Below are 65,265 nucleotides of genomic sequence, written 5' to 3'. Positions count from 1 at the left end.
TTGGTTCCACCTATTGACTGATGGGAGGAGTAGAGCTGCTGTGAGCATCCGTGGACAGGTTATTTGTGTGAGTGCCTGTCTATCCGATAAATCCCTGGGGTGGGGAAAGAGGAGGTGTGAAGGGTGAGGACACAGTCCAGGTGTGGGGAGTGAGAGTTGGGAGGGATCAAGAGGCATGAAACTCTGGGAGGTGTGGAGCTGGAGGAGGCCCGGAGAACTCCCAGATGTGGGTAACAAAAGGAGTCAGGAGGGGCCCAGATCAGCCCTGGTGTGGTGAGTGAGAAGATGGGAGGGGTCAGACCCAGTATGGGAAGTGAGAGTGTGGGAGTGATAAAGTGGGAGGGGTCAGGAGGTGGCAACGTAATGGTAGGTGAGGAGTGTGTAGGAGTGATGAGGAGGAGGGATAGCCCACAAGAAGGCACAGGTGTGGAAATGATGAGGTGGGAGGGGTCAGTGAGTACACAGACATGTCAATGAGGAAGTCACCGAAGTGTCAGGAGTAAGGAGGGAAGTGAATCAGTAGAAGGCACAGGTGTAGGGAGTGAGTGAGAAGGTGGGTGGGGTCAGTTGAAGTCCAGGTGTGGTTACTGAGGGGGGATGTGTCAGGAGGCAGCAAAGTTCTGCAGAGGAAGGAGGTAGAAAGCGTAAGTAGAAGTCACAGGTGTGACCAGTGAGGAGGTGGGAAGGCCCATGAGGCAGCCCAGGTGTGTGGAGTGAGGACGTATAAGGGGCCAGGAGGCAGCCCAGGTGTGGGGACTGAAGAGGTGTGAGGGGCCAGGAGGCAGCCCAGGTGTGGGGACTGAGGAGGTGTGAGGGGCCAGGAGGCAGCCCAGGTGTGGGGACTGAGGAGGTGTGAGGGGCCAGGAGGCAGCCCAGGTGTGGGGACTGAGGAGGTGTGAGGGGCCAGGAGGCAGCCCAGGAGTGGGGACTGAGGAGGTGTGAGGGGCCAGGAGGCAGCCCAGGTGTGGGGACTGAGGAGGTGTGAGGGGGCAGGAGGCAGCCTAGGTGTGGGGACTGAGGAGGTGTGAGGGGCCAGGAGACAGCCCAGGTGTGGGGACTGAGGAGGTGTGAGGGGCCAGGAGGCAGCCCAGGTGTGGGGACTGAGGAGGTGTGAGGGGCCAGGAGGCAGCCCAGGTGTGGGGACTGAGGAGGTGTGAAGGGCCAGGAGGCAGCCCAGGTGTGGGGACTGAGGAGGTGTGAGGGGCCAGGAGGCAGCCCAGGTGTGGGGACTGAGGAGGTGTGAGGGGCCAGGAGGCAGCCCAGGTGTGGGGACTGAGGAGGTGTGAGGGGCCAGGAGGCAGCCCAGGTGTGGGGACTGAGGAGGTGTGAGGGGCCAGGAGGCAGCCTAGGTGTGGGGACTGAGGAGGTTTGAGGGGCCAGGAGAGAGCCCAGGTGTGGGGAGCAAGGAGGAAGGAGGGAATCAGTAGAAGGCCCAGGTGCAGTGAGTAATGAGGTGGGACAGTGCATGTGGCTGCCCAGGTGAGGGTAATGAGGTGGAGGAAGAAATAAGGAGGAAGCCCAGGATGGGGAATGAGAAGATAAACATGTGGCCAGCCCCCAAAGGAGAATGATCAACTTCCCCGAGAGAAGGAAGATGCACAACTTTGGGGCTGTTTGAGGGGGTGAGGAGGAATCCGGACCTCCCCTGGGCAGGACCTCTCCTCTTAGAATCCTGGGGAGAGTTGATGCCCAGAGAAGGGGAGAACAGCCTCACTGGAGGTGGGGATGTGAGTGGAATCCAGAACAACTCCCTGGAAGAGGGGCTGTTGGCCCCCAGCTCTGAGAGCAAGCAAGGGCCTAATGGGACTGGGGATAGGGGGTCCCACAGGAGCACAGACCCAGCTCTTGGCCCTGCCCCACCAAGCCTTGGTTTCCTCCTCTGTACTTTCAGGTGCTTGGAGTGGGTGATCCCCAGGGTTCCCAGGCTCAGATAAGTATCGCTGGCCTTGGTTCTGTGTCCCTGACCCACAGTGCCCTGAGGTCCTAGGAAAATGCTTCTACTTCCAGGAATAGAATATTCCCACAGGAAGAGCATTGGAGTGTGGGGACTGGGAACTTTGGGTCACAAAGGGCAAGTCACAGCCATGGATCACAAGGCCAGGTCCAGGGTCAGGACTAGTCCTTGGTGGAGTATTGGGGTCCCCCTGAAGAAGTGAGGCCTTTGCCCTGAATGTGGGGAGGATGCCTCATGAGTGAGCTGGGCACCCAGGGCCTGTGGAGGGAAAGAAGGGGCACAGGAGTCTCCTGAGGTCCCCAACACCACCCGTGGACCTGCAGGTCATGCTCCTTCAACCCTGGGGCCCAGGAGAGCTGCTGATTTGAGGACACCTGAACACAGGTGTGGGATATGAGGTTTCTTGCCTGGAGCTGCAGCGCTAGCGCTGGCCACCAGAGGGCAGCAGACTCCCCTGTCAGTGGTGCCCTCTGGGCTTTGCTGGAGCAGCTGAACTAGGAGACAGTCACCCTAAGGTCATTCTGGCTGTCACCCTGTCTGGGAGTTGCAACTCCTAATATTACCATCCACTCCCACAATCAGAGCTGGTCAGAGGCAGGAACTGAATCAGATCCTGTCATTTATTCTTTCATCAGTGGTGCCTGAGCCCTCACCTTAGGCAGGTCTGTGTTAGGTCCTGGGTGGGAGCTGAAAAGCACCCATGTGGTTCCTGCCCCAGGAACTAACAGTGGAGGGGAGACGGACAAGAGCATGAAGACAAATATGTGAGAAAGAAAAGAGCATATTGCACAGGGAAAATAAAGTAGGATACAGCCAGTGAGAGAGGGCTGGGGCCACTGGGTGGGGGTCCAGAGGGCTCACTGAGGTGACATTTATGTGTGACCAAAATGACAGGAGGGGCCAGCCCTGCACAAGTTGGGGGACAGTGTGCCAGGGAGAAGGCACAGCTGGTGAAGAGACTGGGAGGCAGAAGTGAGTTTGCCCAGAGAGTGGATTGAAAAGGGACCAGTGTGGCTGGAGAGAGCTGGAGAGGAGAGGAGGGAAGGAGGAGGAGGGCAGGTCCAGGTCCGAGGACCTGGTGGGCTGGAGGAGCTGTCTCCTGCCCCATGACAACATCACCCCAAAATCTACAACTCACAACGGAACATACTGATGATCTCATAGTCCTCATAGACGAGGAATGTGGGCACAGCTTAGCTGGTGACGCTTCCCCAAGTTCTCTGACGAGCCTAGGGCTGTGGTCTCAAGTGAGGCTCGACTGGGGAGGATCTACCCCCTGCTCACTCCGTGTTATGGACAGGACCTTGTGAGCTCTTGGACTGGGGGCCTCAGTCCTTCTCTGTCTGTTGATCAGGGGCCTAACTCAGATCTTCGTCGTGTTGACCTCATAGGGCAGGTCATATATCACAGCTGCTTCCAGGGGCATGGAGGTGACAGAGAGATCAAGGAAAGAGAGCAAGAAAACAGAGAGCTAATTGTCCTCTCCGGTTCTTTAGAAGCGAGTCCCTGAGTCCAGTCCACACTCTGGGAAGGGGTCACAGAGGATGTGGAGGCCAGGAGGCAGTATGGTTGGGGGCCACTATACAAGTGCGCACCTCCTAATCTGAGATGAGGCACTGGGCTGCCTTCTAAATATAATGGACGTTATTGGAGGGTTTTATGCAGAGGGTAGTGATATCTGATGTTCCTTTAATTCCACGGCCCTTCTGCTGCCAACTGAGAAACAAGGCCAAGAGGGGAAGTGACTTTCCCAAGCTCACAGCCACAACCCAGCTCTGTTTTGAGCTGCACTCTATGCTGCTTCCCCATGGGTCTGTCAGTTTGTCATACTGTGGTGGCTTGTGTGTTGCTGTGACACTGGAAGCTACGCCATATGCCAGCAGGATCATTCATGGTGGACAGGTTTCACTGGAGCTTCCAGACTAAGACAGACTAGGAAGAAAGACCTGACTGTCTACTTCTGAAAAACTGGCCCGTGATAACCTTATGAGTAGCAATGGAACGTTGTCTGATATAGTGCCTCAGGTTGGAAGGCACTCAGAAGAAGACTGAGTAAGAGCTCCCTCCTCAAAGTAGAGTTGACCTAAATGACATGGATGGAGTCAGACTTCCAGGACCATCGTTTGCTGATGTGGCATGTCTCAAAATGAGAAGAAACAGCTGCAAATATCTGTTAATAATCACAACATGGAATGTACGAAGTATGAATCTAGGAAAGCTGGAAATTGTAAAAAAAAAAAAAAAAGAAAAGAAAAGAAATGGAATAGATACTCTAGGCATGGGTGAGCTAAGATGGACTGGTATTGGCCATTTTGAATGGGACAATCATACGGTCTACTATGACAAATTGAAGAGGAATGGTGATGCATTCATCCTAAACAAGACTATTTCAAGATCTATCCTGAAGTACCACGCTGTCAGTGATAGAATGATATCCATACGGCTACAAGGAAGATCAGTTAATACGACTCTTATTCAAATCTACTCACCAACCACCCAGTCCAAAGATGAAGAAATTGAAGATTTTTACCAAATTCTGCAATCTGAAATTGATCAAACATGCAATCGAGATGCATCGATAATTATTGGTGATTCAAATGCAAAAAATTGAAACAAAAAGGAAGGAACAATAATTGGAAAATGTGGCCTTGGTGATAGAAACAACGCTGGAGATCTCATGATAGAATTTTGAAAGACGAACGACTTCTTCATTGCAAATACCTTTTTTCAACAACATAAACAGCAATTATACACATGGACCTCGCCAGACAGGATACACAAGAATCAAATCAACTACATATGTGGAAAGAGAAGATGGAAAAGCTCAACATCATCGGTCAGAACAAGGCCAAGGGCCGATTGCAGAACAGACCATCAACTGCTTACATGCAAGTTCAAGTTGAAGTGAATGACAACTTCAATCTTTTCTCCATTTATCATGATGTTGCTCATTGGTCCAGTTGTGAGGAGTTTTGTTTTCTTTATGTTGAGGTGCAATCCATACCTGAAGGCTGTGGTCTTTGATCTTCATTAGTAAATGCTTCAAGTCCTCTTCACTTTCAGCAAGCAAGGTTGTGTCATCTGCATAACGCAGGTTGTTAATGAGTCTTCCTCCAATCCTGATGCCCCGTTCTTCCTCATATAGTCCAGCTTCTCGGATTATTTGCTCAGCATACAGATTAAATAGGTATGGTGAAAGAATACAACCCTGACGCACACCTTTCTTGACTTCAAACCAATCAGTATCCCCTTGTTCTGTCCGAACAACTGCTTCTTGATCTATGTAAAGGTTCCTCATGAGCACAATTAAGTGTTCTGGAATTCCATTCTTCACGGTGTTATCCATAGTTTGGTATGACCCACACAACTCATTGTATAGGAAACCAATTTAAGCTTTTGACGGCGTGGGTTATGACTATAATTTGTAGAAAAAGCAGAATCTACACTTTATTCACCATTCTGCGCGGAGAGATTTTTTTCAAAAAATAAGCAGATTGCTTATGGTGCTGATGTATAATCCCTAGCTACAGGGAAAATAAAATTACGAAAGAGTCAATAATAGTACTTCCAAGCCTAAAAAAAGGTACTTGGCAACGGTATAGAAAGCAGCTTAGATACAGTTCATGCAGTTCTTCACGGTTCAGCAAGCGACAGCAAGCTGTGTGGTCTTTACACGTCCTGTCTGCTGACCGGTCCCTGGGCCACGGCTCCCCTGCCGTCTCACACACTCATCACTCTAGCGGAGTAGGACCCTGTGAGTGGTGGGCGGGGCCAAGTTCCTGTGGGGATTCTGGGGTGGAGACACTTCTCTCCCACACCGTCTGCTCAGGTGGTCACCATGTCCGCTTACTGGGGAGGAAGACAAAGAAAGAATGCAAAGGTGAGACTAGGCTTTGGCATCGACTTACAACTCCGCCGCGTAAGGGGAACATGAGCTCACGATTTCCCTCCATAACTGGTGTCTTGAGAAAGTACAGGTAGAAGTGGGGTTGATTAGGCTGAGGACTCTTCTGCAATGATTTGCAGGCAGGTCTAGTTACCAGTTGCCAGCAAGTCAATTCCAAGTCATGCAGACCCCATGTGCAGGGCAGAATGTGATCCTTAGGGTTTTCAACGCTGTGAACTTTCAGCTCGCCAGGCCTGTCTTCTGAGGTGCCTCTGGCTGGGTTTGAACCACCAACCTTTCGGTTAGTTGTCTTGATTTAACCATTCGCACCACCAGGGACTCCTATAACATGGACTCACGGCATGTTAATCACTGTGACGCCTATCAAGTCCCTCCTGCATCCCAGCACTGGGTTAGGACTTGGAGGGAAGCAACGCTGGCTAAGACACACTCACCCTCTCCACGTGCACAGGGGTCGGGGGTGTGCTCTGGGATACCGGGGCAGAAGCCGATCAGATCAACTTGAGCAAGGTCATTTCCGAATATCATATCCCCGTGGCTGGACTATAAAAATACATCCGGCAAGTACTTAACCTAAAATGGTGAACGTTTAAAGTCGGAGCCAGCTAACTCGACCTGTGACAATTCCATCAATATATGTGAGGAAGCAGTGCACAGCCCACACATGGTCAAAAACTTAAAATGACTTAGAACACACAGAGGAAAACAGCCAACCCAAAGCAGTCTGTTAATTAACCTTCCTGAGGCCTCAGGGCACTGCGGGGAGGCTGGATAACCCCCAGAAGGAGTCTAAACGGGGGCCCAACCAAGGTGGGCTTCCCAACCCAGAGACTCGGGGTCCCCTTTCCAGAGCCAGGGACCGGACCTCCAAATGTCAGAGGCTGCTTTTCTAACTTCTCCAACTCTAAGCTCAGGACGCCTCCAAATTCTTTTTCTACTGAGCAGAATATTAAGTTCATATGCTTTGTTTCTTGTTTTCATTTAAAATTTTCAGCACAATCCAGAGACATTAATGACGTTCACTGTGCTGTGCGACCGTCACCACTATCCATCCCCACATGTGTTTCGTCACCGCAAAGGGAACCCAGTGCCCCTTCGGCAACAACTCCTCATTTCTCCCTCCCGTCAGCCCCTGGCCACCACTGATACGTTCTGATCTCTATGCATTTGCCTAAGGAACCCTGGTGGTGCAGTGGTTAAGTGCTCTGCCGCTAACCAAAATGTCAGTGCAAACCCACCAGCTGCTCCGGTGGAGAGAGGACCTGGTGACCTGCTCCCACAAAGATTACAGCCTAGAAAACCTGGGGCAGCTCTACTCTGTCACGTGGGCTCAGAAGGAGCTGGAATCGACTCGAAGGCAACTCACGACGACAACAATGCATTTGCCTCATTTAGACATTTCATCGAAGTGGGGTCAGACGCTGTTCGTCCTTCTGAGCCTGACTGACTTCACTCAGCGTGTGTTCAAGGTTCACCATGTTGCGGCGTGTGGCGGGACTCCGTTTCCCTTTATGGGTAAGTAGTATTCCGTTAGAGGACAGACTGTGTTTGGTTTATCCACTCATTCGTTGGGGGACACGTGGGTGGTTTCCACCGCGTGACTATTGTGAGTAACACCGCAATGAACATTCGGGTACAGGTATCTGTTTGAGGCCCCGATTTCAAGCCTTCTGGGTCTATACCCAGGAGTGGAACTGCTGGGTCATATGGGGACCAGCAAACCTGGTTGCTTTCTCAGAGATCCCTGAATTTCAAGCAAAAACACAGCCACCCTTTGGCTCTGGGAGGCTTTGAGCATTTTGTTTTTTTTAATTAAGGCTCTACATTAGCATTTTATTATACTTATAATCAAACGACGCACTGCATTGGGCATTGCGTGTATCTGCTGCAAAGGACCTCTTTAAAGGTTGAAAAGTAAAGACGTCACCTTGAAGACTGAGGTGCGCCTGCCCCGAGCCATGGTATTTTCAGTTACATCATATGCACGTGAAAGCATACATAAGGAAGACCAAACAAGAAGTCACGCCTTTGAATTGTGGTGTTGGCGAAGAATATTGAATATACCATGGACTGCCAGAAGAATGAACAGATCTGTCTTGGAAGAAGTACAACCAGAATGCTCCTTGGAAGCAAGGATGGCACGACTGCGTCTTACATACTCTGGACATGTTGTCAGGAGGGGTCACTCCCTGAGGAAGGACATCATGCTTGGCAGAGTACAGGGAAAAGAGGAAGACCCTCAACGAGGTGGATTGACACAGTGGCTGTAACAACAAGCTTAAAAACATAACAATGACTGTAAGGATGGCGCAGGACAAGGCAGTGTTTCCTTCTGTTGTGAATAGGGTCACTATGAGTTGGAACTAACAACAACAACAGCATAACAACTGCATCTTGGGGGCTGTGGCGGTTGGGTGGTAGAATTCTTGCCTTCCATATAGGAGACCCGGGATCGATTTTCAGCCAAGCCACCTCCTATGCAGCCAGCACTCATCTGCCACTGGAGGCTTGGCTGTTGCTATGATGCTGAACGGGTTTCAGCAGAGCTTCCAGACTAAGCCAGACTAGGAAGAAAGGCCTGGCAACCTCCTTCTGAAAACAGCCATTGAAAACCCTTTGGATCTCAACAATCCAATCTGCGGCCGTTCTTGGGGATGGTGCAGAATCAGGCAGCCTTTCGTTCCCGTGTCCATGGGACCGCCATTAGTGAGGGGCCGTCTCAGCAGCAGCTGACAGCAAACAACAACAACCCCATGTTGGGGGTTACTTCACAAGGCACAGGTACTTGGGGTTAGAATTAAAGAGAAAAACAAACAAAAAGCCCACACCTGTTCCCATGGACTCGATTCTGACTCAGGGCAACTCTATGTGTTACAGAGAAGAACTGTGCTGCATCTTGGTTGTCATCTTTATGGAAGTAGGTCTCCAGGCCTTTCTTCCGAGGTGCTGCTGGATGGGTCCAAACTGCCAGCCTTTAGGTTAGTAGTCAGTGCAAATCATTTGCGCCACCCAAGGACCAGAAGACAGCAGAGGGTGGGGGAGTTCTTGTCCAAAAGCAGTGAGAGTCTACCAGCTCACCATTTCCTTTGAGACTGAAGCCAGTACCTCTGCTACCCGTACCCCATTGCTGCTGCGTCAACTCTGACTCAAAGCGACCCTATAGGACAGAGTAGAACTATCCCACAGGGTTTCCAAGAAGCAGCCTGCCACATCCTTCTCCCGCGGAGAGGCTGGTGGGTTTGAACTTCTGACCTTTTGGCTAGCAGCCGAGTTCTTCAACCACTGCACCACCATGGGTTCCTTATAGCCTCTATGCTAGTTCTACAGAAATCAGGGTGGGACAGTCTGGATGGGGTATAATCACACAGATATGGGATTCACAGCTGGAAACAACCTTAGAGATTCTCGGGTCCAGATTTCCTACCCTTGCAATTAAACAAACGAAGAGAGGTGAAGTTACTCTCCCCCAAGGACCAGTGACTCTGTACTTTAGCAGAGAAAGCCTGCTGCAGAAGGAGGAGCTGGAGCTGGTCCTTGGAGGCTGCCTACGATTCAGACGGGGACAACCATTTTGTCCCCGATCTGGTAGGATGTTATTAAATTTGGAGGCGTTGGCAGCGCGTGAAGAAGCAGGTCTCCCTGCCCTGACACCCAGACCCCAACCTCTATTCAAGTCCAGGTGTGCACTTGTGCTCTGCCCCCTGGTGGGACCCTGCGGTAGTACTGCATGAGAGGGGTGGGGGCAGCTCATGGCCCAGGGGACCTTCTCTGAGGGACATGGAGTCCGCCCCTCAGAGAGAATGATGAAATTCCAGAAGAGAAGGAAGATGCCCAGCTTTGGTGCTGTTTGAGGGAGAAGGACGAGAAAGGGACCCCCTCCCGGGTCAGGGCCCTTCCTCTTAGAATCATGGGGTGGGCTGATGCACAGAGAGGGGCAGACCTGCCTCACTGGTGGTGGGGATGGGGCTGGATTCTAGGAGAACTTCCTGGAGGAAGGTCTGTTTGCTCCCAGCTCTGAGAGCAGGCAGGGCCTGGATAGGAGTCGGGGGAGGGTGTCCCATGGGAGCACAGACCTAGTTCCTGGATCCTGACTCACCCAGCCCCCCACCCAGGCTCTCAGCACCCTGCCTTCCCTGTGGGCCAGACCTAGAGGTGATCCTGAGACCCAGCTGCTCCAGTTGGCCTGGGACAAAGACAGCGTCACCCCAGGAGCACTTTGGGGCCTGGTTCAGGTCCAGGGAGGGGCTCAGGGGGACTGTGAGGTAAGACCAAGGCAAGAGATGGGGATTAACAGGGGTGGGGCTCCTGCTGCTGCTCCAGAAAGCAGACCTGGGCGGTGGGGATACTCAGTGTCTCCCGAGTCTGCAGGCTCTCCATGTCCACCTGGCCAAGTTTCCTGTGGCCCCTCCTGGGCAGAGTGATCCCAGGACCCCAGGCCCCATGTGGGTGGGGGACACAGAGCTGCTGGACGTGAGGGTGGTGCCATGTGGGACCCCCCCCGAACAGAGCATTTTGTGCCTGCAGGAAGGGGTCACTTATACACGCTACCCCAGGCCACAGGGCCCCATTAGCACTGGGCCTTGCACATCAGCCTGGCTGCCCCGGGCAGTGTCCACCCACATCCCTTACTCTAAGGAGGCTGTACGCTGTGCTCACCCCGAGCTACCACCCACGTCCATGCCAGCTTGGAGCCCAGGCCCTGCGTCCGCCCTGAGTAAGCACTGAAGCAGTTCCCCATCCAAACCCCCAGTGCACAACTGGGAGACTGAGTCCAAGAAAAAGGCAGGGACGGCCCAGGACATGCAAGTGGGCAGAGTCCAGAGGATGAGGAAGGTTCCGGCCCCCTAGGTCAGGGCTCAACCCCTATCATGGGGTTTGCTTTGAGAATGAGAGCTACCAAGATGTAGGGAACCCCAGGTACTCCCTCCCATTGAGCACATAGGCTTGAGCATACACACACACACACAGGCACACACTAACTTCAAAGGTGGGGCCATGCGGGTGGGGTCAAAAGAGAATACCAAGGAGGTGACCCCCTGGAAAGAAGAGAGAGGGTGGAGGCAGCTCTGTCTTCGCACAGTGACCTCCAGTCTCCCAGCCACATGCCCACGGCCCACAGCATAGGCGGGGAGATGCAGAATGAAGGGATATGGACCCTCAGGTTCCCTGGGTCTGCCAGGGCCAGCCATTCCCATGGCAACACAAAGTGGACAAGGCCTGGTCCTGCAGTCACCGCTCTGGGTTCCCAGAGTAGAGGGGGCTACAGAACAGAAGGCCTCAGTTTCCTCCTCTGTAAATTGGGGTGCTTAGAGTGGGTGACCCCCCGGATTCCAAGGCTCAAAGAAGTGTCTGCTGGACCCACTGTGCTCTGAGGTCCTAGGAAAATGCTTTCTACTTCCTGGAATTGAATATCCCCCCAGCAAGAGCACTGAGGTGTGGAGACTGGGAACTTGGAGTCAGCAGGGCAGGGCAGAGCCGTTGACCATGAGGCCAGGTCCAGTCTTTGGTGGAGACTCGGGGTCCTCCTGAGGAAGTGGGGCCTTTGCCCTGAATGTGGGAAGGATGCCTTGTGAGTGAGATGGACACCCCAGGGCCTGTGGAGGCAAAGAGGGGGCTAGGGAGTCTCCTGAGCTACCCGACACTGTCTGTGGACCTGCAGGTCCTGATCCTTCACCCCTGGGACCCAGGAGAGCTGCTGCCTCCAGGACACCTGAACCCAGGTGTGTGTTTTGTGATGAGGTTACCAGCCTGGAGATACAGTGCTAGTGTCAGCCACCAGGGGGCGGCAGCCTCTCCTGCCAGTGGTGCCTTCTGGGGCCCAGGCAAGCTGCTGTCTCCAGGACACCTGAACACAGGTGTGGAATGTGAGGTTTCTTGCCTGGGGCTGCAGTGCTAGCGCACAGTGGTGGGGACAGGGACAACAGCATGAAGACAAATACATGGAAAAGAAAAGAGCATATTCTTTAAAGAGAAAATAAAGCAGGGTGCAGCCAGTGAGAGAGGGCTGGGGCCGCTGGGTGGGGGTCCAGAGGCCTCACTGAAGTGATATCTATGTGTGACCAGAATGCCAGGAAGGGCCAGCCCTGCACAAGTCAGGGGACAGTGTGCCAGGGAGAAGGTACAGCTGGTGCAGAGACTGGGAGGCGGATGTGAGTTTTCCCAGAGAGGGGATTGGAAAGGGCCCAGTGTAGCTGGAGGGAACTGGGGAGGAGAGGAGGGAGGCAGGAGGACGGCAGGTCCAGACCCCAGGACCTGGTGGGCTGGAGGACCTGTCGCCTCCTCTGTGACAACATCCCCCCAGAACTTAGCATTCACAAAAACCACCTGATGATCTCACAGCCTCTGTGGACCAGGAACGCGGCACAGCTTAGCTGGTGACTCTGCCCCGAGTTCTTTCGGGAGGCTGGGGCTGTGGTCTCAACTGAGGCTCCACTGGGGAGGGTCCGCCCCGTGCTCACTGTGTGTTGTGGGCAGGACTCTTTCTTGTGAGCTGTTGGACTGGAGGCCTCAGTTCCTCTCTGTTGATCAGGGCACTTTGGGTCATTGTCACACGGGCATCATAGGGCAGGCCATACATGACAGCTGCTTTCCAGGGAGAAAGAGTGGGATATGACAGAGAGTGAGAGAGAGAGATGGCAGGCAGAGAGAGAGAGAGCAGACGAGAAAGCCAGGAGGCTTTGCCCCTGATGGGGTCAGTAGGAGTTGGAATTGATTCCAAGGCACCTTACAGCCACAGCTACATTCTCGAGCAGCGAGTCCCTGAGTCCAGCCCACACTAAGGAAGGGGGTCACACAGGCGTCGAGACCCTGGGGGGGATCGTTGGGGCCATTGTGCAGGCTGCCCACCTGCTAGTCCGTGACGAGGTACTGGGTCAGATTCTAAATAATGGAAGTTGTCGGAGGCTTTTGTGCAGAGGGTAGCAATATCTGATGTTTGTCTAATTCCCACCCCTGCTGGGGCAGACAGGGAAACCAGGCCAAGAGGTGAAGGGACTTTCCCAGGCTCACACCACCAGAACCCAGCTCTGTTTTGAGGTGTCCTCCATGCTGCTTCCCTCCCCTGCTTAAAATTCTCCCATTTCTGAGTCTGTGCGTTAGCTACGTATGACACCAGCCCATGGGTTTATAGGCGGTATCTCACACACACCTGCTGACTTCCCTAGGAAGAAGATGCTAGAATGATCCCCATTGTGCGACGGGGAGACTGAGGGGGCTCTGAGAAGCACAAAGACTTGTCCAGGGTCACTGACTTTTTAAGAGGGGTGAGCTGTGTCTGAACCCTGCTCTGTCTGCTCACAGCTGGGACCCTGGCTGCACCCGCCCTACCCTAGCTTCTGTGGGGCGCTGTGTTAGTGTCACTGTGTACAGTTATGGAGATGGCATAGAGAGAGGTGAGCATTCAGCATCCCAGAGGGAATTTTGGGAAGGTCATATCTGAGGTCGGGCCCAGGTCAGAGGACCCGGGATATGACCTCACTTTCTTGGTGATGGAGTACACAGAACTTGGAACCCTGGTAACCAGGCACCCACATTTCAGGGACCGCCCTGCCCTAGCTCACTTGAGTGGAGACACTCGAATGAGGAACATGTTTTCTTGTTGTTGCTCATGTTGCCTTGTATCGAGCCTTGAGAAATCCAGGAGTTCGACCCTTTCACGAAGGCTGAGACATGGTCTCATCCCCCATCCTCGAAGGCTCTGGCCATTTACCAGAAAGAAACCAAAGGTAACACAGGGTGGCCCAGGGTGCCAATCCAGGCCAGGCCACCACTGTGATCCCACCTGGGCAGCCCTACACCCCTCCGGTGTAGGGTGTTGGGTGGGCCTAGTCCATCAGGTTGGGTGCCTTGGAGACTGGGGGCTGGGGTGACACAGGTGGAGAGCAGTTTCATGTTCCTGTCCAGCCTGATCACATAGGGTGTTGGGATCTACCTGTCTACACAGCGGTCATAGTTCAGACCAGAGCTTTAGGAGGGATGGTCAGGGGGATCTTAGGCTGAATTGGCACACTCGCCTGGGCCTTCTCTGCACTCCAGCTCACCCTGTGTGGAGCAGTCACCCCACGGTCCTTCCTGCAGGCATTGACTGCCTCTTGCTGACCTTGTGCTGACCCAGCTCTTCCCAGATCCTAGTGCAATACTCAGAGGTCCATATCATCTCCCCTGCTCCTGAGCCCCCTCCTCCCCCTGCAATCTCTCCTCCTCCCTGGTAGGTGGGAGGTGGAGAGGGGCTGCAGAGCATGGAGCGGCCCTGGTCAGTGGACGTGGCCAGGGCTGCATGGTGCAGCCTCTGGCTGAATTTTCCCATATGTGGTGTGGACGGGGAAGTAGGGGGTCCTCAAAGGTCCAGGAGGCACAAGTGCCTGAAGGGGCAGAGAGGGAAGGAGGAGGCTTGGAGCAGCCCTTAATGCCTCCTGGACCACTGCTGGGTACTGTCTCTGCAGAAGCCCCCACAGGAGATCCGCGAGGAGAAGGAGGATGACCTCATCTACTCCGTCCACCCCAAGAAAGGGGCCAGGAAGGGCTGGCACAGGCTCTGGGTGAGTGCGGGTCAGGGTTCCCACCCAGGGCCCTGAGATGGCCAGAGAGGACATGGGGACCAGACACCCCCTCGAGATATCTAGCTCTCTGCAGGGCCACAGTTCCCTCCCAAAGGAATCCGCTAAAACCCTTCTCTTATGGCTCCCACTGCCCTCCCCACCCTGGCCAGGTACAAGGTCACTCTTTCCATATTTGTAGGAATGTCAGAAAACAGTCTTTTGCACTGTCTTCACTGCACATAGGCCCAGGCATCTTTTTCCATGGTGTTCCTGTTTCAGTGTTGAACTCTCAGGCCCAGGGCCGGGCAGCAGTCGGCTGGACTGTCCTTCCCACCTTCTCCCAGCCTCTCACATCCTCACGCTTAGCAGGCTTCTTTTACCCAAAAGCACAGGGCTCAGGCTATGATACACATATTTCCGCAACCCGCAATCTCAGGGAACACATCAGCATGACCCCTCCACGTGAGGAGCCGTGTCCTGACTCGGCTGCAGAATGTTCCAGAATGGAGGACGGTCCCCACACTGACTGAGCCTCTCACTGCTGCTGGCCCTGGACTGATACCTTCTGCTGCCCCTTCAGCATGGCTACAGGAGCCTCACGTGTGTCCTCACACGCTGACCCAGAGCAGGTCTGCAGGAACCTCACGTGTGTCCTCATACACTGACCCACAGTAGGGCTACAGGAACCTCACGTGTGTCCTCACACACTGACCCACAGCAGGGCTGCAGGAACCTCCTGTGTGTCCTCACACACTGACCCACAGCAGGGCTGCAGGAACCTCACGGGTGTCCTCACACACTGACCACGCAGGACAGACACCCAGGGCGGCACGCTGGGACGAAGGATGTGCACATTCCAAGTTAGGGTCCCTAGAGCCAGACTCCTTCCCAAATCAGCTGTGGCAGTCACGTGGCCCAGCAGTCTCCGTCGCTGGCTGCGTCCCTGTGTCCAGCCTGTTCTGGGTGTTACGGATCTGTTCCATTTTTGCCAACCTGCTGTCACTTTGGCCAGTGGAAGCACAAGGTGGCTTTGAGGGGCTGTTGGCCCTGAGAAGCTGAGTCACCGCCCAGTCCTTTACTGGTCATTTGGATTTGCGCTCCCCCTTCCCAGTAGTCTGTTCAGATCCTCGGTCCTGTGGGGGTCTTTCTGGCACCCCAGGATCTCCAGCCATTCACCTGTGGCTGGACCTGGGGCCACCATAGCTTTAGCTTCTCCAAACCCCCTCTAATGTACAGAAAGGAAAATCTGTGTCTTGCTTTGCATTCAGAGGGGGTCTCAGGGGTGTGCCTGCTCTGTGCACTGTCTCCAGCTGCGGAGGGAGTGGGCTGGCACCAGACCTTCTCCTCCAAGTCAGGAGCAGAGCAGACCTCACACGGCACACAGGGAACATTACGGGGCCTTAGCGTCTGACGATTCTGGGCTCCTATCCCGTGACTTTGAACAGATACTGGACATCACTAAGCTGTGTTTTCTCACCTCTACAATAGAGTGTTTTATGAGGACTCACAAGGATACTGCTTTTGATACCAAACCACACCAAACTTGTTGCCATCGAGTCCATGCTGACTCGTAGGGACCCTATAGGACATACTAGAACTGCCCCATGGGGTTTCCAAGGAGTGGCCAGTGGAGTCAAACTGCTGATTTTTGGTTAGCAGCCAAGCTCTTAAGAGCCGCTCTGCCACCAGGTCTCTGCTCTTGCTAGAGGGAGGTAGTGTTAAAAACAAAATGACTTGAGGTTTCTAATAAGTATAATCATCCCCACCTCCCGTTTCCTGATGGGGACACTTGTGTCCCACCTCCTGCCACAGGTCACAGAGATCCTAGACCCCGACCCGCCTGGTGGTTCACAGGGTGCCTCTGACAGTTCGTCCCTCCTCTGTCTCACCCCAGTGTGCCTGTGGATCGGACCAGGACCTGGATCAGACCCGCGTGGTGAGAATCGTCAAGGCTGGCTCACTGGAGAAGCTGGGGGAGCACCTGGTACCCGCCTTCGTGGAGGGTGACTTGTCCTACATCAGCTTCTTTCTGGGAACATACAGAACCTTCGCCACCACCCAGCAGGTCCTGGATATGTTATTCCAAAGGTGAGCACCCCTCCCTCCACAGCCCAGTGGGAATTCAACCTCCATCAGCTATGAGTCTGGGGAAAGTCACTCACGTCTCTGTGCCTCAGTGTGCTCCTCTGAAAAGTGGGCTGGCAGAGGATCAGCCTGCTTGAACTTACTCTCAGTACCACATGGGACAAGCCATGGGAACTGTCTACCCAGCACCCCACCAAAACCAAACTTATTGCCACGGAGTCAATTCTGAGCGACCTTAGAAGACAGAGTAGATCTGCCCCACAGGGTTTCCAAGGGGCAGCTGGATTCGAACTACTGACCTTTTGGTTAGCAGCCAAGCTCTTTAGCCACTGTGCCACTAGAGTCCCAACACCTGGAGCCCAGCTCTAGGGAGAAGACTGCTGGAGGGGCTGGGGTGTTCACATTTATTGTTTTTCTCTCCTTCAAGAAGAAGCTGTCTGCCTCACCCCTCACTGAGTGCAGGCCCTTCAGCAAACCTGTTCCCGTTTGAAAAGGGGGAGTTGAGATCTCATCTAGTGGTGCCTTGTCCTTGGTGTAGCCAGAACAAGAATCCTTGGTGGCTGACAGAAGGGCCACAGGACAATCAGATGTTGGGGAAAGTGCTGCTTAGGTTCATTCACTCAACAATTATCTGTGAAGCCCCTACTGTTGCAGACTCTGTTCTAGACACTCAGCGTCATTCAGTGAACAGAGCAGACAGGGAGCCCTGCCCTCCTGGGCCTCCATCCTAGTCAGGAGGCAGACAGGAACACTAGACATGGGAAGCAGGTAGTGTCCACAGTGTATTAGATGTGACGCCCTCATGCCTCCTCTAGGTATGAATACAACTGCCCCCATTCAGCCGGGGCCGGCGGACCCCAGGACCAGCAGAAAGAGTGAGTGGACATTGCATGGAGAAAGAGTGTCGCTTGTCTCCAGGAAAGACTGGGGGTTTTAGGGGGCCTGTGTCAGGACTGTGGCTGGGCATGCCCTGGGTCCCACACGTCTTGATCCCTATGGAAGAATGAGCTCAGGGCCATGGCCTGTAGGAGCAGAGCACTCACACAGAGCTGGGGGTGGAGCCCGGGCACACTGAGAAGCAGAGGGGAGGCAAGGGGCTCAGTGTGGCCCTTGAGGAGACCCTCCCCGCCGCCGCCATAATCCCCTTCCAGCTCTGGTTGTTTCCTCCCCATTTAGAGCCCGATCAGGACGTGGGGGAGAAACCGGCCCCCCAACGCTGCAACTCTGTCCTGGGGGCTCAGTTGCATGTGGGGTCCCTGTCCATGGGAGAACAGTAACCTTGGGCAAGGAGACCCTCATCTGAATGCAGAGGACCAGGGAGCACGCTGGTGCCCATGCTCCAGGTGGAGGGCCCTCAGGGCCTGGGCAGGCTGGGACAGGGGACAGACTCTGTGAACCCTCAGGCTCAAAGATGCCTTGAGCACTACTGTGTGCCAGGCTGTGAGGTGAACACGCAGACACACCCCTTCCTGCCCTCTGGGGTTTATTGTCCATTGGGGAGGGAGCCAGGGAACGGACAGGGACATAATTCAGGTTTCCAGAGGAGAGAGAGTTGGTCAGACCATCGATAGGGATGTCTTTGTGACCAAGGCTCTGCACTATCCCCCTGCTCAGTGACCAGACCTGACACTGCCAGGATAGCCAGAGGGCACGGTGCAGGCTGGGGCTAGCCTTTGGAAGGACAGGGACAGACAGAGGAACCCAGCCCCTTGCAGGGCTGCCATGGGACGACAGTGCAGTGGAAAAGGCCAGGCCTCTGACCCTGTTCTTCACCATCCATCCCCAGCACCATCTCTTTCATCCTGAAAACCTGGATGGATGAATACCCGGAAGACTTTGACCAGCCGCCACACTTCTCCTGCCTGAAGCTTCTGGTGGAGTACGTGCAGGTGAACATGCAGGGCTCAGGCCTGGAGCGCCGTGCCCATCTTCTCTGTGCCCAGCTGGACCACCTGGGGCCCAGTGAGTCAGAGCCAGAGGGTGAGGAGGACTGGGCATGCCCGCATGTGAGCTTATAAGGGGACATGGGCTGGTTCCACAAGGAGGACCCATAGAGGCAGAGTTGGGCCTGTGTTCAGAGTGACCTCAGACCCTCCTGTACTGGACCTCAGTCTGGGAAGACTTCTTGGGGTGGAAATCTGGACCCTGGGCTTCTCTTCAAGGCTGTGGGATGTTTTCTGTCTTTGGAAAGGCAGGAGGAAAGGCAGACGTGTTGTTGAATGTTTCTCCTGTTGTACTTCTCATGTCAGGGCCGGCACTGGGTCTAAAAGCAGCTCAGGATCTAGGGCCACGTCCAGAAGCAACTCTAGGACAACCTCCTGCTCCAACACCAACACTGGAGCTCGACAGGACATCAGGTCCTCCATCACCAGATCTGTCAGCAGACAGAGAACCTGTTGGAAGCCTGAGCTGTTTTCCTGGGTCACCTCTGGGAGCCAGTCGAGAACCAGCTTCTGAGATAGATCCTACTCCTGAGCCATCGCAGGAGCTGCATAGAACACCAGCTCCTCCACCACCACCTCCCACAGCAGACGGAGAGCCTGCTGGAGGGCCACGTCATCTTCCTGGGTCACCTCCAGAAGCAGCTCCTGGACCCCCTGCAGATGTCGCTCCTGCTCCCGCGCCCACACCGGAGCTCCCTAGAGCACCGTCTCTTCCATCAGCAGTTCCAGCACTGGCACTGAATGGGGACCACGGTGGAGGGCTGGATCCTGACCCTGGGCCCCCTCCAAAGCTGGCTCCCGGGCTACTGCATGATGTTGGTCCTGCTGCTGCACCAACACCGGGGCTCAGTGTGGCTGCAGGCCCACCGTCTCCAACGCTGGCCCAGGCACTAGACGATGGGCTTGTTGGAAAGCCGGGTACTCATCCTGGGCCACTGTCAGAGCCGGCACAAGGGTCACCTGATTCTGCACCAACACCGAGCCTCAGTGGAGCCACAGGTCCTCCATCTCCAGCTCTGACCCAGGCTCCAGGTGAAGAGCCTGCTGGAAAGTGGGGTTCTTATCCTGGGCCACCTTCAGAACCAGCTCCAGGACCACTGACTGATGTCAGTCCTGTGCCTGCAGCAACACCGGGGCTCAATGGAGCCACAGGTCCTCCGTCTCCAGCTCTGGCTCAGGCTCCAGGTGAAGAGCCTACTGGAAAGTGGGGTTCTTATCCTGGGCCACCTTCAGAGCCGACTCCAGGACCACTGACTGATGTTAGTCCTGTGCCTGCAGTGACACCGGGGCTCAGTGGAGCCACAGGTCCTCTGTCTCCAGTTCTGGCCCAGGCACCAGATGAAATGCCTCTTGGAAAGTCAGATGCTGATCCCGAACCACCTCCACAACTCGATCCCAGATCAGAAGTGAATGTGAGTCCTGGTCCAACCCTGGGGCTCGGTGTTGCCCCAGGTTCTCTGGTTACACATCTCTCACAGGCACCAGAAGGAGAGCCTATCGGAAAGCCAGATTGTCATGCTGGGCCGCTTCCAGAACCTGCTTCTGGACGAATTGCTGGCGTCAGTCCTGTTCAGGCAACAACAGGAGAGCTCCCTATGGCCCCAGGTCCTCCCTCCACAGCTCTGACCCAGGCTCCAGGTGAAGAGCCTGCTGGAAAGCTGGCTTCTTATCCTGAGCTACCTCCAGAATTGGATCCTGGACCACTGACTGATGTCAGTCCTGTGCCTGCAGCAACACTGGGGCTCGGCGTGTCTACAGATCCTCCATCTCCGCCTCTGGTCCAGGCACTAGGCACAGAGCCCATTGGAAAGTCAGATTCTATTCCTGAACCACCTCCAGAACCGGATCCTGGAACACCAAGTGTTGTGGTTCCCACTTCTGTATCAGCACCGGGGCTCCATGTATTGCCAGGTCCTCCATCCCCAGCTCTGGCTCAGGCACCAGATGAAGAGCCTATTGGAGAGCCAGCTGCTAATCCTGAACCACCTCCACAACTGGATCCCCAACCTCCAGGTTTTGGGGATCCTACTCCTTCATCACCACCGGGTCCGCATGTACTCCCAGCTCCTCCATATACAACCCCGTCCCAGGCACCAGTGGAAGAGCCTATTAGAAAGCTTGATTCTCATTGGAGGCCACCTAGAGAACACCGTCCTGGAACACCAGCTGATGTCAATCCTATTCCTTCAGGAACAGCAGACCTCAATGAAGCCCCATGTCCTCCATCTTTAGCTCTGGCTGAGGCTCCAGGGGAAGAGTCTGCTGGAATCTCAGACTCTTATCCTGTGCCATCTCCGGAACCGGTGCCAGGAACACCTGCTGATACGGAGCCTGTTCATGCAGCAACGCCTGGGCTCCGTGTAGCCCCACATCCCCCATCTGCAGCTCTGGCCCAGGCACCAGATGAAGAGCCTGCTAGAAAGCTCCGTTGTTATCCTGGGTCACCTCCAGGACAAGCTTCCAGACCACCAACTGACGTCGTCAATCCTATTCCGACAGCAACAGCAGACCTAGGTGTGGTCCCGTGTCCTCCATCTCCAGCTCTGGCCCAGACTGTAGACAAAGAGCCTGCTGGAACGTCGGATCCTTATCCTGGGCCACCTCCAGAGCTCGAACCTGGGCCGCAAGCTGATTCTGATACTAAGCCTGCAGCGGTATTGGAGTTCTGTGCATCCACAGATCCTCCATCTCCGGCTCTGGTCCAAGCAGTAGACAAAGAGCTTATTGAAAAGCCAGGTTCTAACCCTGAACCACCTGTAGACCTCGATCCTGGACCACCAGGTGTTGTGGATCCTACTCCTACATCACCACCTGGGGCTCCGTGTACAGCTCTGTCCCAGGCACCAGAGGAAGAGCCTATTGGGAAGCTCGATTCTTACGCTGGGCCACCTCTGGAACTGAGTCCTGGACCACCAGCTGATGTTGATTCTCTTCCTTCAGAAACAGCAGACCCTGATATAGCCCCAGGTCCTCCATGTCTAGGTCTAGCTAAGGCTCCAGATGAAGAGTCTGCTGGAAAGTGGAATCCTTACCCTGCGCCACCCCCAGAACCAACTGCAGGACCAGCTGCACGTGTTGATCCTGCTCCGGCAGCCACACTGGAGCTCTGTGTAGCCCCATGTCTGCCACCTCCTGGTCTGGCCCAGGCACCAGAAGAAGAGTCTGATGGAAAGTCGAATACTCATCCTAAGCCACCTCCTGAGGCAGCTCCGAGACCACCAGCCAATGTTGATCCTGCTCCTGCATCGACACCGGGGCTCAACACGGGCCCCGATCCTCCATCGCCAGCTCTGGCCCGGGCACCAGGGTCCCAGCAAGTCGCCACACCTTCTCCACAACAGCTCCTCAGCCCCAGCCAGGGAGCATCGGCTTCAGAACGAGATCTGTTCTTACCTTCACCTGACTGGGCATTTGTGTGGCTTCTTTGTGGTATTTTTACAGCTCACTTTATACTTGATACTTTTCACTATTTTAACTGGTAGATTTCTCATTAAATAAAGTTCTGTTTTTCCAGTTTTAACGGGTGTGATAGAGTGGCTTTATGTACTTCACTAGCCTATCCAACCATCACCAGTACCGACTTCAGGGCATTGTCATCACCACAAACAGAAACCCTGGACCCATGAAGCAGTCCTCCCTGTTCCCCTCCCTGTGCCCATGGCAATCAGTGATTGGCTCTCAGCGCCTGTGGATTTCCGTGCCCTCGATTTCTTATCTAAATGGAAACATGTGGCCTTTTGTATCTTACTTCTTAGCTTCATGTGTTCGAGGTCCATCCACGTTGTAGCACATGTCAGTTTCTCATTCCTTCTAAGGCTCGATGGTATTCCATTGTGTGGATGGACCACACTTTGTTCGTCCAGTCATCTGTTGATGGACATATGGGTTGGTTCCACCTATTGACTGATGGGAGGAGTAGAGCTGCTGTGAGCATCCGTGGACAGGTTATTTGTGTGAATGCCTATCTATCGGATAAATCCCTGGGATGGGAAAAGAGGAGGTGCTAAGGGTGAGGACACAGTCCAGGTGTGGGGAGTGAGAGTTGGGAGGGATTAAGAGGCATGGAACTCTGGGAGGTGTGGAGCTGGAGGAGGCCCGGAGAACTCCCAGATGTGGGTAACAAGGAGTCAGGAGGGGCCCAGATCAGCCCTGGTGTGGTGAGTGAGGAGGTGGGAGGGGTCAGACCCAGTATGGGAAGTGGGAGTGTGGGAGGGGCCTGCACATCACCACCAGGTGTGGAAATGATAAGGTAGGATCCTTATGTTAGAGAGAGGAGACGAGACGGGTCAGGTGAAGGCAGAGTCTTAGCGTGAATGAGGTAAGAGGGCTCAGGAGAAGGCTCAGGTGAGACCAAGAACAGATGGGAAGGGCCAGGAGGTAGCACAGGTATGGAGAGTGAGGGGGTCCAAGGCGTCAGGAGGCAGTCCAGGTGTGGGTACCACAGCAGTTGAAAGGGTAGAAGCAGCCCTTTGTGGGAAGTGAGGAGGGGCACCAGAGGAGAACCCCCAAAGTGGGTGATTAGGACATTAGAGGGGTTAGGAGCAGGGCTTCCACCTGGTTTGTTCTGGTTGGAACCCCTGCCGAGAATTTGCACTTCTGACAAGTTCCCAGGTGACGCTAATGCTGCTGGTTAGGGCCCAGTTCTGAGAAGCACTGGCAGAGCAGTGGTCTCACAATTTATTATACAGAGGAGTCACCTGGGGGTCTTGGTAAACTGTAGATTCTGATTCAGTATATCTGGGGTGGAAATGAAAATTCTCAGCAGGGGTTTGAACCGGAATAAACTGGTCTGAAGACCTGGTCAAGAGTCGGCCTAGCAGGAGGTGCTGGGACCCAAGCAAGCCCAGGGATGGAGTAAAACACGGAAGCGGCCAGGGGATGCCCAGGGGTGGATAGTGAAGAGGTGGGTAGGGTTCCCAGTCCCCGCCCTCCACCCCTCACCCAGGTGACCCATCACAATAGGGCTCTGCAAGGCCAGGGCAGGGACAACATGGAGGAGGTGACCTCAGAGGCTGGAAGTGACAGAGGGCCAGGCGATGTGTCAGGAGGCCATGGTGGGGGATGGACAGCACACTCCCAGCCCTGATGTGAGGCCCTCAGGCCCTGAACACATCCCCACAGATGGGGGAGGCCCTGTGCACCCCGACCTTCCCTGCAGCCCTGGAGGCCCCATCTCTCCACTGCCCCTCAGTGGCCACTGACCACCCACGGGTGCCCTCTTTGAGATGAACTTGGAGTGGGTGATGGGCTCAGAGGGAGCATCATTGAGGGGCCAAAAGGCAGAGCTTTTCTCCCGGGGCAAAATAACGGGGCCGGGGGGCTCATGCTAAGACGGGAACCATGTCCCTCTAGAAGACGGGATGCCGGCCCTGAGACCTCACACTCGTTAGGACCTGTGGGTCCAGAATTCCAGAACCAGAACATCTCCTGGATCCCATGGTGGCCCTAGTAGCCAACCCCACTGTATTCTGGAAACTGGGAGAGGGGATGAATCAAGAACAAGCACAGATTCAGCACCACGTTCCTTGAGGTCTCTGGGCTTGTCTTCTTACCCCCACCAAACCAAAAAAAAAACCCAAACTCACTGCCGTTGAGTCGATTTCGACTCATAGCGACCCTATAGGACAGGGTAGAACTCCCCCAAAGAGTTTTCAAGGAGCACCTGGTGAATTCGAACTGCCAGCCCTTTATTTAGTAGCCGTAGCTCTTAACCACTGTGACACCAGGGTTTCCACACACATCAGTGGGTTAATCTGCACACGTGCACACACGCACATACACGTATACCAGGCACACACTCATCTAGGCGTGCGTGCTGTGTGTGCCATAAAGATGAACTACAAATATCATCACCACTGTCATTTCTCTTTGGTGAGCTGACCACACTCCCAGCCACTAGCCCAGACAGTCAGGAATGGCCCCAGGGCCTAGAAGCTGGTCTCTAAATCCTGTCTCATCTTCCTGCGCCATTTCCTGCATTGGGCAGGGCGGATGGCATCCACATCCTACAGAAAAGGGAAGACTGAGGCCCAGGAACTGAGCTTCAGAAACTAGAAAAAGAGGCACAGGATGAGCAGGGGCAGGCATCCCAGCCAAGCATGCATCTATAGCAGGCTGTGGGCCAGAGGGGACAGGTGCAGAGTGAGGACTGCTGGGTGCAGGGACCCGACGGCATGGGGGCCTCCCTGACACAGTGCTGGGGGCCCGAGGCTAGGCACCCTTGGCTGGGCATCAGGGCTCTGTCCTGAGTGTACAGGATGGGGAGATGGTCTAGCTCTGTGATTCGTCTGTGTAGGCGGCAGGGCAACAACAGCCTGACCCTCTGACAGCTAGGTCTGAGGTTGGGAACATAGGAGTCAGGGCTACTTTGCAAACGAGAGCTGCATGGTTTAATCAGGACTCCTGCAGAGTTGTTCCTTTGGGCAGGTGTCACATGGAGGGTCCTTGGTAGTCCTGGGGCGGGGCTGGGCTGGGCTCTCATGTCTCTGGCTCAGACCTGTCCTCAGGGGGGCTCAAGTGTCCTGTGGGACCCTAGTGAGCATAGCTGACCACCCCTGCCCCTCCCCCACCAGAGCTGACGATACCTAGGGACCCAAGGTGTCTATGCCCTGAACCCTTGCAAGGGGTACAGGTCACACAGGGAGCCAACTGGACCCTCAAGGTGTTACCAACTGCCAATCTGACACAAGGCATCCTTGTCTTTTCCCGAATAAGAATGAATACACACTAAAGACAAACTATCTTCAGCAAGCTTTATTTTGCTTGAGTCAAGCAAAAGGAGTCAGGGGCATCTAAGCCTCTCCAAAAGACTGACTGGAAAAGGGAAGCAAGGCTAGGGCTTCTGTGGGCTTGGTGGAGACAACAGAGTAATGAATATTTAGTGGGCTTCTTTCAAGGGGCGGGTACTTCTCAGAATGGCTGTGTATGTTAATTAGGTTGCGAGGGCATCTGGAATTCAAGATGGAACCCGCTGATATTCAAGATGGGGTCCTCTTGGCAGCCCTTGGCATCACTTATTATGGGATATAGCACAAGCCCACTTGATCTTCGGCACTACATCGTCATCTTCAGAGGGCTAAGGAAGGTCAAACAGCAGTCACACTCTGCTTTGGGCATACGGAGCCTGCAAAGGAGGAGGGGACTAGAAAGACACTAAGAAGGAGATAGTAATTCAGGGCTGCCCCAATCCTATCTCATGTTGACAGGGTGGGGTCCTGTTTACTAGGTGATAATCTTTTTAAAAGCTCTTTTGTTCAGCCACCAGCACAGTTAACCCTATCTGTCTCAAAGGCATTGTGGCTTCTTCTAAGACAGTTTAGGAGGCCAGAAGCCCTAATTCAGGGCACTGGCTCTAGGGGAATGCTTTCTCTCTCTGTCAGCTATGGGGGAACATGCCTGTCTCTTCAGCTTCTGCTTCCTGGTTCCTTGAAGATCTCCATGTGACTTGCCCTGTGTCTTCCGCATGGCTGCTTGCTTAATCCGCTCCTTTTATATCAGAACACTTTTGACTCAAGACATACACAACACCAATCCTGTCTCATTAACACAAAAAACACAACCCATTCCCAAATGGGATTATAACCACAGGCATAGAGGTAAGATTTATAACACATATCGTTTGGGGACACAATTCAATCCATACCTGGGGCCCGCCTGACACTCCTCTCCAGGACTAGAAGGATACTGTCTGCACCACCCAGGGACACCTTAGGCCCTCTGAGGATCTCTATTTCACACGAGAGAAAGGAAGTCACTTGCCGGGGCTCCCATCACACCAGTGTGCAATACGCGGCTGAGGCGGGGAGCTCCTGCCTGGGCACCTGGGTGAGGCGACACACAGGTGAGGACTAACTGGTGAGCCGAAGGCGGCCCTGCCGGGAGCGTCCGCTAGGGGCGCCGTGGCGGCAGCGATTGGGGCGGAGCGGGCGCCAGGCCGGCGCGGATTGGCCCTCGCGGGCCGCCGTGCGAGCTATAAAAGGGGCCGCGCGTCGGCGGGCGTCCTCTCTGGCGGGCGGAGGCGGCCGCCATGGTGTCTGCGCGCGGCCCGAGCCGGCCCTCGGCGCGGCGGTCTCTGCCCCGGCGCCCCGGCCCGCCCCCGCCGCCGACCGGGCTCGCGGTGGCCGAGACGCCCCGCTCCCCGCGCCTCCTCCGTCCGGCGGCCTCTCGGGGCCCTGCCCGCCGCCCGCCCGCCCGCCCGCCCGCGCGGGGCTCGAGGAGACGCGGCCGCCGAGCCGGAGCGCCCGAAGGTGCTGCCTCCCCGCGGCGCCCTGGGCTTGAGGACCCCGCCCGCCTGCGCTCGGAAGCGGGCCGCGCGGCTTAGTCCGCTTCGGGCAGACCCGGGGCCGACGTGCCGCTGTCGGTCAGCGACCCCGGGGCTCCGGCCGGACGTGCCGCGGTGTGTCCCGCCCTTGCTGTCGCCCTGCCGCCCGGGACCCCCAGTCCTGCTGGGCGGGCAGGGAGGCGGTCGGGGAGGCGGCAGCTTGGCGTGTCAGGCCCCGGAGGAGCAGCCGCAGCCTGGGTAGGCGGGCGCCGGTTCGGGGCGGGGAGACGGAGGCCGGGAGGAGCTGTAGCTTCGCCCGGGGAGCCGGGCCTGTCCGCCGGCAGAGGAGCTCGCCCACCCGCTTTGTTACCTCCGCGTGCTCTTAGCTCTTCCAGCCGGGAACTTTTACCACGGGGGCGATAGCAGTAGTCTGGGGGGGTGAGTCCGGAAGTTAACAGAGCCCCCTCCCCGTTCGTCCACACGGCTGGCTGCGGTGGGGGTCTCACCAGCTGTTGGGGACTCAGGAAGGTCCTGCCAGTTTCTGGGCATCTTGTGATTTCTCAAAAAACAAAAAGGCCTGATGGTCACTCTGCCCAGAGTTGGCAGATGACTGCGTCAAGGTGGGTGTTGGCGATAGCCTCACTTGCTGGAATGGGGTGGCCTCTTCCCCTTGGCGCAGCTCTGAAGGGGATAGGCCTTGTGAATGCTCCTGTAGGCTTGGTCCTTGGTCACCTGAGACATCTGAAGTGGATTACAGCTGTAACCTGTCATTCCTACACACAGACACCAGATTGAGCAGAGAATGGGGAGGGCAGGAGAGTAACTGGCTTGAGGCTTTCAGGAATGATCCTTGGAATCATGTTGGTGACCCATCTTTGGTCTGTTTCTCTAGAGACCAGATTAGGCAAGCACTGTCCTTTGGGCGATGCCCCTCTGTGGACACCGAGGCTTGTATAAAACGGGGGTTTCCATTTTTCTCTAGGTGGTTTGCTTGCCGAAAACGATGCAGCTGGACCGGGTGCTGGGGACTTGGGTGAGTTGACACATTGGTGCTGGAACAGTTTCACTCCTGGAGCCAAAAATAACCCATTCATGTGACATTCTCAGTGATGGCTAGCACTAGTTCATCTTGGCAGCATCCGTATGGTCTGGGGGGGGGACTTAAAACCTTGAACTTGATCTTCCATGTGCACTGCCCCTAGAGGCGTTGCAGGGGTGGCTGCGGTGCTGCTTCTGTGTCATTAGGTGGCAGAGAGAAGAGAGGCTATGTCTACGCTCAGTGTTCCAGCCGTGAACAACCTGAATGATTAATAGTCAGACACTAACAGTGCTCGTGTACCCCCCCGCGCTCACTGGCAACCCAGGCGGCTCCTGTACGCTTCCACGCTCTCTCAGCTGGTAGTCATTTGATGAGCTGAGGTGGAGGGGGCTAGTGGTGCGGTGAGGAGCGAAAAGGTGCACAGGTTCCCGCTACGTTGACTTGCAGAAAAGCAGGTCCAAACTAGAGTCTGCTGTTTTCGTGACGTGGGTGGTTAGAGTTTGGCGTGATGATTTACACTTGAACGCGCAGGGCTGCCAACCATGCACACAGGTCCTCTGCCCGCGGACGGCGCAGCTGTACAGTCCTACAGCCAAGACTGGACACGGGCACATCTGTTGAGTGATGTCCATGGTCGTCTTTGAGATGGCCTTAGGTTATCTCGGATGTGCCCCCAAGTCTTGACAATGGAAAGGTGCTGGGCAGACGCTAGCTCAGTGAGGGCGGGGCTCCATTCAGAAATATCAAGCAGCATGGAGTCCCACAGTGGAACACGTGGTTTCTGTTGTGGGACGCCATCGCGTGTGTTCCAGTGTCAGTGGGGTAGGTTTTCAGAGTCAGCTAGAACGGTTAGCTGGGGTGGCCCAGCTCCTCGCTGACAGGAACTGCAATCTCCCCCATTTGGTACTCTGACCCTGGGCCAAGCAGTGTTGTTGATATTTAATACAGGGCGGAAGATGACGACCAGTTCCTGAGAATGACGTGGACGCTGGCTGCAGTGACCGACTCCCACCATCTAGCCACCAACTGTGGTAGGACAGGAGGCAGCCTCCCATGTCCTGGTGTGCCTGTTGAGGAGGAGGGGGTATGAGTGCTGCCCTGGCAATGCTGCCCTGGACCTGTCAGCACCACAGGTGTGGCGGCTCTGCTGCGCCTGTGACATCAGGGGCAAAGAGGAAGTGGCTATTTCTACACTCAGTGTTCTGACCAGTGAGCACTAAGAATGGTTTATAGCCTGACAGTCCCAGCAGATGCGCCGAGGCCCTTGTCTGGGTGCTTGGGGAATGTTCTCGGCCGGTTTGCTCCACTAGAGGCTGGTGTAGTGCGGAAAAGTGCTGTATTGGGGGTCGAACCTGGGTTCCTCTAAATGGCTGTGACCCTGTCAGCCAGACACTTAAACACTGTCTCTGAAGTGGGGACACGGCCACCTTGGGCCAATGGTCAGGGTACCGGCCTCATTGACTTTAAATCAGAAAACAGGTGTTTTGCGCTTTTTTTGGAGAGTAACAAGCTGTGATGGGCGGCTGTCAGCCAGAATGATTGCGTCCCTCCCCTCCCCTCCTCCCAGGACCTGCAGCATCTGAGGTGTTTTGTGTTGTCACAGAAATGACAGCAAGGTGCACCTGGGAAACCAGGCGGGGAGGGGCGCGTGCTGTGTGAGTGGGGGGCTCCTGAAGCCTGGGGTGCCAGGAAGGCACAGCACACAGCCTTCCAGCAGGGCAGCTGCACCCCTCACTCCCAGGAGCAGGGCTGGCACACGCACAGGAAAGGACCAGCGAGCACACGTGTTAGGCTTTATATGGGCCATTATTGCACATTCTTTTTCTTCAACCAACCTTTAAAATGTAAAAACAATCTTCAATATTTTTTAACAGCCCTGTAAGATATAAGGTATAAAAATAGAGAAATCTGTGCCACCAGCATCCCACTGGGAGCACTCCATCCTGGTCCTAAGGCCACATGGAAACGGGCCATGGGCTGCTTTGCTGCCCGCCCACCCCCCGCCCCCCGTTGGTGATGAGTGTGCCCTTCCTGCAGTCTCATTGCATTTTCCTAGGGCCAGGACTCTGTTGGGTCTTTGTTTTCACGAGGCTGGCTCTGTCCCAGCATTGCTGGGTGGCAAGTGGAGCTCTCCAGGACAGCGAACCTGACATCAGCGCAGCTGAGGAAGCCTCTCTAACCATGCCTCTGAACCCCAGAAACCTTTCCTGCTCCGCCCCCCTTGGTCTGCAGCTCAGGTGAGAGGCTTGTAGTCTGCTCCCCTTCCCTCCTGTCTCTGCGGGAAGCGCTGAGAGTCTGTGAAGTGACTGGTTTTCTGTCCACAGGTGGGGGCCCTGCCAGAAGCCTGCCCACCCCCAACCCAGGGTGAGTCCCATCCCTGACACCAGCCACCGCTTTCCACTCAGAAGGCTGACTGGCTCCCCATCTGCCTTAGGGCCCTTTTGAAAGGGGCTCAGCTGTACTGGGCTGCGTGCCCCCAGCATCCTGGGAACCGCGTGTGTTTGCCTCCACTGTGGTGTTCTGACGACGGGTCTGAAGATGCAGATGACTGAGTGGGTGTGTCCCCTCGCTGGGCCCAGGACCCTGTCCACAGAGCAGCACCTGCCACGGGGAGAGGACCTGAGCAGGCTGAGCACCAGCCGACTCGGTTCCTTCCTAATGTACAGGACTCCTGAACTCATGGCAACTGAACCTTGACGAGAGTCTGGAAGAAATGGTGGCCCCAGGATAGGTCTTCAGAACCATCTTCTGATGGAGCAGGACACGTTGATGTAGACGTGGGCACTGAAGGGCTTCCTCGCCCGCCTGCACAAGGAATGTGGGCAGTGGGTTGAGACTGGTGAGGCTGAGGTGGCACACATGACTGTTGATGGGAAGAGCTGAAGGATGCGAAGATGACAACCAGTCAGTGGAGAGGGCAGGGGAGCTGGGGGCCTCTGCTTCAGCTTTCAAGACAGTGGAGTTTGCGGGAAGGTCTTCCTCACAGTCCCACCCCAGGTTGTACGGGTGCAGCGGAGGACAAGCAGGCCGATGTCGGGGTGTCCCCTATGCCGCGTGTCCTCCAACCTCAGACACTGGTGCAGTGCACCAGCAGTGTGGCTGTCGGGTGGCCAGCACTGTGCTGCCCACATCTCCCGTGGTTAAGTGCCCGCAGAGGCAGGCACTGAGTCTAATCCTCACAAGGGTTAGAAGCACCCAGGCCCTGAGACCCTAAGCTAGATTTTTACAGTACCTGGATCGTCTTGTTTATTTTCCAGGAGGAAGCATTTGTTAATGGTGGAGGAATAATTTGGAAAGGATTAAAGTGAATTTAAGGGTTTGTTTGTGTGCTTTTTTCAGGAAAAGCATTTATTTATGTGCCGGCAGAACTTTGAGAATAAATTAAGTCTTGAACTGAACGGACTAGGTTTCCTTCTTGCATTGTGTTTTCCACGGTCCACTGTGATTTGCTGAGGCCTGTCCAGAGGGGTGCCACAGTACTGCCTGTGGGGTTGTCCAGCCCATTTCCCTATAGGAAAGGGGCTCCACCTCCTGGTATTGGTGGGGAGACGGGGTTAAAAACATAGCAGTCCATCACAGGGCTGCTCACATCTCATAGTTTTTAAAAGCAAATTCCTGGTCCTGGGTTGCAGCGTTTCTGCGGGAGCCTTCCAGGTGTGTGGATATGGAAAGCGAGGTTCCTGCTATTGTGTGCAAACTCGGGGTTCACCACTCATAAGAAGGCAGTGTCTGCTCCACCATGGCCTCTGTCCACCCACCATCCGCCCTGTGAACCAGGCCCATCCAGGCATGGGGCTTCTGCTTGTTGGTTCCTTTAGATTGTGCTTCCTGGATCTCATGACCCCCAGGGCTGGGGCTCCAGCTCCTGGGCCTGGGTCCTTGCAGGTCTCCCCCGAGCCGGGACACAGTCCTGTGGCAGACTGTTTTAAAACACTGGCAGAATAGTGTTTTCTGATAAAGTTGACCCTTGGTAACAAGTTTCCACGTCAATCAAGCTCTAATTCATATAGCAAGACATAGCTTCCGAAGGACCTCACGTCCAGGCTCAGAGAGTGGGCTGGTGCAGCTTCAGTTTTAGAAGGTCAGGGAAGTTACAGTGATGCTGTGGAGTGGGGGGTCGTTACAACCAAGGGCCACGCCCCTGACCCCAGCTCAGCACAGGCATGGGGTGCCAGCTGCAAAGGAGACTGCACCTTCTCCACCGGGACTTGGATGGGTGCAGAGCCACGGGAGCTGGGCTGCCAAGGACTGGAGGGCCCTGGAAAATGAGGGGACAACGCCAGCCCTCAACTACTGCTCTCTGCCTTACTCAGGTTGGAGGTTGGCTGTTGGGCCTGGGCAGAGGGCACAGCCACCGGGAGGCAGGAACTTGTCTCCTCTCTCTGTTCCTGTTAACTAGAGCAGAAAGTGCTTTGTGTACTAAGTCCAGAAGCCGTACCCCCGCTAGACTTGGGACGGAGTGCCCGACTTCGGGGTCCTTAAGTACCCCAACAGCTGGTGTGTAGCGTCAGAAGCTTGAAAACAGGTCAGGCAGGGCCTGGCCAGAACACCACGGGGGCATCTCTGCACCCATGGGCCTGTGAGGGATGTTTCCCTCCTGACCACCCTAGGCAGAGAGCCAACAGCAGAGGTGGGGGCCCACAGGAGCCTAGAGTGGGGTGAAGCGAGCCCTTTGTGCCGTATAAAGGAGTGCTCCAAAAGACCCAGGCATCACATAAAAGATTTATTTACATCGTGTTCTTCAAAATAACAGCCCATGCTGCCTGGGGGTCCCCTGGGTCTGATTCCTTTCTCCTTGCTGCCCTCCCCCCATTGGAGCTGGGACCCCCTTGTGGCCCATGGGTTGTTGGTGTCTGAGGCCCTCATGCTGGGGGGTGGCTGTGATGATGTTACCGGCAGCATCTCCAATGGCAGAAGGTGCCATCAGCCTAGGCTCCCGTAGAAACTATGTCTGCACCATGCTGCCTGGGGCTTTGGCTGGGATGGAGCCACAGGGGCACCCCTCACTCCTGTGAGCTGGCTTCTGTGACCCCCTCGATCCTGTGACCCCTCACCCCTGCTTCCCCCCTCGCCTGTGACCTCACCTGTGTGACCCCTCCTCACCCATGCTTCCCCCTCACCCATGACCTCCCTCCTGTGATCCCCCTCCCTCCTGTGACTCCTCACCCGTGACCCCTCACCTCTGTGATTCCCTCACTCCTGTGACCCCCTCACCCATGTCCCCTCACCCCTGTGGCCCCCTCACTCATGACCCCCCTCACTCCTGTGAGTCCTCACCCCTGGCCCCCCTCACTCCTATGAGCCCTCACCTGTAACCCCTCTCACTCCTGTGACCCCCCTCCGGTGACCCCCCCCCACCCCTGGGACACCTCTCCTATAGCCCTGTGATTAGTTTGGTGGCAGGGGACCAGGAAGCTGCCGTGTGACAGGACTAGGGTGCAGAAGGGTGGTGGGTGCCAGGAGGGAGGCCCAGCAGCCGACGGCTGTGTAGGGTCCCCGGCCCCCACAGCCTGGACACTAGGAGTACTTGGTGTGGGAGATCTCCTTCCACAGCAGCGTCTTGAGGTGGCTCAGCACCAGCGCGTGGTGCGCCTCCACCTGGCTGGCCAGCCCGCTCAGCGTGGTGCAGGTGCGCAGCTGCCGGCCCAGCTCCGGGCGGAGGGCGGCGGGCGCGCCGGGCAGCAGGTAGCCCCGCAGCAGCTCGCACACCTTGGCCAGGTTGGGCTGGATGAGGTCGCCCTTGCACTGGCGCATGAGGCGGTCGCAGGGCGCCCGGCAGTCGCGCCCGTAGGTGCAGTCCTGGCTCTGCTCGCAGCGGCGGCCCTGCAGGAAGCGCCGCACCGCCGCCTCGGGCGCCACCTGCTGCAGGTCGGCCATCTTGAAGTCGTAGCTGGCCGTGTAGCCCACGTTGGCCAGCGTGGTCTCGCACATGTAGAAGGTCCCGTAGGCGCCGTGAAAGAGCTCCTCCACGAACTCCAGGAGGCCGACGGCGACCTTGGCCCGCCAGGGCCAGGCAGGGCCCACCCACTGCTGCAGGGCGCGGAGCAGGGCGGTGGGCAGCAGGGGCCGCAGCGGGGTGGGCAGCGCGGTGCCATGGGCGGAGCCGTGCGGGCGGCCCTCTGTGAGGTACAGGTCCCCGCAGTGGCCCAGCAGCCGTGCGGTGTGTTCCTTCCCCTGCAGGGCCAGCAGCAGCAGGACCTCGGTGCGCTGCAGCAGCGCCCATGCTGACTTGGCCTCGGCCAGCGACACCCGGCTATCCTGGTTGAAGTCGGCCATGGCAAGGACCTGCCCCACCAGCGCGGGCAGGGACGGTAGGTCTCCCAGGGTCGCCTGCATGGGGCCACAGAGAGGGAGACCCGTCATGCAGTGCCCACTGAGCCGGACCTTCAGCACACCCGTGGCCCTTCACACACCTAACCACCCACCAGGGACCTCGAGTCCTGAGTTGGCCTCAGTCCCAACCCACGCAGGTATCCTGGCCTGTCCGGCCGCACCACCTCCGGAGGGCCTTGCAGGGCCTACCCCCTGCCCCCCACACCTCCATGAGGGGCTCCTTGGAGCTTGGTGTCGCCTGGGGTAGGCACTCAGCACAGAGCAGCCCCATGCCCAGGTGGAGAGACTGGAATCTGCAGAGGGCCGTGGCGCTGCCCCTGGTGTGGCCGGGGGGTTGGGGGGAAGGGGCATCTCTTCATCCCTGCACCTCTGCTTCCACCTCCCACCCCTCCACACTCCTGGGCCCGGTCCTGAGGAGCTTTGGTGACAAGCTGGCCCCACAGGACACAAGCCCCCCTTGGGTGAGCAGGCTGACCTTGAGGAAGCCAAGGGTCATCTCCCGAAACTCCTTCATGGAGGTACCCCTGGAGGGCTTGTCAAATAGCACTAGCTCCCGCCGGGGAGCTGAGTCTGGCCGGGCCTTGGCACCCAGGGCCTCCTCAATACCACACTTGATGATCACCTCCTTGTCCTGCCAGAGCCCGCTGTACACCTGGACGGAGCAGAGGGACGGCTCTGGGCAGACCACCGCACTGCCCTCCCTCCCACAGGCTCCTCGGGGGTCTAGGCAGAATGGACCTGCGGTCTGGACCAGTGCAACCCCTCTCAAGGGAAGCCCTAGGTCCCCAACGTGGACGGGTGGCAGGGAGGGAGGGAGGGCGGGTCTTCCAGCCCCTCTATGGGTGGGCTAAGGCCCCTGTGGAGGGCCTGAGGGCAGGGCACCCAGCCTGCCCCCCAGCCTGCTCACCTGCTGCTCGGGGGCCGAGGACAGGCAAGTCCTCCACTCCACCGCGTGCAGGTCACACAGGTCCCGGCAGACGGAGCCCGAGATGATGCCCTTGTGGTACTGGTCACACTGGGGAGACGCCAGGAGTGGCCGGGCTGGCAGGAGTTCAGGCGTCACACGCCCCACCCACCCCCACCGAGCTCCTCCCCCCAAAAGGCCCTCCCTGGGGTGCAGTCCACTGGCATCCACTCCTCCGGGGAGCCCCCCATGCCCTCCTACTCCTCCCAGGTGGCGGCTCACTCCAGTGACCCCACCCCTGGTGAGCAAGGCAAGCTGCTCCTGCCTGAGTGGCTGCTGAGGCAGAGGAGGAAGCTGCCTGAGAGTGAGCCTAGGCCCTGCCCCCACCCAGCTCCTCCAGCCCAAGGTCTCCGTCTGTCTTCACCACCAGTGCACCCTGGGTGATCACCGTGTGCCTGGCCCCGCCCAAGGTGGAGGCAGGTCCCCATCACCCCGCTTTATGATGACAGTGCCAGCACCATGCGGGTCCTCAGAGCCAGGCCAGCGGCTGCCCCCTTGCCCACGCTCATCCCGCAGGAAGCCACCCAGCCTGTCGCGGCCTGGCAGGGGACCCGCAGGCGGGGAGCAGTAGAGATCATGGCGCTGTGTGGCCAGGCAGTGCAGTGGGCTCAGCCACATGTGAGTAGTTTCCAGGTTTCAGGTGAGTAGTTTCCAGGTTCCTGGATGGCTTGGAGCCACCCCCCAGACACGAGGGTGCAGGCAGACCTGCCAGGCCTGGGCAGTGCTGGGGAGGCCTGTCTCTCAGGGAGCCCTTCAGTGGGAGGGGCCTCGGGGAGCTGCTGGTCCTCAGCCAAGGAGTCAAGGCCAGGCCCCTGCATGTCCTCCCCACCTGGAAGTGTGGCTATCCCATGCTCACCATCTGCCTGCCTCCCCACCTACGAGCTGGGCCCAGGAGCAGGTCACCCCACCTTCCCAGCCTTCCCTCTGCTGGCAGAAGAGAGGGACACTTGGATTGAGGTGTGCCCAGGTGAGGACCAGGTGCAGCAGCACTTAGCATGGTGGCTGCCACAGAAGGACAGTACCTTCCCAGGTCATGGCGGTCAGGTCAGCGAGGCCCTGCCTGGCCCCCTGGTTTGGGTCCCGTGTGGCCCTCCAAGCTGTGCTGGAGCCCTGCTATCTGTCCTCCTACGGGTATGTCCCAGAGCTGCTATTGGGTGTGGCAGGTGAGGCGCTCGGGCCAAGCTCCCCGCGACCCTGTTGTCAGTCCCTAGAAAAGCCCAGCACCGCCTGGTCAGTGCGGGCCTTCCACACACAGTCCTGCACGTGAGACCCCAGCCTCAGAGGCAGTGCCCCAGAGTGGATGGGTCCCAAGCCCAAGCAGCCTCCCGAGCCCAGCCTTGGTCAGCTGCGGAGACTAAGCCCCAGCTAATTTCTGAGCACCTCTTTGCACCACCCCCTACTCTCAGCCCCTCATTTGTAGATGGGGGCCCCTCCGCCTGCAGTGATGCCTGGCCCCACCTCCCTGCCAGGCCTGTGCAGCCACCTGTCAGCCTGATGCCCAAAGGTCTGCTGCCCCCCACCTGGGGCCTCTCCACTCCGTACAGGACCCTGCAGCTCCTAGAATCCCCACGGCCTGGCACAGGAACCCCGACCCACGCAGGAAGCCGAGGAGCCGGAGGTTACCGAGCAAGTGGGGGTGAATTCCTGGATGTACATCACCGGTTACCATGGAGCCAGGCCCGGAGGAGGAAGGAGGGGGAAGGGAGGGCCCAGAGCATGGCACCCTCTGAGGTGGGGGGAAGAGACAAGGACAGCAGTGAGAGAGACAAGAACACAAGGGCCCCCACCTTGCGCCGTGCACTGAAGGCACTGTCCCATGGCAGCGTGAAATGCCGCCTCCCCCATCATCAAGACAAAAGAAAAACTACCACCACGCAATCGCACCCCCACGGGGTCTGCCCTGACACCCCCCAAAACCAGCACTGCAGTCACAGAACTTCTGCCTCCAAGCCCATGAAGACCGGTGGGGGGAGGGGCATGTGGCCCTCGGGAGGCGAGGCTCACAGCTGGGTGAGCTCGTGATGGTGGTGGTGATCCTCCCCTACAGCCTCACGGGGCTCCAGGGCCTCACCCACCGCCTCACGGGGCTCCGGGGCCTGGGGCTACACAGCTGGGTGAGCTCACAGTGGTCGTCCCCCACCCTTCCAATGGTGCATCTGCCCAAGATCCTGCCTGCTCTCTACAACCCTCACCTGCTCTCTGTGGCCCTCCACCCATCATGGACCATCCAGCCCTGCCCTCCCCTGCCTTTGCCTGAAGCTCCCTGCTGCCCCGACAGGCCCCCTTCCTGGCACACAGCCCCCCGCTGGCACCCCTTGAGTGTCGTCAGCGCCCCTGGATGTGAGACCAGAGGCACGCCCCTGGCACCCAGCCCAGGCTTGGCCCCTGGAGGCTGCCAGTAGACACTTTTAGAACTTTGAGAACGAATGGGCTCCTGACCGTGGCTGTGCCTTCTGCCAGAGCTGGCCTATCCCCAGTCGGTGTGTCATCAACACAGGAGAACCTGCCCTGTGTCCTCCCCTCCTACCCCGGACAGGCCTCCTGAGGCGGAGGAGGCACCCCGAAAGTCCCATCACAGCGGTGCACCACCAGCAGTGTCTCTGCTCCCAACCCCCGCCCTCCCTCCCCACTGCCGCTTCAACTTCTCCAAAGACAGGCTGCAGACACAGCTTCCCGAGGCTGGCGTGCCCCAGGCTGGCCACCAAGCAGGTACCCATGTCTGACACCTGGCACCAGCCAGGCTCATGGCCGCAGGTGCCGCAGCCACCCCCAGGAGAGGGGCCATGCTCCCCTGCCGCACCGAGGGGCAGCAGAGGCCGGGGAGGCCATGAACTAGCATGGAGCCAAGTGGACACAGGCCTCCGTGGCCCCAGAGCCTGAGTTCTCCCACACTGAGACCTGCTGCTGTGTGGGCGCTGGGTCAGAGGGGAGCCTCCCTGCTCACTCGCCTCCCAGGCCACTAAGGCCTCTGGGGGCATGGAGGGGGGCGCCAGAGCCCTCGTCTCTGGCCTCCAAGGGCTTCTACCCACCCAAGTACCCCTTCTCAAAGGGTAAGGGGAGAAGAGGCTAGGCAGGACGGAGGCTCAGGCCCCCCCCCCCCGCCACAATCACACCTGCAATCACCCATCTGTCCATCCACAGCCACCAGCCGGCCTGAGCCCACCCACTCTCTCCCAGCCACCTGCAGCAGCACCCCAGCACTCTCCCCACTTCCTACCATAACTTCCCAATCCTCCACACCCTGCCAGAGGCAGCTTTTCAAAGTGCAGACCGGATTCCATTCTAAAACCCAGCCATGCCATGCACCTGCCTCTTAGGACCAAGACCCAAATCTTCAAGTGGTTCATAGGCTGTGCGCCCAGCACCCCCAGGCCTGTCCCCAGCCACGCCCCAGCCCATTCTCAGTGTTAGGGATGGGACTGTGTCCCCCAAACAGCTAGGCTCTGTCCCAACACCCTCTCTGGTGAACAAGACCTGGTTTGGGGACACAGGGCTTTTCTTTGCAGACGGCATCAGTTAAACTGTCAAACCAGGTCCTACGGAGCAGGGTGGGTTTAATCGTAACCCTTTCTGGGTGCGTCTTATGAAAGGGGCGACCAGATGCAGAAAAAGCCCCACCCAGGGACATCTGTATGTGGAACACCCTCAGGTGAGGGTCCCTCTAGCCGAGGAACGCCCAGAAACATCTGAGCTCCAGAAGCTGGAGAGAAGAGGAAGTGTGACTGAGAGAGCTGGGAATTCAGCCTCCAGAGCTGGGAGAAAACACCGTGTCTTCTCTTCAAAGCCGCCCACTGTGAGGTATTTTGTTACGTCAGCCCCAGGACACGACACTCAGCAACCCACCTCCTGGCGAGGAGGCTCCAGAGTCTGGCGAACGGGGGCAGTGCCCACACAGCCCCACCATGCCCCGCCGGGTCCCCAGGAGGCCGCAGTCCCAAAGGCACACTTACGATCAGCAGCCGGCAGACGTGGCCACGGCAGAGCTCCGAGTAGGACGAATAGTGCAGGTACATCACCCAGCTGCCCGCCAAGATGCACAGCCAGACCAGGAAGACGTACCTGAGCCTGAAGCCCGGGAGCCGGCCCTAGGGGGAGACAGGTGGCACTGTGACAACACTGCCACGACAGGGAGGAGCCCCTCCCAGAGCACCACTGAGGCCAAGGCCCCACCCAGGAGCCTTCACAACCTGCCCCTCCCTTCTCCCCTCTGGCCACCCAGGGCTCCCAGACCTGTGCACCTCACAGACAGGTAAGAGTAAATTTAAACATGCAAGGAATGTAGGACGACCTCGCCTTTATTCTGATGGATAAAGGTATTTTTTAAAACTCCTCCTTCAGCGCGCCCTCATTTCTGGTGACATTTTAACCTCCGCGCAAGCCTAGGCCGTCCACACACCCACGCTGTCCTTCTGTCCCCCGCTGTACTGCAGGATGGTGGCAAGTTCCCACTGGACCAGGGCCAGCCAGGGACGGACCACCCTGGGCCTAGAGAGAATCTGCCTCTGGCCCCACCAGCAGAGACCACCTTCGCTCGGATGCCTGGTGGGCCCGGTACGTTTATGGAGGGCTCCAGGTCCCTGTCATGTCCAACCTCTCTACCTTGGTTTTCCCAGCTGTCAAGTAACTATTCCAGTGTCTTTGGTGGCCTGGCCTGAGCTGGGGCCACTGTCTCCCATCCCAGCACCCAAAGCTGGGGACTGTAAGGGTGCCAGCCAGGAACACGCTGGGCACTCCCTGCCCTGGTCAGCCCCAGCCTCGAGGAGCGGCCAGCAGAGGGTGCTGAGCTCCTGTGGAGGCACCTGGCCCCATGCAAAGACTTAGGAACCTTGACCTTAACAGCTGAGGCCCTGGGGTTCAATGCTGAGCCAGGGCAGGACGGCAGGGGGACTAGGGCTTCGTGGCCAGCTGCCCCCAGAGGAGGCCCCACTGCCATCAGCTGATGGCCTTCCATCGACAGGCTGCCAGGGAGGGCTGACAGGTGGAGCCCAGCCAGTACCCCCCAGGACCCCAGCCTCCCAACCACCTGCCGCTCCCAACCCATGGGGCCGAGCAGCAGTGTGGGCTCAGAGCCCAGGGTGCCATTAGCTGTGGGCTGAGCAGAGACTCCCGTTCCTCTAAGCAACCCGTCCAGCAGCTCCTTACCAAGGACAAGGGTGCCGGGCACCTCTCGGCCCAGCCCTGGGCAGCTGTGAGCACTTTTATGGCTTCTTGCAAAAGAGGCGGCATCGCCCCTCCTGCTTTCTGGGCACCAACACACACTGCTGGCCACTCTGGGGGAGGCTGCATCAGAAGGACCCTGTGGCCCAGATGACCACCCCTGATGCGTGGGTGCACTGGGGAGCAGCTGGGCCTGGGGCCAGCATGACAGGGACAGGTCTGTGGAGACCCCAAGAGCCCAGGTTGAGCCTCACCTGCCCCCACCCCCAGGGGCCCACCCCTCTCTCTCTCCCTCTCTCTCTGTCTCTCCATCACTCCGTCTCTCTCTCTTGCATTCAATCAGCTTCCTCAGGTTTGTTGAGAAGGAAAAACAGGAAAGCAGAGAAACAGCTGGGGTTCTGGCAGGACATGGTCTTTGGACTTCCTCCAGGCATCTAACAATGGGTGGGAGGCCTTCGGGCTCGGGACCCGGGGGGATGCTGGGGGGCTGGGGAGGGTAGGTAGTATGCAGTGCTTCCAGACAGGGGCTGGGCCCAGGAGCCAGCTGGCCTGGGTGGACAAGATGGTTCACATGCTCTTTGACCCAGCTGGCCCCAGGGCTCTGGGCCTCAGGTGGGCTGTCCTCTCCCTGAGACACCGTGCCCACCTGGCCCCCTCCATGTCTCCTCCACCTTTATCTCTCCCGACACATCCCCCAGGGGTGGGTCAGGCCCCTCAGCAGCATACCCCCACCCAGTCCTGACCCCTGTGAGGTCCTACGGGCCAGTGAGCTCCACGGACAGATGGGATGACCCTGCTCCGGGAGGGTCCTGAGGAGTGCCCAGGTCCAGGGCAGGGTGCACCACCCTGTCACCACCCTGTGTGTTGGGTGCCTGGGGGAGGGGTGGCTGGCCAGGACCCTGGGCTGGGGCGCTGCCGAGGGCAGGAGGGAGCCAGCTCCTGTTGGAGGCCCTAGGGGCTGAAGGAGGCTCAGGCCATTCCTCCTGGGGACAGGGACAGTGCAAGGACCCGAGCTGGGAAGATGTGCCACAGACCTGTGTCCACACCACAGCGTCAACCATCACCACCAATCCTGGAGGGCATGGGGTGGGTGGGCTGAGGATCAGAGGGAGTCCCAACACCACCACAGAGGGTAGGCTGGGCTCACCCCGGCTCTCCCCGCACTGTCCCCTGGGAACATGCCCGAACCCCCTCCTGCTCTGGCCTGGTCGAGGCCCTTCCCTCTGGACCGGGGTGCTGCACACCCCACCTCGAGAAGGAGACAAGAGGCTGGGGCCAGCACAAGCCTGGGGCTCTGCCTGGGAGGGGGTCAGTCGAGCTGTCCCAGGACATGTCTGCTCCCCACCCTTTTCCAGGGGGGCTCGGAGGCCCAGGGCAGGACCCCAGGGCCCCTCCTGCCCTAACCCCTAGATGGTCCTGTGGGCATGGCGGTCATTGGGTGGGTACCAGCCAATCTGAAACTCCGGGATCGCTCTAATACAGGAGGGAAAAGCGGTCCGGACAGCTGAAGCCTGAGGGCACGGTGACTCATCCAAGGTCACCCATGGGTCAGGGGACATCCTTGCACCCAGCTGCCTAGCGGATGACCCAGAGGGAGGGTATTTGTTTCCATTTGTCCCAAGATTTCTATGGCAGAAAAACCAACCTTGCTTTTAAGAAAACAGGCAGGGAATCCGGGTCGGCGCTGGGGGGCCCAGGGGCAGGCATGCGCCACGCAGCACGGCGGCCTGGTCTTCTCCCAAGGCCTACACCCACCGCCCCGCGAGCCACACGGCCCGGTTCATTAACCCCTTCGGCCCTGGAACTCAGCGACCCATGCCCACCCCGCCGCCCCTCCACGCGCGCCCCCGCCCACGGTGCCGGACCGTTTCCTTCCCCGCCGCTGCCGGGCACGAGCGCGGGCGCTGGGCCTGCGTCGCAGGGGTGGCACTGCCGGGCGGAGGGCGCCGGGGACGGACCCGGACCCTGACCCCGGCCGGGGCGCCGGCTCACCTGCAGGCCCTTGGAGAAGGGGCAGAAGAGCACCAGGTGCGCCAGGCGCCGCAGCCGCCGCATGGTGCGGGCGCGGGCCCGGCGGGGCGGCTCGCTGGCCTCAGCCGCGCGGCGCGCTCCCTCGGCGGCCGTGCGCGCCCCCGCCCGTGCCCGCGCCCCCGCCCGCGCCCCCCGCCGCCCGCGTTAAAGGCGAGGGCGCGCCTTTCTGACGGCCGATGGCGGCGCGGGGCGCGGGCGGGGGCGCGGGCTGCTGGGGCAGGGCGCGCGGGCGGGGGAGGGGAGAGGCGCTCCCGGCCCCATCCCCCATCCCCTCATCCTCCCATCCCCCTACCCTATGCCCCATCCCCCTTCCCCCATCCCCTCATCCTCCCATCCCCCATCCCCCCATCCCCCATCCCCTCATGCCCCCACCCTTTCATCCCCCCACCCCCGTCCCCCACCACCCACTCCCCCATCCCCTCATCCCCCCACCCTTTCATCCCTCCACCCTTCCATCCCCCATCCCCCTACCCTCCCATCCCCATCCCCCACCCCCATTCCCCCACCCCACCCATCCCCTCATCCCCCACCCTTTCATCCCCCCACCCTCCCATCCCCCACCCTCCCACCCCACCCCATCCCCCATCTCCCCGCCCCCCACCCCATCCACCCATCCCCCACCCCCACTCCCCCATTCTCCCACCCCCCACCCCCATCCCCCGTCCCCACCCCCATCCCCCGTCCCCACCCCCATCCCCCACCCCCCATCCCCATCCCCCACCCCCATTCCCCCATCCCCCACCCCCATCCCCCAACCCCATCCCCATCCCCCCATCCCTCCCACGTGGCGGTGCGGACCAGGCGGGACGGAGGGGGAGCGGGCACACAGGACCACCCCCCATGCCTGCGCTCACTGAGCCTCGCCACTGTCGTGGGCCACGTGCCACCCGCCGCCCCCGATGTCCTGCAGGGCCCGGCGGTCCCCAGCCAAGCGCGGGAGGGGGGCGGGCGGCCCACGCGGGGCGCGGAGACCCGGCTTGGGGGGCAGTGGGCGCCGGGCAGGGTTGGTGGTTTCTTCCATTTTTAAATCAAGGTGTACTTAGCATGCAGGAATGCGCCCTTTTTAGTGTGAAGTTCTGCGGTGTTTACAAATATGTGCAGTTGGGTAAAAGCCGCCAGCATCAGGAGCCAAGGCAATCGCCTGCCCCAAAAGACTCCCTGCCCCTAGACAGTCAAGCCTCCCAGTAACCCGGCCCCCGGCGAACACTGCTTCGTTTGGGGTCCCTATAGTCTGGTCCCTAGAGTCTGTCTTATCAGTGCCGTAGAAACGAAATCAAACAGTATTAGCCTTTTGAGTCTGGCCTCTTTCACTCACATAATGCTCTTGAAATTCACCCATGTCGTTTAGTGTACTGGTGGTAGGTTCCTTTGTCTTGCTGAGCAGTGTTCCATGGTGTGGGTGCACCACAGCCGGCTAACCTTCACCCATGGAAGAACATTGGGGTTGTTTCCAGTTCACAGTAATTGGGAAGAGAGCTCCTCTAAGCTTTCAAATACAGGTGTTTGTATGAACACAGGTTTTATTTCACTTGAGTAAATACCTATGAGCAAAGTTGCTGAGTTGTACGTGTGTGTTTAATTTTACAAACAACTACCAAGTGTTCTTCCACAGCGGCTGTACTGTTTTGCATCCCACCAACAGTGTGTGAGTGTTCCAGTTGGTCCATGTACTCATCAACACTTGGTATTGTCAGTTTTAACATTTTTCACCATTCTAGTGAGTGTAAGGAGCCCTGGTGGCAGAGTGGTTAAGAGGTTGGCTGCTAACCAAAAGGTTGGCGGTTCGAATCCACTAGCCACTCCTTGGAAGCCCTATGGGGCAGTTCTAGTCTGTCCTATAGGGTCCCTATGAATCACAAGCGACTTGATGGCAACTTTTTTTTTTTTTTTTAGTGAGTGTAAGGATGGCGCAGGACGGGGCAATGTTTCGTTCTCTTGTACTTAGGGTCGCCATGGGGCAGAATCAACAACAGCGGGTATGTAAGGAGCCCTGGTGGTGCGACAGGTGAGCATTCAGCTGCTAACTGAAATCTTAGTGGTTTGAACCCACCCAGCAGCTCCAGTGGGGTCAATATGAGTCTGAATCGACTGAACAGCACCCGACAACAACAAGGGGTGTGTGTTGTTAGCTCATTCTGGTGTCATCTGCATTTCCCTAATGATTATCGATGGTGAGCGTTATTTCACGGGCTTATCTGCCACCCGTAGATCCTTTTTGGTGAAGTATCCATTCAATTTTTTTGCCCAATTTTCATTACGTTGTTTATTCCCTTATTAATGAGTTTTGATAGTTCTTTATACCTTCGGGATGTCATTGTTGTTGTGAGGTGGCATCAAGTTGGTTCCGACTCATAGCAACCCCATGCACAACAGAACGAAACACTGCCTGGTCCTGCGCCGTCCTCACAATCGTTGCTATGCTTGAGCCCATCGTTGCAGCCACTGTGTCATTCCACCTCGTTGAGGGTCTTCTTCTCTTTCTCTGACCCTCTGCTTTACTAAGCATGATGTCCTTCTCCAGGGACTGTTCCCTTCTGATAACATGTCCAAAGTACAAGAGACAACGTCTCGTCATCCTTGTTTCTAAGGAGCATTCTGGCTGTACTTCTTCCAGGACAGATTTGTCCATTCTTCTGGCAGTCCGTGGGATATCCAGTGTTCTTTCCCAACGCCATAATTCAAATGCATAATTCTTCAGTCTTCCTTATTCATTGCCCAACTTTTAAATGCATATGACGTGACTGAAAATCTCAGTGCTTGGGTCAGGCGCACCTTAGTCATCAAAGTGACATCTTGGCTTTTCAACACCTTAGAAATGTCCTTTGCAGGAGATTTGCCCAATGCAGTAAGTCCTTTGATTTCCTGAGTGCTGCTTCCGTGGGCACTGACTGTGGATCCAATGAAATCCTTGACAACTTCAATCTTTTCTCCGTTTATCATGACGTTGCTTATTGGTCCAGCTGTGAGGATTTTTGTTTTCTTTGTGTTGAGGTGCAATCCATACTGAAGGCTGTGGTCTTTGATCTTCATCAGTAAGTGCTTCAAGTCCTCTTCACTTTCAGCAAGCAAGGTTGTGTCATCTGCATAACACAGGTTGTTGATGAGTCTTCCTCCAATCCTCACGCCACGTTCTTCTTCTTATAGTCTGGTTTCTCAGATTATTTGCTCAGTATACAGACTGAATAGGTATGGTGAAAGGATACAACCCTGACACACACTGTTTTAGCCATCTAGTGCTGCCATAACAGAAATACCACAAGTGGATGGCTTTAACGAAGAGAAATTTATTCTCTCACAGTCTGGTAGGTTACAAGTCCAAATTCATGGCATCAGTTCCAGTGGAAGGCTTTCTCTCTCTGTTAGCTCTGGAGGAAGGTCCTTGTCATCAATCTTCCCCTGAACTAGGAGCTTCTCAGCACAGGGATCTCAGGTCCAAAGGACATGCTCTGCTCCTGGCACTACTTTCTTGGTGGTATGAGGTCCCCCTGTCTCTCTGCTGGCTTCTCTTTTATATCTCAAAAGAGATTGATTTAAGACACAATCTAATCTTGTAGATTGAGTTCTGCCTCATTAACATAACTGTCACCAATCCCACTCATTAACATCATAGAGGTAGGATTTACAACACATAGGAAAATCTCATCAAAATCACAAAATGGTTGACAATCACACAATACAGAGAATCATGGCCTTGCCAAGTTGACACATATTTTTGGGGGACACGATTTAATACATAACACAAGTCCTCTTCTGAATCTGGCTGGAATTTCTGGCACTTCTGTGTGGATGTACTGCTGCAACTGCTTTTGAAAGTTCTTCAGCAAAATTTTACCTGCATACGATATTAATGATATTGCTTGATAATTTCCGCATTCTGTTGGATCACCTTTCTTTGCAGTGGGCACAAATAGGAATCTCTTCCAGTCGGTTGGCCCGGTAGCCATCTTCCAGATTTCTTGGCATAACCGAGTGAGCGCTTCCAGTGCTGCATCTGTTTGTTGAACCATCTCAATCTCCTGGATACAACTCCTTTATCAGGTATGTGATTTGCAGAGATTTTTCTCCCAGCCTGTGGCTTGTCTTTTCATTCTCTTAAGGGTGTCTTCCAAAAAGAGCAGAAGTTCTTAATTTTGATGAAGTCCAATTTATCAGCTTTTTTTTCTCTTATGGATTGTGTTTTTAGTGTGTGTATGCCTAAGAAATATTTGCCTAGCTCAAGGATAACTCACCTGGCTCAGGTAACTCAAGGCATCTTCACCTGCCCTCCTCCAATCATCAGCAATTTTGAGTCGGAATCGCCTCGATGGCAACAAGTTTGGTTTTCTGGTTGGAAGGCACAGGTCAGGAGGTGGGGGGCAGGGAGGTACAGAGCCCTGGCTTGTGGTCCAGCTCTGTGCTACCAGCTGATGCTGCATCCCTGGCCTTCTGGATCCTCATCTGACTGAGACCCACGGTCTTAGTCACCTAGTGCTGCTGTAACAGAAATACCACAAGGGGGTGGCTTTCAAGAACTGGAGTTTATTTTCTCACAGTGCTGGAGGCTAAAAGTCCAAACCAAAGCCTCAGCCATGTAAATTCCTTCCTTGTCGGTAGCCCCAGGCATTCTTTGGTTCCTTGGCTTGTAGACAGTTGTTCCTTGCTGTCTGTCTTCCTCCATGTGTATCCCTCTGTCTATTCTACTCTTTTTATAACTCGGAAGGGCTTAGGTTAGGACCCACCCTACACTGGTAACCTCATTAACACAGCAAATGAAAACCCTATCTCCAAACAGGATCACATCCACTAGTACGAGGGCTAGGACTTCAACACATATTTTGTGAGGACACCATTCAATCTATAACCCTTGCCTCAGACAGTTCCAGAGAGGATGGTAGGTGAGCTGGAGGACAACAACACAACTGAGGCAAATTGGTCAAAAACAAACACACTCAATAACTGGTTCACATCTCGATCCTTACGGCATAACTAGAGAACAGTTTGTCTGCTTGAATTTTTGTCATCTTCCAGGAATTTTTCAGGTATGTGTTTGTAAAGCTTACTTTGTTCATTTCATGTTTGGCTGGCTGTACCTGCTTCTGCTGCTTGTGAAGTAAAAAGTAGGGGCACCCCGGCTGCCAACAAATGCTCTGTGCTCCAGCCACACGGCAGAATTCTGCACAGCTGTTAAAAATGAGGGTGACCCCATCTGCGGCAATGGAGAGGGAGGAAAACTAGAGACTCAGGAGAAAGGTTAGTCCAAAGGCCTAACAGGCCACAAGTACCACAGCCTCCACCAGACTGAGTCCAGCACAACTAGGTGGTGCCCGGCTACCACCACCGACTGCTCTGACAGGGATCACAGTACAGGGTCCCGGACAGAGCTGGAGAAAATGTAGAACAAAATTTAACTCATGCACACACAAAAAAGACCAGACTTACTGTTTTGACAGATACTGAAGAAACCCGAGAGTATGGCCCCCCAGACACCCTGATCGCTCCGTACTGAAGTCATTCCTGAGGTTCACACTTCAGCCAAAGATTAGACAGCCCATAAAACAAATGCGACTAAATGGGCACACCAGCCCAGGGGCAAGGACAAGAAGGCAGGAGGGAACAGGAAAGCTGGCAATGAGGAATGCACGGTCGAAAAGGGAGAGTGTTGACATGTTGTGGTTGGCAACCAATGTCACAAAACAATATGTGTATTCGTTGTTTAATGAGAAAGTAGCTTGCTTTATAAATCTGCATCTAAAATACAATTAAAAAAATGATGGTGACTGGGACAGATGCCCACAGTAAACTTGACAATAGCAGATTACAAAACAGTGTCTTGCTACAATCCCATTAAACCTTCTGTCCAGGCACCTGTGTCATGGGAAAAATCAGACAATGGTCTGAAAGAGCTTGGAGAGCCTGAGGCAGACGTGAGCAACTCCAACATGTGCCCATATAAGGCCAGTAATCGCTATTCCTTCTCTCCCAAATTCTGCCACATCGGGTGGGTTGAAGCACCTAAGGTGGTGGGGGTGGAGACAGAGAAGGGGGGCAGGAAGGAGAGGAGAGAATGGAATTGGGAAGAAAGAAAGAGGGGAGAGCAGTGCTCAGAACCAAGGGAGGAAATGGGGTGGAGTCTTGGAAGGCTTCCTCAAAAACAGCCCCGCTCTCTGAGACTAGAAGAATCCCGGCGATCATGGTCCCCAAACCGTCTGTTGGCCCAGGACAGGAACCATTCCTGAAGACAACTCATCAGACATAGAAGGGACTGGACAATGGGTTGGAGAGAGATGCTGATGAAGAGTGAGCTACTTGTATCAGGTGGACACTTGAGTCTGTGTTGGCGTCTCCTGTCTGGAGGGGAGATGGGAGGGTAGAGAGGGTTAGAAACTGGCAAAACCGTCACGAAAGGAGAGACTGGAAGGAGGGAGCAGGCTGACTCATTAGGGGGAGAGTAAGTGGGAGTATGGAGTAAGGTGTATATAAGCTTATATGTGACAGGCGGACTTGATTTGTAAACTTTCACTTAAAGCACAATAAAAATTATTAAAAAAAAAACAGTGCCTCTTACCATTATTCATGTTCTTATTACAAAGGTCTTAAACACTCATTGGAGCCCTGGTGGCGCATTGGTTAAAGCACTCAACTGCTAACCGACAGGTGGGCTGTTCGAACCCACCAGCCACTCCACAATAGAAAGATGTGGCAGTCTGCTTCCATAAAGACTAAAAAACCAAAAAACCAAATCCGTTGCTGTCAAGTCGATTCCAACTTATAGCAACCCTATTGGTCAGAACAGAATTGCCCCATAGGGCTTCCAAGGAGTGGCTGGTGAATTCGAACTGCCGGCCTTTTTGTTAACACCCAAATGCCTAACCACTGTGCCACCAGGTCCCCATTTGGCAAAGATTACAGCCTTGGAAACCCTATGGGGTAGTTCTACTCTGTTCTATAGGGTTGCTACAGGTCAAAATTGACCAGACGGACTAAACCAAAAGCAAAGAAGTTTCCTGAATAAACTGAACACTTCGAAGGCCAGCATAGCTGGGGCGGGGGTTTGGGGACCATGGTTTCAGGGGACATCTAAGTCAATTGGCATAATAAAATCTATTAAGAAAACATCCGGCATCCCACTTTGGAGAGTGGCGTCTGGGGTCTTAAACGCTAGCAAGTGGCCATCTAAGATGCATCAGTTGGTCTGAACACACCTAGAGCAAAGGAAAATGAAGAACACCAAAGGTACAAGGTAATTACAAACTCAAGAGACAGAAAAGGCCACATAAACCAAAGATACATCAGCCTGAGACCAGAAGAACTAGATGGTGCCCGGCTACAACCGATGACTGCCCTGACAGGAGCACAACAGAGAACCCCTGAGGGAGCAGGAGAGCAGTGGGATGCAGACCCCAAATTCTCATAAAAATGCCAGGCTTAATGGTCTGACTGAGACTAGAAGGACCCTGGTGGTCATGGTCCCTAGACCTTCTGTTAGCCCAGGACAGGAACCATTCCCAAAGCCAACTCTCCAGACAGGGTTTGGACTCGACAATGGGATAGAAAATGATAATGGTGAAGAGTGAGCTTCTTGGATCAAGTAGATACATGAGACTATGTGGGCATCTCCTGTCTGGGGGGAGATGAGAGGGCAGAGGGGGTCAGAAACTGGCGGAATAGACATGAAAAGAGAAAGTGGAGGGAAGGGCTGTGCTGTCTCATTAGGGGGAGAGTAATTAGGAGTAGATAGCAAGGTGTGTATAAATTTTTGTGTGAGAGACTGACTTGATTTGTAAACTTTCACTTAAAGCACAATTAAAAAAAAAAAAAATTGACCAGACAGCAATGGGTTTTTTGGTTTATTGTTAGGAATATTGAGACAGCATTAAAATAGTAGGAGATGGTCTTATTGCCCTTGCAGCGATTAGAACCTAGATGGTAAGAGAGACAATAACAAAGGGCATTGGTATGTTTACTCTTTGCCAAGCACTCGATTAAGCACTTTAATAAAGTACCTCTAGTAAGTACAAATAAGGACACTGGTGGCACGACAGTTAAGCACTCAGCTACTAACCTAAAGGTTGGCAGTTCAAACTCACCAGGAGAAAGATCCGGAGGTCTCCCCCGAGGAGCTGACAGTATAGAAGCCCTTCGGGGTAGTTCTACTCTGTCCTATAGGTCGCTATGAGTCAAAATTTACTCAAAGGACACACACCAATAACAACGTGCTGTGGATAGAATCCCATTTGGGAATAAGGTTTCCTTTGTTATGAGGCCATAGCAGCATAGGGTGGATCTGAAACCTACTCACTTTTGAGATATAAAAAGAGCAGGTTTGGCCCAGGGACAAGCGAGCGGACATGAGGGAGACAGACACTATCTGGAGACTACAGAGGCCAACCCGTCTACAAGCCCAGGAATTCCAAGGATGGCCAGCTTCTGGAAGCTGAAATACACAAGAAAGGACCTCTCCCTACAGCCAGTGCCCTGGATTTGGACTTCTATCCTCTCAAACTGTGAGAAAATAAGTTTCTATTTCCTAAAACCACCTGCTTGTGGTATTTCTGTTACAGCAGCACTAAGAAACTAAGACACCTTTAATAAGGTTCAAGTTTGAGAAGCACAGGCCTACCGCTGGGTAACAGAAGAAATTAAAAATGAAATTAAAAAATTCCTAGAATCAAATGAAATGAAAACACAACATACCAAAACCTGTGGACACAGCAAAAGCAGGTGCTCAGAGGAGAATTCGGAGCAATAAATGTACACATCGAAAATAGGAAAAAAGGCCAAAATCAATACCTTAACCCTACGCCTCGAACACATAGAAAAAGAGCAGCAAAAGAGACTCACAGTCACCAGAAAAAAAGGAAATAACAAAGATTAGAGCAGAAATAAATGAAATAGAAAACAGAAAGAATAAACAAGACTAGAAGTTAGCTCTTTGACAGGATCAATAAAATAGACAAACCACTGGCCAAACTGACAAAGGAAAGGAACGAGAAGATGCAAATAACCAGAATAACAAATGAGATGGACGACATTACCACAGACCCAAAAGAGATAAAAAGGCTCATAGCAGAGTACTATGAAAACTGTACTCCAACAAATTTGAAAACTCAGAAGAAACGGGCACATTTCTAGAAACTACCTACCTAAACTAACACAGACTGAAGTAGATAGTATAAACAGACCCAAAGCAAAAGAAGAAATTGAAGAGATCACCAAAAAAAAAAAAAAAAAAAAAAACCTCCCAACAATAAAAAGCCCTGGTCCAAACTTCACTGGAGAGCTCTACCAAACGTTCAGAGAAGAGTTGACCACTAGTCCTACTCAAACTGTTTCAGGACATAAAAAAGGAAGGACTACTTCCTAATTCATTCTATAAAGCCAGCGTAGGAACCCCAATACCAAAGCCAGGCAAAGATACCCCTAAAAAAGAGAAGCTCAGGGCTGTCGCTTCTTTTTCAGGGCTGCACAATAGCATGTTACCTGAACAGACTCTGGCTTACCTAACAGTCACCTCTGGCTAGGCATGTAGGATGCTCCAGGCTTTCTCAACAACCATGTGGCTGAACTGGGCCCCATCCCTTAACTGTTAACTGAGGATTGATTCCCACAGGAAACTGTCCTGAGTCAAGAGCTTTTAACAACCGCTTCCCTGTTCACACACTCTGCAGAGCCCCCATCCTTGGAGTACTCTCAAAAAAGAAACTGCCCACCTTCCCTCCCCAGCCATCCAGTCAGACCGCTGATGGGAGGGGGCCCAGGCCCTACTGCAGCCCTCACTGTGTGGGTTCCGGGGCTTGCAGTCTTGGGGGCTTTGTCTCCTGCTTCCCCTCTCCCAGCTTTACAGCCACGGGGGACCAAGGACTGTCCCTTCTCTGTGACCTCTGCCCTCACCCCCACCCATCTCCCACCCTGTTCTTCCTTTAGTCCCTGGAAGGCACCCGGTTTCCTGCCTCAGAGCCTTTGCCCAGGTTGTCCGCTCTGCGAGGTATAGGAACCCCCAACTGCAGCATCTCCCTCTGGGCCACTCCCAGCTCAAACGACCCTCGACCCAGTCTAACAGATCACTCAGGGCCGCTATCCTGACTTTCCCCACTGGACCCTGACCCCCTCAGTGTACCCCCAGTGCTAGGCTTCCCCACTGGACCTGAGTCCCCAGTATGTGTGTCCATCTGTGTCTTAGTCCCCCATCACCACTGGGTCCCTCACCCAGCACAGGGCCTGGCTCATGTATGCTGGGCCCGCTCAGCGCAGGGTGACTGAGTAGATGAACTCTGGAAGGAAGGGAGCAGTTCAGATGGGACCAAGCTCTGTTTTGGATGCACAGAGCTTGGTGGGCAGGTGATGCAGCTAGGTATCCAGGCGCATGAGCCAGGAGTGCACCTGAGCTGCACCTGGAGATTTGTGGGTCATCCCTGCGGAGGATGAAGCAGAGACCAGGGCAGCAGGTGAGCGTAGAGCTTAGCACACCCTCAGCTGCAAACCCCAGAAACCCACCCAGCACCTGAAGCCAGAGGGGTGCCTGATGGGGGACCCTTTCTCTCTCCCTGTCTCTCACCTGGCCTGTCTCTGTTTGAATTCCTTCCCTCCCATTTCCAGGAGATTTGTCATGAGGTAGAAGAAGGAAGAGTTAAGACTGTCTCTGCTCCAGTTTATAAAGGTCCCAGGAAAGGCCTCTGATTGGCCCAGGATGGGTCACATGCCCACCCCTGCACCAATCTCTGTGGCCAGAGAGCATTTAAAAAACCAAACTCGTTGCCATCGAGTCAATTCTGACTCATAACAACCCTATAGGACGGGGTAGAATTGCCCCGTAGGGTTTTCAGGGAGCACCTGGTGGATTAAAGCTGCTGACCTTTTGGTTAGCAGCTGTAATCCTTAACCACTAGGCCACCAGGGTTTCCATTTAGGGGAGGCTAAACTGCTGTGACAGATGGACCCAACGTGGTATTTATCTCATGCTCATGTAACAGTATGGGGCGAGTGTCCAGGCTGACCAGATGGCTCCTCCACGTAGTCACTCAGGGGCCCAGCCTGCCTGCGGGCCCTGTGGTCCTCCATCCACGCACGGGAGGGCTCCCTCATCCACATGGTCACTTAGGCTGCATGCAGACCCTGTGGTCCCCCATCCATCCAAGCAGGGGAGTGTTCCCTCATCCAAGTAGTCACTCAGGGGCCCAGGCCGCCTGCAGGTCCTGTGGTCCTCCATCCATCCATGCAGGGAGGGAAGGTTCCCAGCTATACCTGGAAGAGATCCACATCACTTCCACCCACCTGCCATAGAGTGAACCCAGGTCACGCCCACACCTGCAAGAAGCTGGGAGGAAATGTAGTCTAGATGGTGCCCAAAGAAGGGGAAGGCGGATTTTTACGGCATCCCCAGCCCCCTTGGGGAACAGGAGGCTGTGTTTGGCCGGGATCGTGTGCACACCCTGGGGGGGGCAAGTACTGAGCTGGCAGCCTCACTGGAGCCACACAGAGGGGGAGAAGGGCTGACCTGGGAAGTTGTGGTATCCCCCAAGTTGTGGCCCCCTGGCCAGATCCCTGGGGTCCCCTGGAGAGATCGCCCAGAGAGAAGAAACCTGTGGCAGCATCTGAGCAGGCCTATGGGGGAGGGCAGGACGTGGGAGGGGGAGGCCTGGGAGGTGGGGGCTGCCAGCTGTCCTGCGAGGGTCTCTCTCCGGGTCTTTCCATGACCCTGGGGCCCACAGGTTTAGGGCAGAGGGGGCCCAGGATTGTGGCCTGCTGGCCTGTCCACGTGTCCTGGGGACACAGGCTCCAGGCCCCTACGTCCAGCACCCACTGCCCATGGCCCAGGCTGCCCACGTCCAGCACCTACTGCCCATGGTCCGGGCTGCCTGGGTCCAGCACCCACTGCCCATGGCCTGGGCTGCCCACGTCCAGCACCTACTGCCCATGGTCCGGGCTGCTCGCTGCCCTCCCAGCACAGGAAGAACGAAGAGCCAGGTGCTCGTGTCCCCCTCTCCCCCCAACGAGGCTCCAGCACCTGGCCTGGCAGAGTCCTGGGGCCTGGCAGGGTGCTCAAAGCCTTAGTTGTACCTATTCCCACCGAGTGGGGAAGGGGGCCAGAGCACCCGAATGGCTGAGACCCCTATTCAGCTAGAGCAGGGGAGGGCCGGGTGCCTGCCAGCCTCCAGGAGCCGGGGCTGGAGGCTGCCAGCAGCAAACAGGAATTTCTCATTGCTCTTGGCTTTCAATGCAATTGCTAAGAAGCAGCTCTGATCCAAACCCAGAGGCATTTGAAGTAGGAAGGTATTAAACCCTGGGCCCTGCACGCAGGCTGCTACAGAGCAGAGGGGTCAGCCACACACAGCAGTTGGCTACATCATGTGTGGACTGGGGGGTTACGACAGAGCCTCCTGTGGGCAGAGAAGAAGGACACCCAGCAGGGAAGTCCAGGAGGGCTTCCTGGAGGAGGGGGCTCCAGCAGTGAGTCCTAGGGGCTATCTGAGAGAGCCACACGGGAAGGCATTCAGCCAGAAGGAGCAGAGGTAGCAGAGACCTGAGTCTCTCTTGGTCTCTCTGTCTCCCCTCACCCCCCTTTCTGTCTTTCTCTCACTCCCCCGCTCCAGCTCCCCATCTCTCCCTCTCTGCTCCGTCCTGTCCCCCTTCCTGTTGCTCCTGCTCCTGCTAGTTCTCACTCCCACCCGCCAGGCCTCTGCCCTTTCCATGCAGAGACAGCCAGCCCTGGCTGGAGGAGGAGAAGTGAGCGCACCCCTAGCGGTTCCCGGAGGCTCCTGGCTGCCAGAGTGTGACCGCAGTCCCTGGCCACCGTGTGGGCAGTCCTCTGTTAAAGGACAACATTCGAAAAAGGCGAAATCAGGTCTCACGGGCAGATATAAAAGATGTTATCGTGCGCACCATCACAGAGGTTACAACCCCTTCCAAGGAGCTGTGTGTTTTGGGGCAGATCCTGGGGGCAGTAACAGAACCGCCCCAGGGCGTGTGGGGAGGCCTCAGTGGGGTTCTCTTCAAAGTTCTCAGCACGGTAAGTGTCCCTCGCGGGGAGTTAGTGTGGCACAGGACCAGGCAATGTTTCGTTCTGTTGTGAATAGGGTCTCTGTGAGTCAGAATAGATGACACCTAACAACAACAACACCCCCTGGTTAGGGGAGGGGTCAGTAGGACCTTCAGCTCCCCAGCGCCTCGCTCTGCCCCACCCCCTGCCCTCAGCCAGGACCTGCCCTCCACCCTCCCCTGTCCACTTGAGGACCAAGCATGCTGATACTTGAGGGGTGGGAGTGGGGGTTTGCTCCAAGCCTCTGGGGATAGATAAAACGTAGGACACCTGGTTAGATTTCAATTTCGGATAAACAGCAAATTATTTTAGTATAAGTCTGTCCCAAATATTGCATGGGATATATCTACACAAAAAAAAAAAGTTTGTTTTTATCTGAAAATCGGATAAAATTCAAATCTAATTGGATGTTGTGTTATTTTTTAAATTTAATTTTATTTTTGTTCTCGTTGAGAATACGCACAGCAAAACAACAGTGGGAACCAACAGTTCCTGCATGTACAACTCAGTGACACTGACAACATACTTCCGGTTATGCAACCATTCTCACCCCCCTTTTCCGCCTTGTGCCTCCTCCATTGATGTAAACTCACTCTCCTGTAAATGTCTAATCTTTTGAGTTGCTCTCGTCAATTTGATCCCATATCGATAGTTCCTAAAAGAGCACAGTGCTCAAGGCAGACATTCTTTCCCAGCTAAGCTAACCTCTTGTTTGGTTTAAAGAAGACTTCAGGGGATATTTTTAGTTTAAGTTTTAAAGGTTATCTCAGGGCAGTAATCTCGGAGGTGGGGGTTTGTCCAGCTCCAATGGCTCCAGACATCTGGAGTCTGTGAGAATTTGAAATTCTGTTCTCCGTTTCCCCCTTTTGATCAGGATTCTTCCATGGAATCTTTGATCGGAGCATCCAGTGATGGTGGCCAGGCACCATCCAGGTCTTCTGGTCTCCCGGCAAAGCAGGCAATTGTTTATGGAGGCAGTTAGCTACAGATTCCACTTCCTTCTCCTGTCCCTCACTCTCCTTGTCCGCTGTTGCTCCAGGCGAATAGAGACCAATTGTCGTAACTTGGTTGGCCACTTACAAGATTTTAAGACCCCAAGCACTATGCAATGAACTAGGAGGTAGAACAGAAACACTAAACAAGGTCTTAGGCCGATTAACTGGGATCGGGTGTGTGTATTTTTATCTGCTGAGTCTGGCGCCCCTCCCTGGGCCAACTGCTGGGTGGTGATGTGGCTGTGCTAGGAGTCTGGGCAGGGCTCTGGGTCCTGTTCCCAGCTCAGTGACTCCGGGGGCCTGTTGGGTCACCAGGAGGCCACACCTGCCCTCAGTGGTGACTCAGGTGCACCTTGGCCGTGAGGCTTGCTGAAATCCAGGCAGAGATGGGGCGGGGCCGGCCAGGACGGGACCGAATTCATTGGAACTTGCCTCTAAAAAAAAAAAAAAATTTTTTTTTTTTTTTTTTTTTTGCCTCAGTCTGACCACCCACCCAGGGGCAGGAGGGCCGGCCCATTCACCTCAGCTACACCCCAAGGCTCATGTGCTGAAGCCTTTGTGGGGTAAAGGGTGTGGAGAGGTTAGAGGCCAGAGAACCAGGTCTGCTGTGCTGTGGACGGGGTGCAGGGGTGCAGCTTCTGTGGTTGGTATCCCCTAGACTTGTGTATTACATAACCGACAACTGCACCCAGGAGTCCTGGCAGCTTCTCTGCTTCCCTCTTCATCCGGGAACTGCAAATGCAGCCCCAGGTTCTGCCACAGGCCCTGTCCCCGCTCTTGGGGGCCTGCCTTCACCAGGCTGCCTTGCCCACCACGGCCCTGTGCTGCTGCACGGGTTTTCCTGGCCACATTTTCTCCGTGAGTCCATCTGAAATTAACTGGGTTTGTGATGTGAGATAAGGACAATGGCTTCTTTTCCACCCTCAGGGGCGCTGCTTGTTCCAAGGCTACCTGTCTAGCACCCTCCTGTTTGCATGAGTGTGTGTGTGTCTGCATACACAGGGGCAGAGCAAGAGCTCAGACCCCCTAACTCTGTGGAAAGACACTGGAGAGGGAAGGAACAGTCAGAAGCACTGCTGCCTGGGGCCTGTGTCCGAAGAGCTGTGCCCAGCATGGCCAGTGTGGGTGTGTGGTGCAGGCTGGGGCCTGGGAGGCAAAGCACACCTACCCTCTGCAGGCTGCTTCTTTCCATGGCCCTGACAGTCCCTGGGTCCTCTTCCAGGGCCCACTAGTGTCAGGCACGGTGCTCAGCTCAGCAGTCCTAGCCTTCCCACTGTCCCCCGACATTCTGTGGCTAGCAGGCACCTCTTTTGGACTTGTAAGGGAGGGTTTACTCCCTCATTCACTCCTTCATTCACTCACTCATTTACTCCTCACCAGCAACAATGTCTATCTTATAGTCCAGGCCAATCCCTGTCTGTAGACTTGGTTTCGAGAATGGTTCCAATCTTGGGCTATCAAAGGGTCCAGGGATCATGACCATCAGGATCTCTCTGGTCTCAGTCAGACCATTAAGCCTGGTCTTTTTACGAGAATTTAAGGTCTGCATCCCACTGTTCTCCTGCGCCATCAGGGATCCTCTGTTGTGTTCCCTGTCAGGGCAGTGATCGGTGGTAGCCGGGCACCATCTTGTTCTTCAAGTCTCAGGCTGATGTAGTCTCTGGTTTATGTGGCCTTTTCCATCTCTTGGGCTCATATTTACCTGTGTCTTTGGTAGTCTTCATTCTCCTTTGCTCCAGGTGGGTTGAGACCAATTTATGCATCTTAGATGGCAGCTTGCTAGCATTTAAGACCCCAGACACCTGTCACCAAAGTGGAATGCAGACTGTTTTCTTAATACATTTTGTTATGCCAATTGACCTAGATGTCCCCTGAAACCATGGTCCCCAGACCCCCACCCCTGCTGCTCTGACCTTTGCAGTTTTGGTTGTATTCAGGAAACTTGCCTGCTTTTGGTTTAGTCCAGTTGTGCTGACTATCCCTGTGTTTTATGTTGCCCTTCCCTTCACTTAAAAAAACTTTTGTCTACTATCTAGTTGGTAAATATCCTTCTCCCTCCCTCCCCACTCTCATAACCATCAAAGAATATTTTCTTCTGTGTTTAAACTTTATCTAGAGCTCTTATAATAGAGGTCTCATACACTATTTGTCCTTTTGCAACTGACTAATTTCACTCAGCATAAGGACTTCCAGATTCCTCAGTGTTATGAAATGTTTCACAGAATCCTCAGTGTTCTTAGTCATTGCATAGTATTGTGAATGTACCATAATTTATTCATTCGTCTGTTGATGGACACCTTGGTTGCTTCCAGCTTTTTGCTATTGTAAACAGTGCTGCAAGTAACATGGGTATGCATGTATCTGTTCATGCGAAGGCTCTTATTTCTTTAGGATATATTCCAAGGAGTGGGATTGCTAGGTCATATGGTAGTTCTATTTCTAGCTTTCTAAGGAAGCACCAAGTCGATTTCCTTTTTTTAGTACCATTTGACATTCCCATCAGCAGTGTATAAGTGTTCCAGTCTCTCCACAGCCTCTCCAACTTTTATTATTTTGTGTTTTTGGGGAGCATAATGACAAATTTAACAGGTTGCAAATATCCATGGAGGGACAGCAAACAGAAATCCAAAAGATTAACAATAAAATTTCAAAATTAGACAGCTCAATAGAAAGTCATAGGAGCAGAATTGAGGCAATGGATGTCAGAATTAGAGAGATTGAAAATAAAGGACTTGACACCAAAACATTTGAGGAAAAATCAGATAGAAGAATTTTTAAAAAATGAAGAAACCCTAAGAGTTATGTGGGACTCTATCAAGAGGAATAACCTACAAGTGATTGGAATATCAGAATAGGGGGGGATAACAGAAAATACAGAGAGAACTTTTGAAAACTTGTTGGCAGAAAACTTCCCTGATATTGTGAAAGATGAGATGATATCTATCCAAGAAGCTCGTTGAAACCCACACAAGATAGATCTCAAAAGAAAGTCACCAAGACATATTATAATCAAACTTGCTAAAATCAAAGATAAAGAGAGACTTTTAAGAGCAGCTAGGGATAAACAAAAAGTCACCTACAAAGGAGAGTTAATAAGACTAAGCTCTGAATACTCAGCAGAAACCACGCAGGCAAGAAGGCAATGGGATGACGTATATAAAGCCTTGAGGGAAAAAAACTCCCACTCAAGAATTATGTATTCAGCGAACTGTCTCTTAAATGTGATGGCGAAATTAGGGCATTTCCAGATAAACAGAAGTTTAGGGAATTTGTAAAAACCAAACCAAAATTACAAGAAATACTAAAGGGAGTCCTCAGTTTAGAAAATCAATAACATCAGATAACAACCCAAGACTAGAACACAGGACAGAGCCAGCAGTTATCAACGCAGATAGGGAAATGACAAACACAGTTCAAAGCTAAAACACACTGAAAATAGGGAAACAGAGACATCGATATGCAAAAGATGACAACATTAAAACAAAAAAGAGGGACTAAAAAGTGTAGTCATAGATCTTTCATATGGAAAGGAAGTCAAGGCAATATAAAGAAATAAAAGACTGGTTTAAAGTTAGAAAAATAGGGGTAAATATTAAGGTAACCACAAAGGAAACGAATAATCCTACACATCAAAATAAAAAATGAGAAAAACATAAAGACTTAAAAAATAAATAAATAAATCCAGGACAATGAAAAAGAAAATACGTAAAGGAAAATGACTCAGCACAAAAAATTAAATGGAGCAAAATAACTGTCAACAATACAAAAAAAAAAAAAAGACATCAAAATGACATACCAATAATTATGCTGATTGTAAATGGCCTGAGTGTGCCGATAAAGAGACAGAGAGTGGCAGAATGGATTTAAAACAAAACAAAACACAATCCATCTATATGCTGCCTACAAGAGACACATCTTAGACTTATAGATACAAACAAACTAAAACTCAAAGGATAGAAAAAATATATATCAAGCAAACAACAATCAAAAAAGAGCAGGAGTCACAATATTAATCTCTGACAAGATAGACTTTAATGCAAAATCCACCACAAAGGATAAGGAAGGATATTACATGGTGCCCGGGGAACACGACAGAGTCCCTGACGGGGCAGGAGAAAAGCAGCGTGTAGGACTTAAATTCTAGTAGAAAGGCCAGACTTAACGGTCTGACGGAAACTCTGGTGGCGTAGTGGCTAAGAGCTACGTCTTCTAACCAAGAGTTCAGCAGTTCGAATCCACCAGGTGCTCCTTGGAAACTCTATGCGGGCAGTTCTACTCTGTCCTATAGGGTCGCTATGAGTTGGAATCCACTCGACGGCAACGGGTATAATGGTCTGACAGAGACTGGAGAAACCCCAGAAGACAAGGCCTCTGGACTCTCTGTTAATCCAGAACTAAAACCATTCCCGCAGCCAAATCTTCAGACAAAGGATAGGCTGGACTATAAAACGTAAAATGACATTTGTGAAGAGCGTGCTTCTCAATTCGAGTAGATCCATGAGACTAAATGGGCAGCTCCTGTCCGGAAGCGAGATGGGAAGGCAGAAAGGGAGAGGAGCTGGTTGAACGGACACAGGAAATACTGGGTGGAAAGGAAGAGTGTGCTGTCACATTACAGGGAGAGCAACTAGGTTCACATAAAAAGGTGTGTGTAATTTTTGTATGATAAACTACCTTGAGCTGTAAACTTTCACCTAAAGCACAATTAAAAAAAAAAAAAAGTCAGCTACTACAAACCTCAATGTACAGTTTGGGAAACTGAGGCACAGAGAGGAAGATGCCCGGCCTTCACGACCCACCCTCAACCACTCCGAGTGTGGCACTCCCTTCCCACCTGCCAGGCAGGGAGGGAGAAGAGTCCCACGCGGTGAGAGCCCAGCTGGCCGCCTCCACAGCCCCTTGCCCTGGGTGGTAGCTGGCCAGCAGCAGAATTCGGTGGGGTGAAGCTGTGGGCTGCCCCTTGGCCTCCGGCACTTCCCACCTCAGCTGACCTGGTTATCAGCAGGCAGCTGAGTCAGGGATACCAGCTGGGCCAGAGGTGAGGTGGCCAAAGGGCAGCCTGCCAGAAGAGTACCCCTGGCCGCCTGGCAGGGCTGAGAGATACCAACTCTGGGCAGTAAGGGCCACCTTGTTGCCATCCTGTGAGAAGTCTGCCCCCAGCACCCTCCTCCTGTTCACACGGGGTGGGGGAGCAGTTCCCAGGGGGCCTTGGCCTGGGGAGGAGGCACCCCTCCGACTCCGTCTGACATTGAACTTCCCTGCTGCTCACCCCATCCTGGTCGCTGCAGGGGTTGACAGAGAGAGCCCAGGGGGACGTCCCAGGGAGGCGTTCCAGGCTGTGCAAAGACATGACCTGCATCACACCACTGTGCGGGCTCACCCAGGAGGCTTCCCGAGCCACTCACAACCATCGTCCCATTTAATCGTCACAACGCACCCCACCCAAGGCAGCTAGCACTATCCCCTTTGCACAGATAAGGAAACTGAGGCTCAGAGACAAAGGACTGGCCCAAGGATACCCAAGGCTGGGGGCAGGGCTGGGCAGCCTGGTCTGACCTTGCCTCCTGATACGTCTAGCAGCCCAGGGACCCTGGGGCTGTCCCCTTCCCCCACCCTTCTGGCCCTTGATTTTCCTGGGTGATTGGAGGGTCAGAAGGTGACAGCTGCTATGCTGTAGGGGTGTGGATGCCAGGTGTCTGCCCTGAGGCTGTTGCAGGGCAAGGCTTCCCAGCTTGGGACCAAGTCCTGCCTTGGTTCTTGCCTCCTACTGACCAAGAATGACCGGGAGAGGCTCAGAGGTTCCACACGAACAAAGGTTTATTAGTGACAGAAAGAAAGCAGAGAGGCTCGTGAGGGAGGGACGGAGATGGGCTTCTGCCTACTCTAGCCTCCAGTCTCTCCCCGAATGGAGGTTTTTCCAGAGTTCATAAGGGGTTTTAGGCTGGAAGGATCTCATGTTTTATTCATTGCTTTTGGGGGGGAAAGGCGGGGCTTCCTGTGAAAAGAGGGGTTAAGAAATTAGGTGTGTGGGCATCTGGAGTCAAAGGTGGAGTCGGTTTGGACAATGTCACGTCACCACTGCGCAGTCTCAGTGGCCACTTGACAAGACTGTAGGGTTGCACCTGTTCTCGCTGTGCATGCCCCAGGGAGCGGCTAATTCTGTTTGTCTGGTAGGGAAGATATGTAGAAGTGCAGGCGGTCAGGGTCCAGGATGTGGGTTATCTTGCGACCCCATACCCTACAGTACAGTTCTGAAGAACAACTTACAAGAGAGATATGCAGGACGCCATCCCATAGTGGGATCCTGAAAAACAACTTGAGAGGGATATGCGGGGCTTTGCGTGTCACGGGCTGCATGTGTGGGCTGTCTCGTTACATTACCCACAGGACAGAGTCCCAGATCAACAGTTCTGTTATTCTGGTCTTGAGGCTTTCCAGCCTTCTGTCCCTGTCTCAAGGCTTTCTGCCATTTAGCCCCTCTCAGCCCCAGCTTGACCCTCTGCCTGCGTGAGCTGGCTGTCCAGGGGTGTGCGTGCTCAGACATGGGCTAGTGGGCCTGGGAGACTGTTGGGGCTCTACGCGCTGGGGTGGGCACAGTTCCCCATGCCCCTGCCGGGGGCCCAGGCTGATGGTGGCTGGAAGGCAGGTGAGGGTTTTGTCCTGGAGCCTCATGTTGGGAGCCTCAGGCTCCTGCCACCCTTTGGGGCCTGGTCCTCTCCTAACAGTGTGTGCCCACCCCCTGTGGCATCCTCCAAGTCTCCCAGCCCTGCTCCAGCTGACTTTCCTGCCCAGAAATCCTCTGGGAGGCAGAGCCACAGGACAGCATGCTGCCCTCCCCAGCCACGTGGCCTGGAGCTGCCCCCCCAGCCCCACCCCACAGGACCCCACAGAGCGTCCAGGCTCCCTGTGCCTGGGGCTTTGTGGTCTCCTGCCCTGCTTCCCTGGGAGGTGGGGCACTGGGCCACGGGGCTGCCGTATTTACAGATGGGGGATGGCATCGGCGCCCCGATGAGCACCTCAATAGGTCAGAAGACACACAGCCCAGGCCCGCTCTGCCGGCCAGCTCCCAGGAGGCCACCCACTCTCCCCCTTGAAGGGGCCTCATCCTCAATGCCACCCTCCCTTCCTCCTCAGAGCTGCCCCCCACCCCCCCAGAGGGAGCAGGAGGCTCAAGAGGGGCTGCCCTGCCCCCTCCTCTTGCCACATCTGTCCCTGATCTTACTGGATGGCTTGAGAGCTCTCCTGCCCTGGCTTCTTTCCTGGTATTTCTTTTTCCCCTGGCAAGTATGAAGGGAGAGAGAGGCTGGGCCCCCAAAGGTCAGGGCGCGCCACCTTCTTCTGATACTTGATGAGTCAAAGTGTGCAGTGGCTCCACTTCCTGCTGGGCGAGGGAGTCCACCCACACCAGTATTTCCTCTCAGTCAGGTAAGACAGCACCCCCATTCTATAGACGAGCAAACTGAGGCTCAGGCATGTTGGGTCACTTGGAGTTTGAAGCCAGACCTGCCTGATTTCCAAGCCGGGGTTCTCACCCTGGCCCCTCGTGGCTAGCATCGCCATGCCGGGAAGAGATGGCACAGTGCAGTGGGGATTGGGGGGAGATTAGCTGACCCCACACTGTCTAGTTAGTCAAGAATCTCTGATTCATAGGGAAAATCTCTTCTCAGCATCCCCTGCAGCCCAGAAGGTTCCCTGGAACAGGGCTTTCTGGAAGCAAAAGGGTTTTTATCAATGTCTCAAATACAACATTGAAATATTGAATATCTGTTTTCAAATACACCCCTTGTCTGATGCCCTCCCTGGAAGAGACCCCCCACCCAGTCTCCTGCAGTTTCCGGCCTTCGCCACCCCTCTGGTTGGGGAAAAGAGGACATTTCTTTTCAACATTTCCCCAAGAGGACAGAACTGGGGGAGGAGGTGAGACTGGCTAACAGCCTCCCCAGAAAGCCTTGCCTGACAGGCCCAGCCCCTCTGAAGCTGCTCACCCTACCCCCACCCCAGGGAAGTCAGGTGACTTTCATTTCTGGGAACCTCTGTCTCCCATCGGTAAAATGGGGATTCATTCAGTTTTTTTAAATTATTATTGTAGTAAGATACACAACAAAACAATTGCCATTTCAACTTCGTTCGCTCTGTAGAGGAGTGTTGAGGAGCACCTACTTACTATGTGACAGGCATTGTTCTCAGAGGGGCCATTCCAGCAGCCGCCCCAGTAGCCTCCCAGGCCCACCAGCCCATGTCTGAGCACGCACACCCCTGGACGGCCTGCTCACGCAGGCAGAGGGGCGAGCTGGGGCTGAGAGAGGTGAACGGCAAAAAGCCTCCAGGGAGATGCTGAGTGTCCACACCCCCCCAGAGCCAGCTATCATCTCGCCCCACAGCCAGTCACCCAGGAAAACCAAGGCCCAGAAGGGCAGGGGTGAGGACAGCCCCAGGGTCAGTCCTTTCTCTTGGGGCCTCAGTTTCCTTATCTGTGCAAAGTGGGTAGTGCTAGCTGCCTTGGGTGGGGGGCGCTGTGAGGATTAAATGGAACGATGGTCGATGGTCGTGCCTCCTGATGGTGTGACACAGGTTACCTCGCTGCACAGCCTGGGATGTCTCAAGGCCCTCTTTGTCACTATCTGGGATATCTCCAGGCCTTTCCATTCCCCTGCAGCAGCCAGGACAAGGGCGAACAACAGGGAGGTTCAGAGTCAGACAGAGTCAGACGGGTACCTTACCCCCAGGCCACAGCCCTGAGGGAGCTGCACTTCCCTGTGAAGGAAGGAGGGTGCTGGGGGCAGGCCTCACAGGGTGGTGATGAAGGGCCAGACAGCAGACAACTAAGCCATAGTAAGCGTTAGACAGAAATGGAACGCTGGTGAGTGATGGGTGGGGGCCGGGGGCCTCAGGTAGAGAAGAACAGCCTGTCAAACAGCAGTTTCTGTCCCACCCAATGCCGTAAGGCACATGAGGACCCTCAGGGGCCCAGCTGCAGTCTCCGGGAAAGGCAGTGGAAGGCACTGCCAAACCCCACCCATCTCAGAAGCCCACCAGTGACCCAGC

General features: G+C 55.1%; 1 protein-coding gene and 2 non-coding genes across 4 annotated transcripts; 2 read left to right on the top strand and 1 right to left on the bottom strand.

The window, feature by feature from the left end:
• Nucleotides 1-27,877: 27,877 nt before the first annotated feature.
• LOC126083499 (small nucleolar RNA SNORA17) lies at nt 27,878-28,009 on the top strand. The gene has a single exon (XR_007518841.1). It is a non-coding gene; the product is annotated as a small nucleolar RNA SNORA17 (small nucleolar RNA).
• Nucleotides 28,010-28,831: 822 nt separating this feature from the next.
• Nucleotides 28,832-28,968, top strand: LOC126083498 (small nucleolar RNA SNORA43). Its single transcript, XR_007518840.1, has one exon. It is a non-coding gene; the product is annotated as a small nucleolar RNA SNORA43 (small nucleolar RNA).
• A 4,121-nt stretch (nt 28,969-33,089) lies between these two features.
• On the bottom strand, nt 33,090-42,270 carry DIPK1B (divergent protein kinase domain 1B). Of its 2 annotated transcripts, XM_049896746.1 has the most exons (5): nt 42,172-42,270; nt 38,973-39,107; nt 34,966-35,073; nt 34,534-34,710; nt 33,090-34,055 (listed from the first exon to the last, which is right to left on the bottom strand). In XM_049896746.1, exons 1-5 carry the CDS (start codon nt 42,232-42,234, stop codon nt 33,243-33,245), a joined length of 1,296 nt encoding a protein of 431 aa, XP_049752703.1. In that variant the 5' UTR covers nt 42,235-42,270; the 3' UTR covers nt 33,090-33,242. The 2 variants fall into 2 exon arrangements, with proteins under 2 accessions (XP_049752703.1, XP_049752704.1); XM_049896747.1 differs by lacking the exon at nt 34,534-34,710.
• Between the last annotated feature and the right edge of the window lie 22,995 nt (nt 42,271-65,265).

The sequence above is a fragment of the Elephas maximus genome, chromosome 9, assembly GCF_024166365.1.
Source record: "Elephas maximus indicus isolate mEleMax1 chromosome 9, mEleMax1 primary haplotype, whole genome shotgun sequence".
Taxonomy (NCBI): domain Eukaryota; kingdom Metazoa; phylum Chordata; class Mammalia; order Proboscidea; family Elephantidae; genus Elephas; species Elephas maximus.
This window is presented reverse-complemented; position numbering and strand designations above follow the sequence as displayed.

Coding starts and splice junctions, on each gene's coding strand:
- DIPK1B (XM_049896746.1), bottom strand. CDS start 42,234: ATGCGGCGGCTGCGGCGCCTGGCGCACCTGGTGCTCTTCTGCCCCTTC. Junction 39,108..42,171: donor CCTTCTCCAAGGGCCTGCAG/GTGAGCCGGCGC, acceptor GTCTCCCCCTAG/GGCCGGCTCCCGGGCTTCAG. Junction 34,711..34,965: donor CCTCGGCCCCCGAGCAGCAG/GTGAGCAGGCTG, acceptor TGCTCCGTCCAG/GTGTACAGCGGGCTCTGGCA.